Genomic DNA, 72,089 nt, shown 5'->3' with positions numbered 1-72,089 from the left:
CCTGCTTTACAGTGTAACCATGTCCTATCAGATTTACATTTCCATGATCTCAGTGGTGTATATTATTGGTGTGGTTTGTGCATCAGCTCACACAGGTTTCATGATTAGAGTTCAGTTCTGTAACTTAAATGTGATCAACCACTATTTCTGTGATCTTCTTCCCCTCCTGAAGCTTGCTCACTCTAGCACATATGTTAATGAGTTGTTGATTCTATGTTTTGGTACATTTAACATTGTTGTCCCAACGTTGACTATTCTTACTTCTTACATCTTCATCATTACCAGCATCCTGCGCATCCGTTCCACTGAGGGCAGGTCTAAAGCCTTCAGCACCTGCAGCTCCAACATCTCTGCTGTTGCTATCTTCTTTGGTTCTGCTGCATTCATGTACTTACAGCCATCATCAGTAAACTCAATGGAACAAGGGAAAGTGTCATCTGTGTTTTATACCATTGTGGTGCCCATGTTGAACCCATTGATCTATAGCTTAAGGAATAAGGATGTCAGTGTTGCCCTGAAGAAAATACTAGACAGAAAATCATTCATGTAAACTAAACAAATATAAGATTTATTAGTATAGAATCATCAATTGATATATGGTTTGAATCATTAATCCATTTGTCAATATTTTAATCATTAATATAGATATTTTATTATTTCACATTTGTATAACTGTCCATTACTATTTCCTATATAAAAGTGGTTACATATGCATTATAGAGATACTGAGATGGCATTAGCCTATTTACCTTATTATGTCAACCCCTTCAACTTTGTATTTCTTTGATTGTACAGTTGGTTAAGAAGTCTTCCTTTCTTTTTTCTTTTTTTTTTAAATTTTTTTTGAGACAGGGTTTCTCTGCCTAGTTTTGGTGCCTCTCCTGGATCTTGCTCTGTAGACTATGCTGGCCTCAAACTCACAGAGAGCCACCTGGCTCTGCCACCTGAGTGCTGGGATTAAAGGTGTGCATCATGGCCACCCAGCTGAAATTTTTCTTTCTTATATTCAATGAAAGGACAGGATTTTAAACGTTTTGAATCCTCTCCAAATATGTGAAAGAGCATGGTACTTAGAAATATGATGCTTGTAATTTCCAGTTTGGCTTATTCTTCAATGAATCTTATTTACCTTCTTTGGTATATTACTTCAGACACCTGCTTTCCATTTTAAAATCTGTTTATAGACACTCACATGTGTTGAGCTTCTGCTGGATCCAGTAACCTCGTGGTTTATCCATTGATTATTTGAGTTTGTATGTCAATAGCTTAGTCAAACTCACCGTGACTAACACATCCAAGCAGGCATTTCTGTTTATACGGCTTTTTGCTATTCAGGTACTAGAATAATTCTTAAAATTTAATGGGTCCTTAAAATTTTCCTTATTCTCTCATGAAATATTTAAGGGAAGCTTCTGACATTAATATCCATATCCATCAATGGTTTGATATCATTCCAAGGAGCTACAACTATCTTAAAACTAAATTTAATGCATTAGATTCTTGTTAATCAAATTCTTTAAAGTTCATTTGTGTGCATGTTTTATGGGTACATTAAATAAATAGTAATGACATTCTGACCTATTTTACATAAAGATTTAAAATTTTGGTCTTGAGCAGAATTTCTCTGGCAAACCAATCCAAGTAAGATAATGTGTGAATAACTGAGTTCTGAATTTATTAAATCCCATTCATAAAGAAATCCTTAAAATGATGCTTAGCTTCCCTTAATTATTAAGCTTGTAGAAAGTTAAAATTAATAAAGTTTGACATTTCATGTTTCAACAATGGAACACCTTATACTACTGAAAATTATCAATACCCAGAGTGGAACATAATTTCACATATGATGATATCAGGAAAATTTATGGTATGTATTCAGTGATATATGTGTAAAATACACTGCAGTAAATGTGGCTAATGAAAAAACAGAAAAAAACACCATATTGCTAGAAAGTACAATAACCCAGCTAGTTCGAGCAAGGGCAGAATATGTCCTGTATTATTTATTTATTTTATTTTATTTTATTTATTTAGTGGGGCTAGCTAAATTATTCTCCAGTTAGTCTATTATTTTCATCCACAGGATTTTGATCCTCCATATTAAGGTTTGTCCAGGACTTTAGATGAAGGGAAGAGAGATAAGCAAAGTGACCACAGTCCTAGAGATTGTCCTGTGGGGACTCCAAAATTATGCCATATGTCAAATTTAGCACAGAATATAGTTCAACCTTACTGTCTCATCATATTTCTAAGCATTCATGATCTCTGTGGATCTGAGCTTAAGGCAACTACTCTTTCAATCTATTGTGCATGGATGGAAATTTCACACTCACCTGTAATAATAAATACATATGTTTAGATATGTATATAAATTAATGCATTAGTAAAAATAAATAAAAAATAAAATGTAAACCAAAAGCCCAACACTTAACTATAGGACACATAGAATGCTTGAAGATAGCCACCATACATCTAAGAAACCATCACTAACTTTCAATTGTTTCAACTATTATTCATGTAACATTTTGAGAATTTTTGAAATTTACAAAATTTCCAATATCTCACGTGTTACTGATTCTTTCCTGAATGATAACATTATACATGCCTGTTTCCTACAAATCTTTTCTATGCAAATTAGCACCAAAGTTATATTGATTTCTTTAGAACATTAATCTGGTGTGTAGTACTGAATGACATAGAGTTTTAACTATTATTTTATAGGATCTCTGTTAATCTGAGCATTTACTATTTTATTGCTTATAGAAGAATAATAAGGAACAAATTATGAAAACCAAAATATGTCATCATAGAAGATACTTAGGTTATTCTTACAAACCATTTTAATATTTTGAGAATTCGGATTGCTTTGGTTTCTATTTAGTCATGAAATAATCCAATAAATTATCTGCTTCTACCCCAATGGTGCCCCCAATCCCCTTCATTTAGACAATTCTACAATTCTCCTGGGTTTCTTTAAATTAGGAGGAAAGCAAGGTGATTTTTATTGTTGGAGAAACTGTTAATAATATTCATGCAATCTGCCAAGCACTGAATAGATTTATTTTTTTAAAAAAATCTTTAAACTTAAAAAATCTTTAAACTTATACTTAATAAGATATAACTCATCAGGAAAGACATTCTTCCTCTAAAACCTGGTTTACCCAGTGTGGGCTCTGTCTGTTGTGTTAGCTCATAAGAAATATATAAAATCTCACCCATACCCACACCTACTGGGTCAGAGTAAGCATTTTAACACAGTTCTTTAGTGATCCACATACTCAAAATTTTTATTATGATGTGAAAGTATAGAAATGGCAGGAACCAATTTGAAAAATAACTAGGCAGATGGGGAATTAGTGTTGATAATTACTTTTCTCATGAGCATATTTTTAGAATAATGAGAGTCCTTAGAAAACATTTATTTGCTGACATACTGTACCTGAAGAAGTTAAACTCAAGACAGTGCTTCATAGACACTCAGGTGACTGTGAATCTGTAGAGTTACAAAATAAGTGAGTCCTGGAAGATGCTGACAAGACATGTAGACTAGGCTCAAAGGTACTGTTTCTATTGAGGACTAGGCCTGGCCTTCTCAACACTAACTGTAGAACATGAGAAGCATGCTTTTACCAATTTTAGGATTAGTGCCATTTGCAAGTGGCAGATAAAACTTGATATTGAGAATTGCAGTAGAAGTAAGGTGAGCGTGTTTGTCTCATGTGATCACATATGTCATTTAGGACTCTGATGTCTGGGGCAATCACTGTCTTAACTCAGGCAGAATCCAATTATTCACTTATTCTTTTTTTTTTTGTTTGTTTGTTCTTTGAGACAGGGTTTCTCTGTGTAGTTTTGGTGCCTGTCCTAGATCTTGCTTTGTAGACCAGACTGGCCTCAAACTCACAGAGATCCACCTGCCTCCTGTCCTAGATCTTGCTTTGTAGACCAGACTGGCCTCGGACTCACAGAGATCCACCTGCCTCCCGAATGCTGTGATTAAAGGTGTGCACCACTGTCGCCCAGCTTATTCTTAAAAATACCTTTAAAAACCTGCAATGTGGTTGACTTGTATTACTAGAGACATAGGCAACTTGACTTTTGGCTAGTAATGTAACTTATAGTGCAAGAAGCAAGGGTGCCATTCAGAAATTACAATATCCTGAACATGTTATGGGAGGGATGAATCCAATACATGACTATGGAGAATCACCCCACATCAACCATAGTGTTAGAATTGATATAAAAGGAAATGCATATTTACCAGATAACAAAGAAAAAGTGCTTGTTGACACTCTTGCAGGTAGACTGAACAGAAATCTAGAATGTAGACAATGAAATGACTGTCACATTGTCTAGGAACTGTAACTAGCCAACCTTGTCCATCACAGATGGAGCCTTGTATGCATAAAGAATTTAGCAGGATCAATGTGACTGACCATTTGTGGCTTTACAAAAGAAATTAAGGGAATCTTTCTTCTAGATATTTGAAAGTGAATTATCATCAAACTTAAGGCTCAGCATGTCCATGAGCATGTATAAGTAACTTGTTCCCCTTTAAAAATAACTAACTGACATAATTGTCTCTTATGATTATTAAAGGGTGTGTCTTCTTTTGTGCTTTCATACATAATAAAATGTCTTACTATATCACTTTTAAATGTTTTCCAAGCATCCTACAGCTTCTGTGTTTCATCGTGCCAATGACTTTTCCTTAGCAAGAATATCCACAGAAAAAGCCATAGCCTGAACTGTAGCATAATAGCTTTATATCAGTGCTTGCTAACCTCATGGAACACAGAAGAAATGGAAGCATGTGCAAGGCCTTGGAAAGAGGGGTACAGCTACGGTAAATGGTGGCCCCTTAAGACCCATTGGTTCAACCATTACTCATCATTGTGACCTCTTGGTTTTATTCCAGTTCAGAATCACCTGAGCTAAGAAGCCACATTAGAGAAATTTTAGGTGTCATTGTGTAATAAGGTATTAGGGTAACATAAAATAATATGACAACATTTGTTACATTCTAAAATTTGTATTTTCATGAAAAAGTCTGCATTCCTCTTTATTTTCTCTGGGTCTATGAATTTGATTGTTTCATTGAATTGGAGGTATATTTTTAGTTTAGGATATCTTGACTTGTCCTTTCCAGATCTATGAAGAATTCTGTTGAAATTGTAATGTAATTTGTAGATTGCTTTTGGTAGGATGGCCATTTTTACTATGTTAATCCTACCTACCCATGTGCATGGGAGATCTTTCCATTTTCAATTTCTGTCTTCAAATACTTGATGTTTTTAGCATACAAATCTTTCACATGCTTTGTTAGAGTTACCCCAGGATATTTTATATTGTTTGAGACTATCATGAAAGATGTTGTTTCCCTGAGTTATTTCTCAGTCAATTTGTTATTTGTATATAGGAGGGCTACTGATTTATATAAGTGAATTTCATATTCAGCCACTTGACTCAAAGAGTTTATTAGCTGGAGGAGTTTCTTGGAGGAATTTTTTGAGTCACTTATGTATATAGTCATATCATCTGCCAAAAAAGATAATTCAATTCTAATAATTATGAATTTTTACTTTTTGAAATAATTAATATATGTATTCATTATATAACAGAACAAGGAAACAAATCTGTAACTCTTCACTCTACATTTCTGGAGTTCTGCCTTTGACGCCCTCTAATTTATGAAAATAGAAGGGAAAAGAAGAAAACTTGGGACACTAACATTTGCTATTCCTGAAATTTTGTCAGTAATTGTCATTTGCTTAACAATTGGTTGGACGTAGTTTACAAAAAGTTTGATTGATAAGTCTCTTCCACTTATGAGTTAGGTGGAATTGTTCTCTTCAAAATATTTTAAAATAATGACTCAACCCAGCTACTTTATTTATCCAAGTGTGTCTTTCAGTAAATGATGTGGTTTAGAAATAGTATTTATAAACACTAGGTTCAAAGGTTTGACATGTTGAAAATAGAAAATTGACAGCATAAAGTTTTTCAACACTACAAACACAAATAAAATGTTTTCTATAAAATAATATTAATTTTGAAAATCAAGGTTAGTAAATATTAAAACTAGACAACTTCCACCTAATGAAGATGGTACAGAGGGAAGTGATCATATAGAATTTTAGGGGCCACCTGCTTCCAAAAGACGAGCAACCATGTCTCTCAAAACACTCTATTTTTCCCTTTCAGAATCTGAACAGAGGGCATGGAAAAAGGTAATCACTCCACAGTGACCAAATTCTTTCTTGCTGGGTTAACAGACCAACCAGAGCTGCAGCTGCCCCTGTTTCTCCTCTTCCTTGGAATCTACCTGCTCACAGTGCTGGGGAACCTGGGAATGATCATCCTGATCCTGCTCAGCTCCCACTTGCATACCCCCATGTACTTCTTCCTCAGCAGTCTCTCCTTCATTGACCTATGCCAATCTACTGTCATTACCCCCAAAATGCTGGTGAACTTTGTGATGGAGAAGAATGACATCTCCTACCCTGAGTGTATGATTCAACTTTACTTCTTTCTCCTTTTTGCTATTTCCGAATGTTACATGCTGGCTGCAATGGCATATGATCGCTATGTTGCTATCTGTAGCCCCTTGCTTTACAGTATCATCATGTCTCAACAGGCATGCCTTTCTCTTGTATTAGGAGTTTACATTATAGGTATAGTTTGTGCATCAGCTCACGTAGGATGTATGTTTAGGATTCATTTCTGCAGATTTGATTTGATTAACCATTATTTCTGTGACCTTATTTCTATCCTTAAGCTCTCCTGCTCTAGTATTTATGTGAATGAATTGATGATCCTAATTTTTAGTGGAATTAATATCATTGCCCCAACCCTGACCATCCTTAGTTCTTACACTTTCATCATTATCAGCATCCTACACATTAAATCTACTGAGGGCAGGTCCAAAGCCTTCAGCACCTGCAGCTCCCACATCTTAGCTGTTGCTGTCTTTTTTGGTTCTGCTGCATTTATGTATTTGAACCCATCATCTTCCAGCTCAATGGATGAAGGGAAAGTGTCTTCTGTGTTTTACACCATCATTGTGCCCATGCTCAACCCCCTGATCTACAGTCTAAGGAATAAGGATGTCAATATTGCACTGAAGAAAATCATAGAAAGACCATTCTTGTGAAAAACACAATGTGTAAAATATTTCATTAGCTCTTAATCTGTGGCTACTACATGGTATGAATTGAATATGTTTTATTTTAGTCATTCTATGTAATTTTACTTCACCTCATGAAATTCTATGACTTTATTTCTTTTCCATGGTCTTCTTAATACTATTCCCCCTATATCCCACCTCATCTCTTCTTCTTTGGGGTCACTAACATATTCTTAGTATATGGAATGTATTTGCTACTATCAGACCTTGATAATTTTGATATTTATTTCCTCCTAATATACACATATGATAGCCAATATGCAACCAACATAATTTCCTTATTAACCATTCTGTGTTTCATTCAGCATTTTCTGGTTTGATTAAAATACATCATATATATGTTTCACAAATTCCTCAGGAGTGTGTAAGACAACCACTAGCCTTTTTATGTTACTAGAAAAAGTTTTAAATATATTAGCATTGAGGATTTTTTCTGAAATAAATCATTGCACAAGTCTGAGTTTATCAATGTTACTGGACTGGACATTGTTAATATATATATATATATATATATATATATATATATATATATATATATATATATATATATATATATGGAGGTTTTTATCTGAATCTGTCAAATGCTAATGGACTAGATAGATATCATTAATGTAATTTTTGGCTGTATATATTGTATATACTTATTGGATAGTTTTTCTTGTTTTAGTTTTAAGCTTTTTTTAAATTTTAGACAAAAAGAGAGGAAATGTGGTGGTACTGTGTTCCCCAAAATATTGTGTACTTTAATAAACTTATCTGGGGTCAGAGAACAGAAAAGCCACTAGATACTTAAGATAGGCAATGATAGCACACGCCTTTAATCCTAGAATTCCAGAGGCAGATATCCATGTGTTCAAGGATACAGACAAGCATGGTGACTCACGCCTTTAATCTTAGAAAGCGAGCCTTTAATCCCAGGGAGTGGTGTTAGAAAGCAGAATGGTATACAAGGCATAAGGACCAGAAACTAGAAGCATTTGGCTGGTTAAGCATCCAGGCTTTTGAGCAGCAATTCAGCTGAGACCCATTCTGGATGAGGACTCAGAGGCCTCCAGTCTGAGGAAACAAGACCAGCTGAGAAGTTGGCCAGGTGAGGTTAGCTGTGACTTGTTCTGTCTCTTTGACAATCCAGCATTTCACCCCAATAACTGGCCCTGGGTTTGATTTTATTAATAAGAACTTTTAAGATTCCTGCTACAACTCCCCACTGGCCACAGCCTAGAACACATGATATCTAGGCACAGCCTGTTCTTCCCAGTGTCATGGTTCTTACCCTGGTGGTCTGAAGAACAGAGACTTTGTGTATACCCTCACAGACTTCTGAAAATCCACTCTTAGAACCTGCTATCACCACTGGACTCATTATTGTGCTAAGAAGCCGAACCTTGCCCTGACTGAACTAGAAGCACTCCTTTTTTGAACTTTCATTGATTCTTTGTGGATTTTACATCATTCATCATGATCCTTGTTCCCCCCCCGCCCTTGCAACCTCCCCCCATTCCCCAAAAACAAAGGAAAAATTAAAAGAAAAATAAAAAACCAAACCAAACAAAACAAAACAAAACAAAAAGGAGTTCGGAGAATCTTGTCATGAAGCTGTGGTGTGGCCCAGTGATTCAGGTCATAAAATTCATTCTTTATTCCTTTCATGTGGTGTGGCCCAGTGGATCAGGTCATACAGTCCATTCTTTATTCCTTTCATCTGTACTTGCAAATGTTCACTGTCTTGAGTCATTGGTCTGGTTCAAGGCCTCTGGCTCTCTTACATCATCCATAACGGACTCTCACTGGAGGCTCCTATTGGATGACCTGTTGTTCTGTGTCATGCTGACCCTACAGTTTTGGATCTTTAGGTTCTTCCCCTTCACATGCTTCAGTAGTTCATAGATAAGGTGGATGTTGGGGTGGGCTAACACACAGCCCTTGTTCTGGTCCTGGGTGGTCTCTGCACTGGTCAGCCTGCCAGCTTTCCCTCATCTTCACCACCTGGGTGAACTCTCCAGCACTACCTCAGCCACCCTACCAAAAGCAGCCTGCAGCAAGCAGCAAGGCCAGTTCTCTTGCTCTCAGGCCCTCAGGTCAGGTTTACCCCCACTCACACTATCAGAGTTAACTCTACTGCCTTGCCCGGGAGAAGTGCAGAGCCCTCTCTCCTGATTGCTGTAGGGGGATATATGAGGGAGGGCAGGGTCAGTTTGTCTGCACTCACACCCTCAGGGCTGGCTTACCTGTACCCCTGACAACAGGGGCATGTTGCCCTGGCAGGGTGCAGTGTCCGCTCTCCTGTGTGCTGCAGTTGTTGAGCGGGCAGGGCTATTTCTCCCTCTCTTGTGACACTGATGAAGGCTCTTTTGCCTCCTGTGGTATAAAGCGGCTGGGGCTAGAGGGCATCTTTCCCTCATCCATGCCAGCATATGACAGATGATGAGGGTGTGGAGGCTCAGCTCCAGCTTCAAGGTTGGCTCTTCTGTGTCCTGGACAACAGGTTCAGCTCTAGTGTGCTGCCCACATGAGGTACATGCCCATGGTGAGGAGTGGGGCCATCTTTCCCAATTGTGGGGGCAGGGGGGGACAGCTTTCCTGTTGCAGTACCCAGTGAGGGTAGGGCCATCTATCCCAAGGCCAGCTCAGCAAGGCCCTCGGATTTCAACACGCATGGGAGAATCATTTTTGATCTTCCAATTGCACTTCAACACTGAGTGGCCCCAAGTCTGAACGTTAAGGACCATCTGACTGCTCAAAAAACTTCATAACTTTAAGAAATAAGAGAGATCCCACTGGGCTGCCATGGCATATGCCTTTAATCCCAGCACTTGGGAGGCAGAGCCAGGCTCATCTCTCTGAGTTTGAGGCCAGCCTGGTCTACAGAGAGAGAGAGAGAGAGAGAGAGATCCAGGACAGGCACCAAAACTACACAGAGAAACCTTGTCTCGGAGAAAAAAAAGAAAAGAAAGAAAGAAACAAGAGAGATCCCAACAACCATAACAAAAAGCCTGCACAGATGTTCAATCAAAGAGACACTACCAAGGGCCTAACTCCAGATGCCCATGTGTTATGGGATATTCTTACATTCTGTGAAGATGTATTGAAGTGATTGGTGCAATTAAAAGCTGAAGGGCTAATAGCTAGGCAAGAGTGGGACTTCCAGCCAGAGAGAGAGAAACTGGGAGGAGGAATCTAGGCTCTTGATTTCTTCAGCAAACTCAGAGCAAGTTGGATGGGCCATACTAAGAAGAAGTAATGGAGCCATGTGGTAGAATATAAATTAAAAAATAAATGAGATAATTAATTTGTAAGAACTAGTTGGGAGAAAACCTAAGAAAACGCCAAGCTTTCATAATTAATAAGTCTCTGTGTCATTATATGCAACCTGGTGGTCCAATGATAGTCTGACCAAAAGCTTGCTAAACCTATGTCCCATAGCAAAACCACAAACAGCACACACAAAAGAGAAAAACAAGATGCTTTATCTCCATTAAAAATAATGTAGATGAAAACACAGGCAAATAATACAAAGTAGAAATTATAACCAGGGAACGCCTACATGGTTCCATTCCTGAAAAAGGGAGCAGCTAGTCCAGTCTCAGTTCCCTACTTTAGCCCCCAGACCAGCAAAAAACTGCTGTGAGTGAAGCATTCCCCTCCTCCCTGAGTGCTGGCTCCGGCTCCCTGCCATCTCGACTCCTGCCTTCAGCTGTGGCCAGCCAAGGTCGCCAGCAGGCCCTGCTTTGGAGTTGTACCAATGCCTCCTGCTGGCGGAAAAGCGCTACTATACTCCCCAAAACCACAAAAGGTAAGCTAAGCAAACAAGTGTATTATTTCAAGTAAAAGTACTTGATAATTTTACACCTTAAAATTGACTAACAAATTTTGAGTAATTCTTGTAATATGGCTGACAACATTACCTCACAAGAATTTAAAAACCTTTTTGCCTGTATGATGAATGACATTTTCCTGGAAATATATGACCTTCCTAAGGCATATCTGGCCTGTACCATTTTGGCATTCATCCTAATAATTCACACAGTGTTCAAACACTGGTTTCATAACAAGAACAAAGATGAGTCAATATTGGGACTGATTCAGTCTTTAAAAGATAGCAATGGAAGCTTACAGAAAAAGATTCCCTCTCTGGAATCTGCTAACCAGGATTTACAGGCTTTCAAAGATAGCAATGAAGACTTACAGAAAAAGATTCTTTCTCTGGAATCTGCTAATCAGGATTTACAAAACAGGCTTGTAACCAAAATTGATTTTATTGATAATAAATATGAATATTTAATGGATAGAACACTAACTCTCCAGAGTGAAGCTGTGGCTACTCAGACACTATATAAGGAAGAAAGATTATCGCTAATTGATAAGATAAGGTCCATGGAATCATATGTTTCAGAAGAACATGAAAACTTCCATGATTCCACGAGAAATCTGGAATCCCTTGCAAGAGAGGAGGTTTACTCCCTAGAACAGAACCTAGGTGCTCATTTGCAAGCCCTGGAGGAAACGCTCAATAAACATGACAAGGGACCTAATAAGCAGAAGGGCAAGACCATAGAGGTTGTAACATCTCCAAATGGCTCTCATACAATGGCTTATCCTGTTATCACCCATGAGAAGCCAGCAGATGACACACACCCCGAGCCATATATGACATATACATTACAACCAATTTCAACAAGGGACTTTAAAAATATAAAGGAAGCATTAGTTAGGTATGGGATACACTCCACATACATAAAACAGATCTTAAATTTGTGGTCTACCTCACATAGAATCATTCCAGATGACTGGCATCAGTTAATTTCAGCTGTTCTAGAGTATAGCCAGCAGTTACAGTGGAAAAGCTGGTTGAGAGAAGAGGCAAAAAATTTAGAACAACAAGGTAAACTCAGAGGTTTTGTGATCTCCCAAGATCAAATACTTGGTGAGGGATGTTTCACTTACAGGAATGTACAAGCAACTTATGATGAACATACAATATCCCTATGCTGTACACCAGCACTAAATGCTTGGGGAAAAATTCCAGAACCTGGAAAACTAACTGAGGCATACGCAAAGATATTTCAGGGACCGCATAAACACTTCACTGTTTTTTTACAAAGGCTGAACACAGTTATAACAAAAGCTATGTCAGATAAAGAATTAAGAAAAGTATTAACTGAGTCCTTGGCATTCGACAATGCTAATGCAGAATGCCGAAGAATACTTACACCATTAAAGATCAGATCAGCTCCTCTGGAAGAATGGATTCAATATACTAATGGTGCTGAGTCTCTTAACTACAGTAATGAGGCTTGGATAGGAGAGACAAATCCTAGAGGCGAAAGAAGGCCCCCTAGTACCAAATGTTTTAAATGTGGTACACCAGGTCATATAAGTAAAAGCTGTACATGGGGTACTCCTAGAAGTAATACTCCTTCTAGGAATTGCCTAAACAGAAGACCCCAACCACCTCCTGGATTATGTAGAAGATGTGGCAAAGGCCGACATTGGACCAGTGAGTGCAGATCAAAAATAGATATACAAGGCAAACCTTTACTGGTGGGAAACACCTCAGGGGGCCTCTTGAAGGCCCCCAAATCAGGTGTAGTACCAACATTCCCAGCCACTGTGGAAGAAATTCCTCTCCAGGACAACTGAATAAACCAATGCCTAATGTAAAAAGTGATACTGCAATAGATGATAAAACATCTCTGATAGATAGATCACAGTTTAAAAAGAACACAATAAAACAAATATTTTTGTAGACTTCCATAAATGAACAAAGACCAAAGCTTAGAATTCGAATTAATGGCCTGGTTCTGTAGGACCTGGTAGACACAGGTACAGATGTGACTATAATTACACCAAAATCATGGCATCCAAACGGGCCTCTTCAAGAGGTAGATGTCCAACTTTTAGGGATTGGCACCCTATCTCAAATAAAACAGAGTTCGAGATGTGTTGAATGCATAGGGTCAGAAGGACAGAGAGGAAGGCTGAAGCCATATGTAGCAAATGTAACAGTAAATCTTTGAGGCCGAGATCTGTTACAACAGTGCAATACCCAGATTAAATTTCCTATACTCTCAGAAAAGGAATACAGACCAATGCATGTTTCTAGGAGTAGTATTATAACTTGCTATAAAAAACAGTCACCAACCATTCAGGCTGTATACAAACAGAGCACAACTGCTGCTGAACTCTCAGAAGTACTAACTGCCTTACCTTTAAAAATGGCTAACTAATAAACCTGTCTGGGTTAGACAGTGGCCTTTGACAAAAGAGAAGCTACAAGCTTTAGAACACTAGTTCAAGAGCAGTTAAGTACTCAACACATTGAAGAATCTACCAGCCTTGGAATTCTCCTGTATTTGTTATTAAAAAAAGTCTGGTAATTGGAGAATGCTGACAGATCTGAGAGCTATTAATAAAGTAATTCAGCCAATGGGCTCCCTACAGACTGGGATGCCCTTGCCCTCTCTGCTACCCAAAGAATGGCCTATAATAGTTATTGACTTAAAAAACTGTTTCTTTACCATACTCTTACAAGAAAATGATAGAGAAAAATTTGCCTTCACAGTACCTAATTATAACAATACTCAGCCAGTCGAGAGATATCAATGGAAGGTCCTCCCACAGGGAATGTTAAACAGCCCTACCTTGTGACAATACTTTGTGCAAAAACCATTGGAGATAATTCGTGTAAAGTTTCCACAATCCATAATTTATCACTATATGGATGATATCCTATTAGCTGATCCAAAGTTAGACACATTAGAAAGCATGTTTGAAGAAGTAAAAAAAGTTTTGCCTCACTGGGGACTGCAAATTGCTTCTGAAAAATACAAAGAGGAGATTCTATTAATTACTTAGGATATAAGATAGAGCTACAAAAAATTAGACCCCAAAAAGTACAACTAAGGAGAGATCGAATGAAGACTCTTAATGATTTTCAAAAGTTATTAGGAAGCATTTCCAACTTACTGGGTATTATGGGAATACCCAAAGATGAACTACAAAATTTGTCTAATACTCTAGAAGGGGACAAAGAATTAAATAGTCCAAGAGAATTATAAGCCGAAGCTGAGAAGGAATTGGCTCTAGTAGAAAAGACAATTCGAGAAGCACATGTGGATTGTGTGGATCCAGAACTTAAATTCATTCTTGTCATATTCCCCTCCAGACATTCCCCCACAGGTATTTTGATGCAGAGGGAAGATATTATATTGGGATGGATATTCCTACCACGTAAACCAAATAAGAAATTACAGACTTATATAGAAATGATCTCTGATTTGATTCAAAAAGGTAAATTAAGACTTCGCCAGTTGACAGGAATGGACCCAGTGGAAACTGTAGTAACTTTAACTAATGAGAAAACTTCATCACTATGGGCTTCTAAGACATTTCCATTTGGAAGTTTGTCTTCCTGGCACAAAATTGCCTACTGGGCAAAGAACTGTCCTTGCCTTGACTGCTGACAGTACAAATACTGTCCTTTCTGGACAAGTGGGACACAAGGAAAATGACTTCTGAACTCTGCCAAGACAGGGTAAGATGGTCTTTCAGAATTCCTGCTTCTGAAAATGGTTTGTCAGATACTCTAGGCCTGCAGCCAATTTGAATTCACCAACAATGCTGAGAAACATTAGGTGACTGTCCATGCTGCCAGCTGTCTCTGTCTACTCTTGCAAGATTCCTGAAAGTTGCTTGCATCCATCTTCCATTTCTCAGGTACCATTATATTCCTTCTCAGGTCTTTGATGGTTTGATGGGATTGAAGACTAGCAGTTATAGTTACAACTTTATATATATATATATAATATATATAAAATCTTAGATAGAACATATTAAGTACTAGATTCAGGTTCTTTAGGATAGGACACCTTTTAGAATGATCTTTGTAACATACCATTTACTTACGCTCTAGACTTCTCTGGATTTTAGTATGTGTTTCTTGCTTGATATTGTTCGCATTGATTGTAGTTCCATCTTATCTAGGTCATTATCCCTCACAACTCCTGGACAACATTTGATAACCATTCCTTTGTATAGAGTCTTGTATTAAGTTAGAACCTTCTTATTTAGACAAAAGGGGAAGATGTAGTGGGTAGCCATGCCAGCTTTGATCTGGAAGTTCCAACCCCCATTGAGGCTTCGGTAACTGTCACGCCTACAAGGCGGGGCCAAGAGAGGTCCCTGAAGACCCGAGATCCAGATGTGCCACTCTCTCTCCTTTTCTGGACCCTGGATGGTGGAGGTTGACTGAGCAGAGTTCTCCAGAGAACACCGCCAGACTGCCACACACCTTCCCCAGACCCTGCGACCTACCTATTCCCTTCATTTGTAAGCTACACCACTAATAAACCTCCCTTTTAACTATGTGGAGTGGCCTTAATAATTTCACCAATACCATCATTTCACCAATCTTCATGATTTTGTTCACTGGTTTCACTGAGAAAATGACTGGCTTCCACCCATACTCCCTCTGTTGGATAATTTTATGTCAACTTGATGCAAGCTAAAGTCATTTTAAAAGAGGGAACCTCAATTAAGAAAATGCCTCCATAGTATTGGGCTCTAGGCAAGCCTATAGAGCATTTTCTTAATTAGTAATTGATGAGGGAGCACCCTGCCCATTTTAGGTAGTGCCACCCTTGGGCTGGTGGTCCTGGATTCTATAAAATAGCAGGTTGAGAAAGCCACTATGAGTAAACAAGTAAGCAGCATCCTTCCAAGGCTTCTGCATCAGCTTCTGCCTCCAAGTTCTGGCCCTGCTTGAGTTCCTGCCCTCACTTTGATGATGAGGTGTCATATGGAACTGTGAATAAAATAATGTCTTTCCTCCCCAACATATCTTTGATCATGATGTTTCATCACAGAAATAGTAAAAACTGAGACACTCCCCAATGCATACATAATATGTAGTTGTTTTCATATAATTATATTTAATTTACCACAGACTCATGGACTTAAAAGGGAAGAATTACATCCCCTCTTTAAAAAGTGAGACACACATTCTTAGATAAGAACATTACAAATTATTTATAGACTTGGAAAGTTTGAAAGATGGCTGAGTACTGTGACTGATAAGGAGTCAAAGATACATGCCATTATTTCTAGAGAGGCAAACATGGCACACGTATTCTTCATATTATATCTTAATCTGAGATCTGCTATTGGGAATCACTTCCAGAAGACAGGATGTCTCTGCGGCACTAAGACCTTTTGCCTCTGACACAGTATGGTTGAGAGACTTGCACCCATCACCAGTGTTATAGCAGAGTATTACAAAGTGCTGAATAAACAGATGAGGAGATGACTATAAATTTGACTATCATAGAAGACTAATTATTAGTCTATATTTCTTAATTATATATTACAATTTAAATGAGTTGCATAAACATAATACCTTAAAAAGAGAAGAAATATATACACAATATAACAAAATTAACTTTAAATTTGTATCAATAAACCAAAATACATAGTAATGTAAAATATTTCAAACAAGTGGTTGCTCTTTAAAAGTAGATTCTCTAATCTACCCTTTTATCCTATCATATCTGTATCCCTATATCCCCTTTTCTTCTTTAGAAAGAGACTGCATTCATAATCAACCTCCTTTGAACAAAAAGAAACACTTATGAACAATATTTTGGGAATTTGGGCACAGTTTCTCATACTACTTCCTGCTGCTTGGGGTGCTGGCAATGTTATGGCGATCCTGAGAAAGTTTGAGATATTGGTCAAGTCCTGGGAGGACCAGCTATAACCTTTGTTGATAGGTACCACCTGTTAATATCCAGGGGGCCTTGCTTGATCAAACCTGATTCATCTTAACCTGAAACAATTCCATAGCCTCTTGGTTCCTGTGGAAACAAAAGCAGAGCCTCCTTTCCAAAGCAACATAATCTTAGATCCAAGTTTTGAAGTCAAGATACTTTTTAAATATATATTTTGGTTTAACTTAGCAGCCCTTACAATCAAATGTCTTTCTGCAGTTAAAAATCCCAAAGACAATATAATCCAGGTTCTTTGTATAATATCCATCTTTATGTTGCATATATATATATATATATATATATATATATATATATATATAAATACACATATATATACATATGTATATATACATATAATTTTCTTTTTTTAGGACTTTATTTTATTTTTATGGCTATCTATAGCCTATCTCTTCTCTCTCTAAGCCTACATACCTTTTACACACATTGTAAACCATTTAGAGGTTTATTTTATCTGAATCTGTCTTTTGTGTATCTATAATCCTTTTCTGATCATTGCTTTAAACTACAGCTTGGCTAGGACTAAAGCTGTGGCTTTGGCTGTTCACTCTGCCCATATCAGCTTCCCAACATGGCAGAGGTACCTTTATTGCCAGCTGTGGGTGGTGGGTCTATGCCTCCATCAAGCAGCATATAGCCCAGAAACCATTTTTTTATTAGCAAAAGCTAAATCTGCCACCCAGTGTGTTGCTTAGCTTGGAGATGCCTCTGTGTGTGGCAACAGGAATCCACTATGCTGTAGGTCAAGACTGCATGCCATGGCATCTCTGTATCATGGCTTGCCTGAGAGACATAACTAGGAAGCTGCTCTTGGCTTTATTTTAGAATCATTTTTTAAAGCTTTCTCAAGTTTTGGGTGGAAATCCTAGTTCCATGTTGGGTGCCCAAACGTAGCAGTAGTTTCTCCAGTCTTGCCTGGCCCCATGGTCCTGTAGCCATCTATAAAATATTCACTCAGAGGCTTATATTAATTACGAACTGGATGGCTATGGCTCAAGCTTTTTGCTAGCTAGCTCTTATAGCTTAACCCATTTCTATTAATCTATAAGTTGCCATGTGAATGTGGCATTAGCAACCTGCTGGCATCTTGTTGCTCCTTGGGCAGCAGCTAGCATTTCCTCCCATTCTCCTTTATCCTCTCATTATTTCTCTTGGATTTTTCCACCTGGCTCCATCCTTCCCTGCCATAGGTCAATGTAGCTTTGTTTACTAATCAATGCAGCTTTATTTACTAAACAATGCAGCTTTATTTACTAACTAATGGGAACCAAATATATATATATTCACAGCATACAGAAAGACATCCCACAGCAGTTGTGATTGTAGTATCATTTCATTTTGTGAAGAAATCCTCTCATTATGTCTCTAAAAGATGTCTTTTGAAAAATACTTAGAGCATCTCACTCATAGGAAACTCATTCATTAACAGGTGGTTTATTTCACTGAGATTTTTTCTTATTATGCTGAAATGAAATTTAAATCTTAATTGATGCAATATATCTTTACGCTTACTTCATCAAAAAGTCCACAGGCTTTTTGAGATTTCAAGCCAACCCTCACTTTTTTTCTTTTTTAAGAAAAATAGCTCACAGGAGCTACCATGGCAGAAAGATAAGAGGCATCAACTATGGAACCAGGTTTGAGTTTTAACCTTAGATCAGTTATTTCCAGTTGGATGATCAATTCGTTATACCTCTGTGCTTTCAAATATACCTGTTGATCCATAAAAATTATCATAATACCTCACAAATGCTCAAACCATGTATTGTTTTTTATTAAATCAATTCCATATGGAGAGGTTGTTATCCTCATTACTGGTTTATAATATTCCTTATGAAATACAGTATTATTTTTTAAGAAGAAAAATAGGACACAAAATAATTAAGTAATTGACCTATTCATTAAATCCTGTTTTAAGTTGTGATGTGCATGATAAATAACTACAGAATTTCTGAAATGTTTATATGACTGAAATGAAAGTATTATATTACCAAATGCAAATAATTAAACAGATAACACAGACAAAGAGAACAGCTGTCATGATGTCTCAAGGTAGACATTAGAGTCCATTTCCCAGGCTGGCACAGGAGGAGGAATTAGTTATTACCACTGTCAAAGCTTCTTTTATTTTGGATGACATTGTTAACTTTACTCTGATTGGTCCCCCAGGGCTATAAATGAATGAATCAAGAATGTCCAAAGGGATATGAAAGAAGGGATCCAAGGGGAAATGAATGTGTTCAAACCTGGTAGTTTGCACATGGATATCTTATGCAAACATCGAATCACAGCTCCTGAGGCTGAAGCGCTCTGAACTCTTCTAAGAAGCAAAGAATGTAACACAGTCATCTTTAGAACACTGAGGAAAATCCCATGCTATGCAAGTCAGCACACATCTGCAATTCCAGCATCTTCTCAGAAATATTGTGGATAGGACATCCAGGAGAGCTCCACACTGAAGTCAAGACCTGCTGGTGACATCCTGTCCTGAACACTGAGGGTTGAGATGTAGTTAATAGCAGAACACTTGTCTAAGACACTGGGGGTGTCCTCAATTTTTGGAGAAAAAAAACGACCATAGTCCTGATGGAAAAGTAAGCATTTTTATTTTTATTTTTTTCTCTTTTCCCTAAAGCCTTTTGTCCTTTCTTCACTGAAGTGCTGACACCTAAAAGAAGAAAGTTCCTAGATTTTCAGGGCTTTTTGTTGTTGTTGTTGTTGTTTGTTTGTTTGTTTGTTTTTGTTTTTGTTTTTGGTGGATACTTTTTTTGCTGAAGATTTTCAAATGAAGAGAATTGGTGACTAATTTTCTTAGGCATGTGTTTTGAGGTCAAAACAAATGGTCAAAATAAATTCACTCATATATGTGAGGATCAAAATTCAAGGTCGAGTAGTTTCCCCCTATAAACAGAGTAAATTGCTGCTGCTCTCATGTAAACCCATAGAAGTGGCAGTCTACATTTGTTCCTTCACTTTGTAGTTTATCCCTTCATAGCAGGTGCACAGCGGTATCTAACTTTGGTATATTTGCACTTCTTTGGTAACGATAATGGATGCCTTCTACAGTATTTATTTACATCCCTGTGTCTTACTTGATAATGTACATGTTAAAAGTAGTTTCCCAGTTTGCTTGAAGCAGCTGAGGAATTACTTGATTTTTATTGAGTTAAAAATACTATAAATGTTTTTTCTATAAATGTTGGATATGCAAATTATTTTATTCACTATGAACTACTTTTTTTCATTTTCTTGTTGGCAAATATTTTGTTTTAATTTTTAACTTTGAATCAGTTCCAAATATACAGTACCACAAATCCCTTAATGATGTGTGAAATATATCAAACAATTTTAATCCTTTCATTTAAAGCTTAGCAACTATTAGTGCCACATTTTTAATGTTTTTTATTTAAATTTTTTTATTCATTTTAAATACCAACCACATTTATTATTGCCTAATGATCTTATTTTAACTTCATTGATTTGCCAACTACTGTTTTATTTTTGTGCCAGAAGCCTACATCACTATTCTATTATATTTTACTGGTTTCTCTCTTTAGTCTCCTGTGCTTCTTAATAGTTCTGAATTCTTTTGCTATCTTTCATGACTTTGAAAATATACTTTAATTTTAAGTTAATTCTAATAACAATATTAAGAGAAAATCATGGATTACAAGTATGATTGTATGACAAACCAAGTTCACAAAAAGATGATTCTGTTAGAATTCAAATGAATTATATGTTAGAATTTCATGTTCTACACGATACATTATAGATACTTGATCTATGTATACACACACACACACACACACACACACACACACACACACACACATTTATATAAGCTGTTAGTTATGAATCTGTGATGATTGACTTTTTGATTATTTGTTTGTATGGATGTTTAATTATTCCAGAATTGATGTTGAAAAGACAATTCTTCATTTATATTTTTGCTAGTTTGTTAAATGTCAAATAACCATGTATTTGTAAGTATGTTCCTGAACTCTACTCTGTTCTCCCTCTGATTTCACCAATGGCATATGATCCCAATTTATGTGGCACCACAGTAGTATTAAAATCTGGTAATGTGAGCTTTAAAAACCTTTGTTTTGTAAAGTTCTTTTTACTTTATAATATTTTATTTTTAGTACAAATAATAGGATCAGCTTGACTAATTTTATATTAGCTTGAGAAAAACTGATTTCTTTTCAAAATTGAGTTTTTCAAACTTTGAACACAGCCTTTCCTCCATTTACAAATCCATTTGTTTTTTGACCAATATTTTGTTTAAAATATGATGATCCTGCACATATTTTTCTTTTTAACTAACCACAGATTCTTTTCTCTAATAATATAATCTGAATAGTTTCCCCTCCCTCTTCTTCTCCCAGGTCCTCCCTACCTCCTCTCCAATTAGGATCCACTACCTTTCTGTCTCTCATTAGAAAAGAACAGGCTTCTAAAAGATAACAGCAGAACATAACAAAGTAAAATAAAATGAAAAACAGTTTATTGAAGTTGGACAAGCCAAGCCAACAGAAAAATAAAAGATCCCCCAAAACAGGCACAAGAATCAAAGACCCACTCATACATACATTGAGGAGTCCCATAAAATTACTAACTGAAAACTGTAGTATACATTGAAAGGGTATTTAATTATGTTTCACAGAATACATTTTTTTCTGCTCTAATAAGTATCATTGTTTAATTGAATATCTTTCTTATATTTGCTGATCTGAAATGCATGTATGCCTTTTGGTTTTGTATCTACTCATCTAATTGTCTTTATTTTTTTTTCTAAAAATTGTTGAGTCTTTGAGCTGTATTTATCAATATGCAAACTGTTTTATTCCGTTCTACTTAGTCTCTTGCCTTTTTTCCCCTCTTTCTTGCAATGGATAAGGTTCCTTGCATATTATTAAAGTTTTTCTTTGCTAAGTATCGTATTTTAGTACCAAATAATTTTTACACTTATGTTTTAATACTTTATGTGTCTCTGCAGGGAATACCTATCCCTCCAGTCATTTCAAATTTGTATTTTAAACCTCAAGGAACACCAAGGTAGGTGTTTTAATATCTTTAATAATTCTAACATCTAGATAATCTCAAAGTTGATCTATGCTCCTTTTTCCCATAATTGATGGCATTTTCTCATTTATTTGTTTTGTACATTAAAAAGCATCTATATACCAGGCAGTGGTGGCACACATCTTTAATCTCAGTACTTGGGAGGCAGAGCCAGGTAGATCTCTGTGCGTTTGAGGCCAGCCTGGTCTACAGAGCGAGATCCAGGACAGGCTCCAAAACTACACAGAGAAACCCTGTCTCAAAACAAAACAAAAAGCATCTAATATACTCAAGACTATTTATGTTATGTTATAGATTTTGAGGAATACAATAACTTGTATTTGCTTTCCTGTATTAATCAATCCAATTAGAACCAAGCAAACATTCTCTTTCCTGCCTTCTATAGACAACGGTTCTAGATCAGTTCCCAAGTTTTAATGTCTTGCATTGTGTTTTTCCTTCAAATAATCCACTGGGAAATTATCATGAGTTGTTATTGATACTAAAATTCTCCAAAGTTTTGTAATAACACTTTTACACATGTATGTTTCATAAAATGAACCAGCTTTGTTCATTTGCACAACTCCTTTGTCTACATGCATATCCACACATACACACATCCACACACAAAACACACACACACACACACACACACACACACACACACACACACACACACACACACACACCACCAGGGCAGATACATCACTGCAGGGATTGTCTGCAAAAACTCTCTACAAATATATTTTGTTTTTATTTTGCATTCTCATTTTCCCAAACCTTTTTCTGTTTTTGTAGCACAGCTGTGGGAAGCAGGAGGAAGAGAAGGGAAAGAAAAGGAGATAGTTTCCAACAGGAAGGGCATGGGAGAAAAAGAGGAATCCTTTATACTTTAGAAAATAAGACCCATGTTATCAAAAATCACTTAAGTATTAGAGTGTCATTATCCTGAGTAGCCATGACATAATTGATTAGAACGTTCTTCTCAAAACAAACACGAAACCAAAACCAAAACAAAAAACAAGAGTACAGTGGATGGCAAAACAGATATTTTTGTGTGTATGGGGTTTTTACAGATTTTATATTGTCTGCTTACTTCAGAGGCCTTAGCAAAATGATTTTTGTTTTGTATGTAAATCCAGATCTGACCTATTTTTAACTTTCTAAAAGCACTTAATTCTAAATTATAATCTAAAACTTTATTGTCTTTACGTTTCATGTAGATCTGCCCCATTAAAGAAGATCAATTGTGCAAAATCGAAAAACACACTTCCACCAGAGAGCATGTCGGTTTGACTTCAGGGTTCATGTCCTGGGGAGCTTGGTCTGTGTTCTGTTTTGAAATTAGATATTCTCGAAACAATGAGGAATCTCTCAGTGGTGACTCAGTTTATCCTGATGGGCATCCCACACACAGAGGGTCTGGAGACCATGCTCTTTGTTCTGTTTTTGTCTTTCTACATCTTTGCCCTGGTGGGCAACCCACTCATACTCCTCGCAATTGTCTCGTCTACTCAACTTCACACCCCCATGTACTTCTTCCTGTGCCAGCTGTCCGTGTGTGACATATTTTTCCCTTCAGTGACTTCTCCGAAGATGCTGTTCTATCTCTCAGGAAATAGCCGGGCCATCTCCTATGCAGGCTGTGTGTGCCAACTCTTCTTCTACCATTTCCTGGGTTGTACTGAAGGTTTTCTGTACACAGTGATGGCCTATGACCGCTTTGTGGCCATATGCTACCCTCTAAGATACCAAATAATCATGAGCCACAGAGTGTGTGCCATCCTTGCTCTGGGGACATTATTTTCTGCCTGCATTCAGGCTATGTTTTTAACCACTGTCACCTTCCAGTTGCCCTACTGTGGTCCCAATGAGGTGGCCTATTCTTTCTGTGATATGCTTGTGTTGCTGAAGCTGGCTTGTTCAGACACATCAGCCCAGGAAATGGTGGGGTTCATCAGTGTAGGTCTCATGCCTCTCAGCTGCTTCTTCCTCATCCTCACCTCCTACAGCTGTATTGTCTATTCCATCCTGAAGATCCGCTCTGCTGAAGGTCGACACAAAGCCTTCTCTACCTGCAGTGCCCACCTCACTGCCATACTGCTTTACTTTATGCCTGTGGTCCTCATATACCTAAGGCCAACCACGAGTCCTTGTTTAGATGCAGCCATTCAAGTCTTTAACAACTTGGTTATCCCCATGCTGAATCCTTTGATCTATAGCTTGAGGAATAAGGAAGTAAAAGGTTCTCTGAAGAAAATACTACAGAAAGTAGCCTCCTTACTTGAGAAATGCTAGAGAAAGTATCAGAAACTATTACTTTAATATCACATTTCCTACAAAAGGTGTTTTATTTTGTGTGACAAAGAGCATATATATTACCAGTGCCTCATTTCACAAATGGTTAGGACTTGAATACCAAGAGCAAATCACTAAAGGTTAAGTTACTAATAAATTCCTCTACCAGGAAGAATGAATTTTTTTCTGAATGTTCTTTTCCTTTTCTTGCCTTAGGACCATCTTTCTATACGTAGTTTCTCCACTATCACTGACATAATTATTTAATTATCTCTTCAAATGTCTGAATGGAATATATTTTCATTTCACCTTTTAGCAGTTGCTGCAAAAGAAGTAAGAGCAAATCAAACAAATGGCTTTGGGAACTTTCTTGTGATTTGAAACCAAAGCAACTATTTAGTAAAAATGAAAAAAAGCCAAGTGCCTCTGGATAGGACCTAATTCAGGTCTCCTGCAGATGAATTAGGGTTCTAGTGTGGCATAGCATGAACATCTGATGGTCTCAGTCCTGAAGTAATGAATGAAAGCTTGGAGGCTGCGATCAGGAAGTTTCTGTGAATGGAAGGCTGGCTCCATTGGCTTTTTGTCTATTTATTTGGCTGTGGAATCCTCAGCACAAGCAAAAGTCCATGAAAAGTCTAATCAGCAGTTTATTTGTGGCTCTGGATACTCTGTTTACATGCAGGGTGTAGCTTTACTGTTCCTTCTCATAAAACCCTTTCTTCCTTTTTGTTTATTTTTGAGATTATAACTTAATTACAATGTTTCTTTACTCTCTTTCCTCCTCCCTCCGAATATTACCACATGCCCTTACCCACTCTCCTTCAAATTCATGGCCTCTGTTTTCATTGTTATTGCATAATTGTATTTGTTTGTATATACATATATATTCCTAAATATACTCTGTTGAGTTCTTTCTGTGGGGTTGAGGCAGTGTAGGTTTTTCCCATTCAGTTTGCAATGGTAGTCATAATTCTTGCTTATAAAAGAGCTTTTATTAAATAAAATAAAGAAGGTGGTAGTATTATTTTCTACTCATGCAACTAATAAATACTTTGGTGTCCTCAATCCTTTGGACCAAGGATAAGATAGTGAATAGTCAGGAAAGCAGAACATAAGAGAAGTGATGAGTGAGCTAGTACTGACATCAGTGGATGCTAGGGATGTCAAGGCTTTCTATGCCATTCTATCTTTACCTAGTTACTTAATAAGGGCTCCAAAGGAATTACAAATAATGGAAGTTTCAAATTATTGTTCAGAAAAAAAAACAGTATATTTAGAGAGAGTGACTGTTTTTATTTTTCTCATTACAGGTTATATCAACTTTCAACCCTCAGCACCTTGAGAATAGCAATTTTCTATTGTAATTGTTTTATGTTTGATATAAATAAGACAAAAACAAATTCTCAGGCAACTTATTAAAGGTATTCCCAAAGCTGATAACTTTATGTGTGTTGTCTTGCTCAATATTTAAATAATTATTTATGTGTATGTGTCTGTGCTAATGTATGTCATATGTCTGTCAGTAATCAGAAAGGAAAGGCAGGAGAGGGCTCAGAAACGTTGGAACTATAGCTACAGGTGGTTTGTAGTATCCCAATGTGGGTGATTGGAACTAACTTGGGTCACCTGGGGAAGCAGCAAATGCTTTTAGACACTGCATCATCTCCCACTCCTTTAGTCAACACTTTTGTAACTATACCTTCCTATGTCTAAGGCTTTAATACTAAATGTCAGAAGAACACATTTCATAATTATGCTATTAAACACTGTTCATGCACACTCACATCATGCTTTTTCAGCTCATCTTTCTGCCTTTGGATCTCTGACATATGTAACTAATGACAATATTTTGTTTGCTTCACATTGCTATTATTTCTCTCCCCAGTAAAACATAAAGAATGCATTATGAAATTTTTCTGTGCTGCTTATTGTTTTACCTAAAGAACCTCACATTATTGTAAGGAGAAAATAGAATATGGAGTTTTGAAATCATACTTTTGACTTTTCTCTTAAGGCAATGATGATTTCCCGTTTCCATCCATTTTGAAATAGTTGTGTGTTGCATTTCTTTATCTTTTCCCTTTCTGAAAACTTGTATGTTTGCACCAGTTTCTCTGACAGTCTACTTAAACAGGCCATCCTCCTGTGCATGAGAATTTCTGGAAAGAAGCTTTGACTAAAGAGGCTGATTATACCTTCAATATGTAGAGAGATTGGGATAGTTCGTGTCCAGAGCTAAATTATCCTGGGGCATAGTTAGTCTGCTTAGGAACCACTCATCAACTTTCTAACAGCTTTTTTGACCATTAGGTAAATCCTTTTCAATGTCTGAGCAGACCCCAAGTATCTACTAACCAAAAAGCTAAAAATGCTGTCATCTAGCTTCTAAGGTCTATAGTATAGTACTCCCACTTCCACTTTGCTGTGACCCACTTAACTATGTACCCATAAATTCATTTGAAAATCATGTTAATTTATGGCTTTCTTTGTTCTTTTACTCTAAAATTTTTATGAAACTGCTAGCTCTTTGTATTACGAGGTTTGGGAAAGCCTAAATCTGTGTTATTGGGCTATGGTTCTATTATTTTGCTCTAGAATAAACCATCTCTTTTATTTGTTTGAGGTCAGAGCTGTTTTGTTCATTGACCACAGTAAGATTATCTAAAACAACTACTTTAAAACAGAAGACTAATTAGCCATTCAATTTTAGCTTTCACTCTACCTAGAAGACACATGAACTGCTAACAGCAATGTATAACACTGAATAATAGCATGGATATTGGTGTTGGTAACTCTTCTAAGAAAAAGGGACAGAGGAGACATGTTTTTAATCTCTCAACTTTGTGCCCTGTAAACTTTAAGATCATTTGTATATTATATTAAATACTCACATTACTTGATAAAAGCATTCCTTAGAATCCATGTTCTCTTCAAATGTGAGTTCTGACAGGAAAGTAACCTTGGCAAAAATAACATGAAATCAAAGGTATTTTCTTTTTATACTTTATTGATTTTGTCAAAACACCAGCTATTTTCTTTTTATACTTTATCGATTTTGTCAAAACATCAGCTGTTAAATAAAAACAATCTGAATTATTAAGAATTACTTATATTCATCCATGATTTCTTGTGTACATAGTTTCATGAAATCAAGATACATTTTAGTTCACTAGATAAATAGAAAAAAAAGATGTCACAAAAAATTGAGGGATTAAGCTACATGAAGAGCCAGGTGTATCTTAATAGATGCAGATATGCATATCATAAGTTCACAAACTTATTATTCTAACAAGTATCATTTGGTGAATATTTTCTACATAACAGAAAATGAGAGGCTCTAATTATCGTGGGTACCTAAGAAGCAAGAGGTACTACTATCCAAAATTCAGTAAAGTAACCCAGAAATATCTGGGAAATTATATACTTACCAAATGAAATCATAAAAATCACTTGTCATATTATAGGTATTTGTATTATGTTTTCTTTCATTTAATTTTGAATTTTATACTTTAATTATTACATTTCTGCCTTCTATTTCTCACTTCAAGTCCTCCTACATACCCCTTCCTGCTCTTTCAAATTCAGAAAGCAAACTCCAGAGATTTACACAAAGTTCCACTAGTACATAACGTAAAATGCACAAGTCTAGAGAAAAAATGAAAAAACTATGGACATGATTAGATGATTTTGTATACTTTGTTACGATATGTATATATTGATTGACAAATTGGAATCACAAATCACTGATCTCAATTGGTTATTGTATATCTTACATTGTACAAGTTCATGGATTCACTTGTTACTATTTTGTTAAATGCTGGTTGGGATAATGATGAATTAGGTTCTTTCAAAATGACGAAGCCAGATTAGTCTCTACCTTCTTCTTACTACCCAGAAAGCCTTTACAACTACAAGCCCAACAGGAAGTGAAATATAAGTTTAAAACAATCCCCTTAGCCATGCAAGTCATAAATGTTTGAGCATAACTTAGATATCTATACCACCAGCCACATTTCTGGATCAAAGCCTAAACTTCCCTATCTAAGCTTTGCAGGAAAAGTTGCATGGGGATGTCATGTTTTATAAAAAACAAAAACAAACAAACAAAAAACACATCTTTCCCTCTGCCCTTGCATTCAGTTCATCAGTCTTTGTAATAATGGGATTCCCACATGTCGCCTAGTTATGTCAGAAGATCCTCCAAAAACAAAAAAGCAGGGCAGTGGTGGTGCATGCCTTTAATTCCAGCACTCGGGAGGCAGAGGCAGGCGGATCTTTGTGAGTTCGAGGCCAGCCTGGTATACAGAGCGAGATCCAGGAAAGGCACAAAGCTACACAGAGAAACCCTGTCTCGAAAAAAAAAAAAAAAAAAAGAAGATCCACCCATAAATTCTCAGTCCTATAACTTTAATTCACCTTTCACGTGTAATCAGAAGAACAATGAGGAGGGAAAAGCAGAATCTCTCTTTTGAATTGGGTGCTCTTCAGGAGTTTATCTCCTTTTCCATGTCTGCTTCCATTTACTTTGGAAAGTACTTAAGAAAAAATGTTTTCTACCTAACATCTTTTAATTATAATCTTTGGCAAATCAAGTTCTTAGTGACTGTAGTCCAACTCAGCAAAAACTAAAGCCCCCAATTATAGTCTTCATGTAGATCTACTCCTAAAATATAAGTTTGTTTGTTAAAAATGAAACCACCATATGCATGAGAAAACTCATTGGTTTGACTTCAGTGTTTATACCTTCAAGGTCTGTGTTCTGCTTTGAAGTCAGATAATCTCACAACTATGAGGAATCTCTCCATAGTGACTCAGTTCTTTTCAGCATCTGTGCACAGAGGGTCTGGACACCACACTCTCTTTCCTGTTTTTTTTTTTTTTTTTTTTTTTTGGTCTTTCTACACCTTCATCCTGGTGGGAACCTGCTCATACTTCTTGCAATTGTATCTTCTACTAGGCTTCACACACCCATGTACTTCTTCCTGTGCCAGTTGTGTATGTGTGGCACATTTTTCCCTTCAGTGACCTCTACCAAGATGCTCTTCTACCTCTAAGGAAAGAGCTGAGTCTTCTATGCATGCTGTGTGTGCCAACTCTTCTTCTACTATTTCCTGGGTTGAACTGAGGATTTTCTGTACACATCGATGGCCTATGACTACTTTGTGGCCATATGCCATCCTCTAAGGTACTCAACAATCATGAATCACAGAGTGTGTGTCATCCTGGCCACAGGGACATCATTTTTTGGCTGCATCCAGGCTACCTTTCTGACCACTTTCACTTTCCAGCTGCTCTTCTGTGGTCCCAATCAGGTGGACTATTACTTCTGTGATATCTCTGCTATGCTAAAACTGGCTTGCGCAGACACATCAGCCCTGGAGATGGTGGGGCTCATCAGTGTGGGCCTGATGCCCCTCATCTGCTTCCTCCTCATCCTTACCTCCTACAGCTGTATCCTCTTCTCCATTCTGCAAATCTGATTTGCTGAGGTGGGACATAGAGCCTTCTCCACCTGCAATGCCCATCTTACTGCCACCCTCCTCACCTTTATGCCCATGGTCCTCATGTACCACCAGCCTACCCCCAATCCCTGGCTTAATGCAGCTGTGAAGGTCTTGAATAACCTGGTCACACCCATGCTGAATCATTTGATCTATAGCCTGACAAATAAAAATGTAAAATGTTCTCTGAAGAAAGTACTACAACAAGTGCCAATTCTGTCTAAGAAAATGATAGAAAAAGGCTTAGATCCTAATACTTTATCTTTAAAAGTCATTCCTTTTAGTGAAATGGGTAATGTGGATATCACTACTACTTTAAAGACCTGAAGATCAAGGGCAAATTACTCAAGGTGAACTAATAAATTATTTAATCGTCAAAGACAGTCTCTTTCCAGTTAGCAAAATATCTTAATTTTTCCTTTTCTTTGCCTGGTTTATGCTATTATTTATACAATTGCTTTTCTTTTACTATTTCCTTAATATACTGTTTCTTCATGAGCACATGACTTTCTAATATCTCCCTAAATATCTGCAATAAATAAGCTCCCATTTCAAAGTCTTGGGGTTCTTGATAGAAATGGAAACATTTCAGTCACATGGTGTTGCCTTCCGTTTGTGACTTCTGAAACCTAATGTATTTTGATATTTTAATGGCATAGTAAAATGACAATTATAAGTTCTCTTCCAAGATCCATGACTTCTCTATGTCTATGTAATAGCAATTAATGAAAAATAAAGGCCAGAAATTAGAAAGAGATTGAGGAGGAGTACATAGGAGGTTTGGAGGGAGGTCAGGGACATAGGAAAGGATGTAAATAAAATATAATTTCAAGAAAGTAAAATAAATATTTCCCAAAAACCATTTATTTAAAGAAGAAATATGATAGAAACAATATTTTCTATTTTATTGAGCACATAAAATTTATGGAGTGCTTGGTCATTAGATTGTATAGTGAGAGGGAAACAAAGTACTAATTGGTGAAGTGTTGGGGAACCAGTACTGGCACTCTGTGGATCCTAGAGCTATCAAGGCCTGATCTAAGGCCATCATGTCCTAGTTGCTTCATTTAAGCCCCATATGAAATGACTTGATTTTGTACCATGTACAAAGAACACAATGTGTATAGTAGGTAGAAGAAGGGATTCATTTTACTTTTCCTGTCACAATATATGAGCATTATTTATCCCTCAGTAACTTGGATATAACAATAGTTTCCTTTAAATATATTTTTAAAATTTTGTTATATTTTCCTTAAAAATTTAGATGAAGGCTTTGTAATACATCAAGCCTTTAATCTAGATCTCACATTCGCTGCTTTTCTCTAGCACTTAAATTCCCCCCAATTTTTGTATGAATAAGAATTCTTATGAAAAATTTTCTTATATAAATAATAATGTATCTTTTATAACATAACAGAGTCATCATTGTTACTGATAGTATATTTATTCATCATGCAGGAGAATAAATCTCAATTGACATTAATGATAACAAATTATATCCATAGTCATTAGTGCAGCAGAGATGAGTGGAGTCCTGTGAGCGAACCACTGTCTGGTTGTATTTTTAGTCAATATTATCTTTAAGAACAGAGATGATAGAATGAAATTAATGAACAGTAAACACATGAAAACATATTTTGTATTTTTTATCACTGGTAACAGCAAGTTCAAAAGCATAAAATATCCATACATTCAAACTGTTAAAATTAAAATAAAAACATGAAATCAGGTTTTGGCTTTAAAATAGACCAACTGCAGCTCTTATCTATAACCATTAAATGTTTAAGTTTTACCTCATTCAGAAGTAGATGTGCAAGTGTATGAATGGCTAAGAGTTTAACATACTAGACAATTAACATAATTTACAAATATTTCAGTTAGATATTGTTTCCGTTAACATATATGTTCATAACAGCATAGAACTCATAATAATTTTATTTGTAATAGACTAAAAGACCTTGAGTGATCGACAATAACTAAGTGATAGATGGTGATAAATCCATACAGTGGTATTTGAAACAATAAAAATGGGATTGTTGATGAATATTTAAATTAATAATTTGTATAAAGCAAAGCTAAGAATATGTTAATAAAATATCCATTTACATGAAATTATAGGACTGCCAATCCACTGAGACAATGTGAAAATCAGCTTTTGTCTTGGGGCAGCGGTCAAAAGTCATGACTATAATCAACTATTTTTTTTATTTTGACTGCAGCAATAGTTCCAAAATTGATAAATGTGTCAAAGGTAATCTTTGCCCTTCTTACATATGTGCAGTTTCAGGTAATTCAACTTCTTTCAATACATTTTGTATGATGGTATATTTCACGAACATAAAACAATTAATGGCTATATACATAAAATTAATTTGGGGACTTTGTTAGTGTATTGACAAATTTGTAAATTAATTGTAAAAACTAGTATCTTTGTTGATTCATCTATTCAAGAATTAAGGTTTCACTTGTTCAAATCTATTTTTGGACATTTTAGGAGTAATTGAGAGTTTGCCTAGGGAAAGATCTTTACTCATTTTGTTCAATGCATGCACCTATATTCTGTTTCCTCGTTGCTCTACCAGCAGGATTTATGTCTTGTAGCTGGATATATTTCATACTGAATTCTGAGTGTTCATTTATCTCTCAATCACTTACTGATATTTTAGGTTAGTTTTATCACCGATTTCTTAGAGATTTTGGAGTATGACCTTATATTGTCTGCAGTTAAAGATTACTGTTTTCCTCCTTTCCTTATTGTTATACTCCTAGGGTATTTCTTATATCACAGCTAATTGAATTTATATTTAATAATACATAATGATGGTCTAAGGACACACTTCCTTTATATTGACTCATGGTAATCAGGAGACAAATGGAAATCAGGTGATCTCACATACTCTGAATAGAAAAATGTTAAAATATATTGAACATAACTGCAAACTGAATATGCCAATCTTTTCTGCCACTGTTTTTTTTTTTCAGTTTCTCTTGATTATCTTGTACATTTGTCTTGTCCTGTCAAGGATTAATGGATGGACCTGAATCCAACCCATGTTTCTGAATCTTCCATATTAGTGAGCAGTCCAGTACCTCTCACACTGGTTTTCTTTTTCAAAAATAAAATTTATACTTTGACAGTTCTGTACATGTGTACCATGCATTTTACATTTTGATTGTTCTTAACTCTAGCCTCTTTCTTCTCCCTCCTTCTCATGTCTACTCCCTTTCCCATACTAATCCCCCTTTTACATTTGAGTGTATTGATTTCTATCCCTTGTTTATGACCATGAACATCTGTGTCCGTGGAATTAGAACTGTGCTTTGGAGTCTGGTGGGCACAGTGGTGATACAAATGAAGACAGTGATTCCCTAACTCCCAGATCCCATCATGAGTTTTATAAGGAAATTTATGACTAATGATTATCTAAATAGACATAATTCCAAACTGCATTGTAAATATGTTTATACCTTTAGGCAAAAAAAAACCTCCTCTTAACACTAATGAGAGAAGTTTCCATTTACACTGAACAGTGGTTAATAAAGACTCAAAGCTGCCTGGGATGGTGAGAATAAGTGATAGATAAGATATGAAGCCTAAACAAGTCATTTGTACTACTATACCCCCTAAGGCTCAAGAAACATTTCAGATGAGGGACAAAAGGAAATAAGCAGTATAAGATAGGAAGAAAGGCAGTCAAAGTAAATCCTGTATAACACAATCATTGTATTCATGAACTAAAAAATCTATAACTGCTCCTACTGAGCCTAGACAAGAGAGACCCATTCACAGTTATTCATGGATAGTGGAAGGGTTAATGGGTCCACACCCCTGACTGCTGAATTAAGAACAGAAAAAGGTTTCAATAAGCAACTACTGAACATTCAAAGAGGAGACTGATGTTAGAAACAAATAAATTATCATTTCATTTATATGAAAGAAAATGATCAGTTTTCCTGTAAAAGCACTAATACCTACCTTATAAAGTCATCTATTTTATTGAAAAAATTGAAACAATAATATATGGTAAAGCATTTTCAAAACTATATATAGATACTGCATGCAGATCTATGGCATAGAGCTTAACTGGTATACAGGATGCTCTGAGATCAATCCCATAATGACAAACTCAGATACATTATATATTATGAGAGAAATAAAAATGAATAGAAATAACATACTTTCATTAGAACAATTCTCTTCTCCCATCTATCCTTTGCCAAATGTAAGACTTATCTCCTCACCAAGAATCTGCCCAAGGCTTTCTTCACATCTTTGTTCCTCAAACTATATATTAATGGGTTCAGTACAGGGATCACTGTGGTATAAAATACAGAAGAAACCTTCTCTTGCTCTAGAGAGGTACTTGAAGAAGGCTTGAAATACATAAAGGTGATAGACCCAAAGAAGATTCCCACAGCCATGAGGTGAGAGCTGCAGGTCCCAAAGGCTTTGGACCGGCCCTCTGATGACCTGATGCGAAGGATACTCTTAAAGATGAAGACATAGGAGATGGCCACAGCTAGGGTAGGCACCAAGGTGTTGATTCCTCCAATGATAAATAGGAGAAGCTCATTGAGATGTGTGTTAGAGCAGGAGAGGTTGAGGAGGGGGAGAACATCACAGAAGTAATGGCTTATGATGTGGGATTTGCAAAAGCTCAGTTTCATCATAGCACTTGTATGTGCAATGGCGGACAAAAGGCCTAGGATGAAGGCAACCAGAACTAACAGGGAACAGAGTCTTGAGGACATAATCACATTATACAGCAATGGTTTGCAGATGGCCACATAACGATCATATGCCATGGCAGTCAGGAGGTAACCCTCAGCCACCACAAAGATCACAAACAAAAAGAGCTGGGCCATGCATTCAGAGTAAAAGATCAAATTTTTCTTCCCAAGAAAGTTCACCAGCATTTTGGGTGTAATGACAGTGGAATAGCAGAGATCAACGAAGGATAAGCTGCTGAGGAAATAATACATGGGAGTGTGCAGCAGTGGGCTGACTGTGATGAGCAGGATCATGCCCAGGTTCCCCACGACTGTTACCACATAGATTCCCAGGAACAGGAGGAAAAGGGGCAGCAGGAGCTCTGGCTGCTGTGTTAATCCCACCAAGACAAACACCGCTGATGTAGAATGATTTCTATTGCCCATCCTTTGAAGATTTCTGTGGAAGTCCAAAAAAAAAGTTTACTATCATACCAGCATGAACATGCCAAATTTCATATGCAACTAAAAATTACACACAGAAGACTTTACTCCTCTTCCAAATGTAACCAAAACTTCAAAGAGAGATTAGAAAATTGCCAATGCATTCTTTTCATCCATGGACCATGGGCCACTAATTATTTCCTCAAACTTTCACAGGCATATCTGATGGCATCAGCAAAAGTTGTAAAGCCAGCACAGCTGCTTGACAAGGACCCAGTAAGGCTGAGCCCCTAAAGTTACCTCTGCCTTACACAGAGACTTACGTTGATAGGCAAAGAATTACGCTGAAAGGTGATAAAGGAATGAGACGTCAGGACTTACTTCCCTTTCTTAGGAAAGTTAGCTCATTCAGAGGTACTGTGATGTCATATTACCGAAGAACAATAGAATGCCAGGATTAGACATATAAACAAATTATATAAAGATATAAAATATAAACGTTACAGAAATTGAACAGTAACTGAAGCAGCTTTGACCTGATGATTCTTCTTGGGTACTCTGACCATTAAGAGTTAATAATACACTGTTTGGGACATGGTAATAACCCTGAGCTGGCTTGGAGATTTTGTTTTAGTCTAGTGTCCTTGAAGCCACAAAAGCTACTAGCCTGAGCATAGGATGTCATATGCATTTAAATTTTTAAAAATTGGGTTATGGGATTGATTAGTAAAAATGCTTATAAAAGATTACTGCTTATCAATGATGATTAAACTTGAGGTAAAATGGTTGTAAAACCCTGTTCTGCCATGGTTTATCAATGATGACTAAAAGATATGCAAGAGGAAGTAAAACACTATTCCAAAAACAAAAATGATATTGCCTATGTTTTGGAGCAACATTAATCTATCCCTGCTTACTGAATTCTGTATATATAAAGAAACAATCTGGCTGCTAGTCAGTCAGGTTGCAAGAATCTTCCAACCACCATGCCTGACTCACTTCTTCCCTCAATGACATGTTACATCCTCTCAGGACCTTTCAACTGCTGGGGCTGCCACCAAGGAGGTCAGAAAGAAACAAAGAAGGACTATTTGGGGTGGATTGATTAATGATCTCTCTCCTCATTGCCTGAGATGCCTCCTTCAACATAAACAAATAAGCAGCAATTTATGTTTATCAATGGATGGTATATTTAAGGTTGGATTTACTTTTGATTTCTTTCTCTTGCACATATGTACAGGTTAGTGTGCAAGATACAGAGTCAGTAATAAATACATCCTATTGAAGTTCTTTAGGGAATCAAATGATTCAGAGTCATGAAAATTCCTGTGAGGTTCTCTGTACCATGACTGGTTAAATTTGGACTTGAAATCATTTCCTCAGATTGTGTGTCCCAGCCATAAAAAATATCAAGAAAGGATGACAGTAAAAGAGACAGGAAGACATCATCTACTGGAAAGAATATTGAAACAACCACTCTGTGTGAGTGAACATGGTTGTTATGCCAGCTGTTCCTTTCTAAGTTATAAAACTTGTCATAAATAAAACTGGGCACTCACCTAGGTCTTGCAGAGAAAGCAAGGTTCTTAGAAATTACTTGGTTTCTTTTCCACGTAACAGATAAATTTTATGATATTCAAATTAATGCCCCCTGCTTTCTTACATACATTAGTGTCAATGGCTGACAAACTACCAGTGTTCTGAAGCATATCACCTCTATCTTCCCAGGACCAATAATCATGAGCATAGTGTGATATGGAGCTTTTATGTGATGCTCCTGAGACTTTAGATTTATTAGGGATACAAAACACTCATAGGTATACCAATTCCCTAGAGTTCCCAACATTTAAGAACAACCTGCAAGAATGCTTCTTGGCCTCTTGTTACCATTTGTCCCAAGAGTAATAATGACAGTTGGAAAGAAAGTCCTTGTTATGTATTAACAAGTTATCTATAAAATGCAAAATTAAATCAGATATTAATTGCTGGTTGTTGTCTAAGATTTTATTGATTTTTTTATACAGAAAATAATTTCTTTTGTTTAGCTTTGAGTAACTAAAAACAAAAAAGAAAAGTAAACAAACACACAAGAAACTATTTATACTTTATTTGAGCGGTCTTAAGGGAGGCACTACATCTATTAGGAGGAACTAAACAAGTTCTTAGGCAGTTGATGCTGGGTCAGACATATTCATGCTATCCCTCATTCGAAGCCCAAGCCACTGTACTTTTGAAGGTTTTTCTTCAGAAATATATCAGAGATTTGCTACTCCACGATTAAACACAAAATTCCTCTCTCTACCTCCTTAAGTCATAGCTTTTGATGTTGTTGTTTGTTTTGGGGGTAGAATTTTGGGGTAGTCCAAGGACTCAGATATGCAATTCTCATGATTCAGTATCCAGGTGTTTGGGTCACATCAGCCTTAGTGCTTTGATTCATTTTTTTTACAGTTAATGAAAAAATATTTTCCCATCCAATATATCCTGATTAGCGTTTCCCTTTCCTCAACTCCTCACAGTTCTTCCCATCTCCTCTCCAATTTGGACTCTTTCTGTCTCTCATTAGAAAACAAACAGGCTTCAAAGGAATAATAATAAAATAAAATAAGATAGAAAAACATTGGAATAAGACAAAATAAACAAAAAGAAGGAAAAGAGCCCAAAAAAGATGCAAGAAACAGATACAGATGCAGAGACTCACTCATGTGCATGCTCAAGAATCCTATAAAAATACTAAACTGGAAGCCATAATATATCTGCAAATAAACTGTAAGGTAAAAAAAGAAAAATTCTCTCTCTCTCTGTCTCTGTCTCTCTTTCTCTCCCTCTCTCTCCTTATATATGTGTGTGTTTATGTATATATTAAAAATACATATGTACATTTCATAGTATAACATATTATATATGTATGTATAAAAATAAATATTAAAAAAGCCCTAACACTACATTATGAGAAAAGGACCCCCAGAGGTGCCAGTGAGTGCCATTTTTTTTTCTGGTTTTCCACTGCTGGGCAGGGTAGTTTACTTCCCCAGTGAGACTCCCTTGGAGAAAACCAAATTTTCATTAATAAGTGGTTGTCAATTGGAGACAGCTTCTGGGTTAGGGACAGGGCATGTGTACATTTCTCCTTTCAGCTCTAGGATACCATGTGTTACAGACTCCTACAAGCACAGAGCATACTGTCTCTGTCTCTATGAGTTCATATGGGAGCTGATCCTGTTGATACAGAGGGACTCATTTTCCTGGAGTTCTCATCCCCTTTGGCTCTTCTGCTCTTTCTGCCTCCTCTTCCACTTCCAGGATGCTTTCCTAATACAGTGTTCTATTCAGTGTAAAGAAACATTTGCCAGCCGGGCGGTGGTGGCGCACGCCTTTAATCCCAGCACTCGGGAGGCAGAGGCAGGGGGATCTCTGTGAGTTCGAGGCCAGGCTGGTCTACAAAGTGAGTTCCAGGAAAGGCGCAAAACTACAGAGAAACCCTGTCTCGAAAAACCAAAAAAAAAAAAAACAAAAAACAAAAAACAAAAAACATTTGCCAATGTAGCTTTTTCTCACTTAACTTATAGAATTATTCAGTCTTAAATATCTTTTTATTTATAAGAAAACGGATTAAATTTAACCACTCTTTACATCTACTTTTTATCTTAAAAACAATTTGATGAGGTTGACAAACTGCTCCATCCTCAAGTGAAGCATTATAAAGGCTGAAAGACAACAGATGGCAAACAAGCAGCATGCATTATAAGTATTCGTCATTGTAAATGAAGGATGAATTTCAGTGGATAATTTCAGTTTTTCTCAATTTAAAACTTATAGGTATACAGTGAGTTTTCAATTTGAGGACATCATGACGTTTTTTCCAATTTTACGTTTCCATGGCTTTATCTTGTCTATTCAGTGATCTTTCTTCAAACACTTTGGCTCTTTTAGTCCACACACAGCTTACATTAGGATGCTACCTTGAACTCTGATTTTAAAGTTGTTGTAATGATTTCCTTAAATGTAGTGGCTTAAATTTACAGAAACTTGTTAAGCTACAATTCTAGAGACATGTCTAAAATTAGATTTAACCTACTCAAACTGATGCTGAAATTGCAACTCACTCCTCCTAGACATTCCAAAAGAAGAGCTATACAAATAGTTCTGAGGTTCTTGAAGCACCTGGAATGCCTTGGTGTGTATATGTGCATCACTCCAGTCTCTATCTTGTGACCATAAAGGGACAAGTATGTTTATGAATGAGTTCATGTGTCCAATACTCAGGAAGACCTTTCTTCAAACATAGCTATGCTATCTGTACTGTATGGCAAGTGAGAGCAGTATTTGTATTATAATCAAAATATTTCAGTGTGTTTAAACCCTTCCTCTTTCATCTGTTTCTATTCCTTTGCTACATTTACAACGATTACCCTATCCATCAGTAAATTATCTTGTTTGATAATCTACAAAAATATCTCAGACATTGTCAAACATAAAATAACCATTTCTCAAGTAATGAAGACTAATTTTCTCTGGAGGAAAAAAATACAAAGAAACAATGATAACTTCTCAGTTTTCATTTTTTCTCTCAATTTTAGGGTGACTGCCTTACCCCAATTGCCCTTTTTGGTGCATTCTTTACATCCTTGTTCCTCAGGCTGTATATTAAGGGATTCAGCATTGGGATCACTGTGGTATAGAACATAGAGGACACTTTCTCCTCTTCCATATTATTACTGGAAGGTGGTTTGAAATACATGAATGTTATAGACCCAAAGAAAATTCCCACAGCCATAATATGGGATCAACAGGTGCCAAAGGCTCTGGAACATTCTCCACTGGATCTGATGCAATAATACTAGTTAGAATAAATGCATAAGACATGATGATAGCCATTGTTGGCACTAGAGTATTAATTCCACCAATAATAAATAGCAGTATCTCATTGATATGGGGGTTGGAGCAAGACAGAGACAACAAAAACAGAGCATCACAAAAATAATGGCTGACAATATATGACCCACAGAAGGACAACATTGTCATACATGTGGTATGGACAGTATCCCCAAACAAACTCAGTGAGTTTACCAAAACCATCATTATGGAACAGACTCTTTGGGACATGGCAATATTGTAAAGCAGTGGGCTCCAGATGGCAATGTAGACTTCATGGACCATGGCTTTTATTAGGAAGCCTTCTTGCTTGACAAAAGTGAGGAAGATGTAAAGCTGAGTTATGAACTTCAAAATGGAGATATTCTTCACAATATAAAATTGACTAACATCTTAAGAATAATGGCAGAGGTGTAGGAGAGGTCAATGAAGAATAAATGATTGTGAAAAAATACATTGGAGAAAAAAGTTAAGAACTGATGGTGATTAAAAGTATCACGCCCAAGTTTCCCATAACTGTGATCACGTATATTACAAGAAACAAGAGAAACAATAGGAGCTGAAGCTCTGTTCATGTCATTAGCCCTTCAAGGATGAAGTCAGTCACTGAAGAGTGGCTCATAGTAGTCTTTTTTTTTTTATAAAATACCATCTATTAGAAGAAGGAAGAGAAAGTGTTGATAACCACTCTCATTCTCATTTTCCTGATTCTTTTTTGATGGATTCCACCCCTGGTAGGCTCATTTTCTTCATACTTTTGCGCTCCAAAGATCTTTTCTAAATTATTTTATTTTATAAAATTATGAGGATATCATTTCCCTTTCCTCCCTGAAAACACTTCCTTAGTATTCTCCTTACTCTATTTCAAACTTATAACCACCTTGTCATTAATTATTGTCACAGGTGTATATGAATATGTTTATATATGTATAGTCCTTGTTCAGACCTGCTCAGTCTGTATTACGTTGCTCAGATGTATATTTTCAGGGATGGTTTCTGGTATTGGATAGGAGTCTTTGTGCTCTTCCATAGGTAAAACTATTTCTCCTGCTTCCACATGACTTCATTGCCTGTGATTCTTTGTATAGCATAGAGGCCTCACGAGCCTTAAAATTATAGACAAAGACTGAATTTAACATTGCATAGCTTAATTATTCTCCCCGTTATTGACTGTTCTTCAAGTCATTTTGTTCATAGACTTAGTGCTGTAAGTACTTCAAGTTAAGAATAAGCAAAAACTCAGACCTAATTATTGTATTTGTATAATTATCATACGTCATGAAATTATCATATGCCTCTCAGACTTTACTCTAGATTTGTAACCTCAGACCTCAGTATACAGAATTATTGTGAATGTTTTATGTTTTATATATTTGTTATTATTTTATTTATTTTTAGTTTTATGCTTATGGGTGTTTTGCCTGCATGTATGTATGTGTGTTTTGTGCATGCCTGGCCAGAGGCTAAAATGGGGCATCACATGCCGTGCAGCAGGGTAGTTGGAGAATTGGTGATCAAGTTAAGACACTTGTCACTGAAGCTGAGGACTATAGTTCAAGACACAGGATTCATGAGGTAGAAGGAATGAACTGACTCCCTCAAGTTGTCCTCTGACTGCAATAGGGACACTATTATATGAACATAGACACACAGACACAGACACACACAGAAACACATACACACACACACACACACACACACACACACACACACACACACACTAAATCAAAATGCAATAATAAATGTTTGAAAACATGCATGGCAACAGCTTGAGCCTGTTGAACATGTAGATTCAGAGAGACTCAAAATGTTCTAAATAAAGCAACTGTGCACATTTTTGTACACATCTCCCTACAGAAAATTGGTAATATTCCTCTTGGATAATATTTCTGCTACAGACTGTTCAATTACAGTGTGAATATCTCTTTAAATTTAGAGTAAGTCATGAGGTTATTTTCTAAAGCAGGGGAGCAGTTTCCCAATGCACATGAAATATCTCTGATGTCTGGCTACTCCTAGCCCACAATTGGCATTGTCAACACTATTTTAACCCATTGTAATATTTTATTTTTATATTTTCTTAATTTTGTCAAACAGAAGCTAATAAATAAAAATAATCTGAAATTATTAAGAGTTACTTTTATTTCACACATGATTTCTTGTGTACATAGTTTCATGGAATCAAGATAAATTCCAGTTCACAAGATAAATGAGAAAATATTGATATCACACAAAATTGCAGGGTTATGTTATGTGAAAAGCTGGGTCTATCTTAATAGGTACAAATGGGTACATCATTTGCACACAAAATTATACTCTAACAAGTAACATTTGCTGAATATTTTCCACATATCTGACAATAGGATGCTCTAATTATCATAAGTACCTAAAGAGCAAGAAGTATCACTATACAAAATTTAGCAGAGTAAGATCCAAATATGTAGCATGAATCTTAGAAAGTCTTATTAATAAAATAAACCTGGGGCCAGGTATTGGGGTAAATGCTGAAAGATCAGAGAAGCAGAACAAGCCACAGCTACCTCATCTCGCTACTTCCTCAACTGACCCTGTGTCCTCAGACTGGAAATCTCTGAGTCCTCATCCAGAATGAATCTCAGCTGAATTGCTGCTCCAAAGCCTGAAAGCTTAACCAGCTAAAAGCTTGTAGTTTCTGATTTTCACGCCTTATATACCTTTCTGCTTTCTGCCATCACTCCCTAGGATTAAAGGCTCACTTTCTGGGATTAAAGGCGTGTGCCACCATGCCTGGCTGTATCCTTGAACACACAGAGATCCAGGTAGATCTCTGCCTCTGGAATGCTAGGATTAAAGGCATGTGCTACCACTGCCTATCCTCTATGTTTAATATTGTGGCTGTTCTGTTCTCTGACCCCAGATAAATTTATTAGCATGCACAATATTTCGGGGAATACAATACTACCACACAAATATCTAGGGAATTAAAATTTCCCAAATTAAGTTCTGTAAAATAACTTTTTGTATTACAGGTATTTGTATTATTTTTCTTTTATTTAATTATTGTTATATTTTAGTTATTGCATTTCTGCTTTCCCTTTCTCCCTTCAAATCCTTCCTATATTCCCCTTGCTTTTTAAAATTCATAAATTTTCTTTATTAGCTTGTGACTGGGTATGACCCTGATTGGCTACCAGGCTGAATGTACTTCCTGAGGGTCAGATTGAAGCCAGACATGAGTCAACATAGGCTGGTGGAGTAATATGGGACAGAGGTCTTAGCAACCTGGCCTCTGGAAAAACAACAACAATAAAAAACTGTCCCATTTAGGGTCAGTCCTGTTATAAGAGGGGACAACTGCTTCCTATTTCAGGTATCAGACCTCAAGTCAGTCTCATATCAGTCAATAATAACAGGTATCAGGACAGAAGGATGAGAGGCCTTGGTTCTGGAATCAGACCTGGCCTAGATCTGTCACCAACTGTGTGACTGAGTTATTAAGTATCAGTGTTTTATTTTCCTCTCCTACTCAATGAGGTGTTTTTAATTAACTGAGAAAATAATCATTGAATTTAAGAAAATAGTACAGTACCTTACAAATGCTCAATCAATATTGATCTTTACATTAAATCATATCTACATCAAAGAGTTTATATTAACATTACTGATTCATAATTTTCCTTTGAATATATTGTTTTAACATTTTTTAAAGTGTCTTACTGTAAGGACATGTAGGGTGATTGAATACTGCTGTCCTATTCATTAAATTATGTTTTAAATTGCAATGTGCCTTTTAGATAGTTACAGAATCCTGAGAGATGTTTATAGAATTGAAGTGAGAGTGTTGGAGTGTTGCCCAAGGCAAGACTTTAACATGTGAGACAGTCAATAGATGTTGTCAAGTACCTTCCAGTCTTAGATTAGTCTATCTGGCAGGCTGGCACACTGGAAATTTTTTTATTTCTATTTCCAAACCTCTATTGTTTAAATTTAATGAAGAATGTAGCAAACTTACATCTAATTGGTCCCTCAGGGATACCAATGACTAAATCATGAAAAATCCTCAAGGGCATCTAAAAACATTGATCTAGGTAGCAGTGAAGGTGTTCAAGACTTGATAACATGCCCGTGCCATGAACATTGCTCTATAAACACCAAAGTTCAATTCCGAGGCTGAAAGACCCTGAATTTTCTAAGTACCAAAGAATATGACTTGGGTAACATTTGTAACATTGCAGAGAGTCTCCAGCAGTATAAAGTGACAAGTATCTCCAGTTTCAGTGTCTTTTCAGGAACTGGGTTGGACGTCATTAGCGAGAGCATCATAGTAAGTTCAGGGTGAGCCTGAGCTGGTAAGACATTATCTCAGAAAAACCAGGGCCTGGGATACAGTTCAGTGATAGGGCACTGACCTTTGCTAGCTTACATACTGGGTCAAATCCTCAGCACTTCAAGAAATCCAACTTGATTCTGCAGAAAAATTGTTTCTATTTTTTTTCTTTTCTCTAACAGTAAGAATCTTCCAATTACTTAGTTGTTTGAAAATGTTTTATTTTTCTGAAAAATGGTTTTAATTAAGAATCTCACAGAAGCACTTTCTTCAAAACATGTTTTTACATAAGAATAAGACATCCTTTCTCATAAGCTGGTAAAAGTGGTAATCTATATTCTGTGGCATTTGGTTTTCTCATTTTGTATTTAACCTTAAAATTACAAGTGCACAATAGCATCCCATTGTGATTTAACTTGCATTTCTTTGACTGATGATGTTCAATATATTCTTTTAACTTATTTGTATTTATTTAACAGTTTTGATTAAAACTGTCTTCAAATAAGTTCCTTGTTTTTCTTGAGCTAGAGGAATCTCCTGGCTTTTTATATTTGCATTTAAAGAACTTGTATGTATACTAATTCTCATTGGACATACAATTTGTAAATATTTTCTGTGTGTGAACTAACATTTTCTTCTTTGTAAGGAAGTATACAAGATTTTTAATATTTTAACTTTTAGTTATAATCAATTATAGAATTAAATTTCCAAAATTAATATAATTTACAAATATTCAGTACCTAGAATATCTTGATGGCAACATGTATCGTATTATTAATTTATTCCCTTTATTTATTATCAGTACATTAACACTGTTACAATTATTACTGCCTAGTGACTTAATTTTAATTTTACTCATTTGTCATCTATTGAGTTACTATGGTGTCAGTAAACTACCAGGAATCTCCCATTGCATTTTTTTTGTTTGATTTCTCTCTTCAGTCCCCTACTGATCTTTGTTGATCTGTATTCTTTTGTCCTCTTTCATGATCTCAATATAAGAAATTTTTAATTTTTAGGTGGTTTAGCTTGTTTTATTTGAAAGAAAATCATGGATTGCAATTGTGAATTGTCTGAAACTAAGATTATAATAAAATGCTTCTGTTATTTTCTAGAGGAATTGTATATTTTTAAATGCATTTAAACCATGATGTATTTAAATATATTTTGTATAAGTTGTTAGAGATGATCGAGGAAAACTGAGTTTTCATTTTTATTTTCTGTATAATTGCTCAATGATTCCTGAATTAATATTGCAAAGATTATTTTTGGGCTACTTTTTTTTTTTACAGTTTGTCAAAAATAAATTAACCATGCATATGAGAGTTATCTGAATTCTCTATTTGGTTCTGCTGAGATATGACCCTACTGTCTTCGGTGCACATGAACTCAATAATACAATGCTAAAGTAAGTACTTAAATCTGTTAATTATGATTGTGTAGTGTGTTGTTCTTGTGGAATTCCTAACAGTGGGAATGGGGATGTCTCTGACTCTTTTTCTTGTTCTTGGAACCCTTTTCCTCCTTACCTTTCGCTTCTTGCAGCCTCTATATGAGTTTACACTAGGGTTTATGCCTAGTCTTTTTGTAACTTGTTATGTTGTGTTTGATTGTTGTTCCTCAAAGGCCTAATATTTCCTGAAATGAAATGGAGGAGGAGTGGATCTAGTGATAGAGGAGGTAGTCGGGGAGAGAACGGGGAGGAACAAAGGGAGGGGAAACTGCAGTCAGGATGTAATGTATGAGAGAAGACTAAATAAATAAGTAGTAAATACGTGAAATCTGGTAGTTTGAGCTTTACAAATTTGTTTTGTATATGAAAAGGGGAAATAATTTATTGTATTTTAATTAGAATAAAAATTTTTCTCTCTATTATGATCATTCTGTTTTTGTGTAGGGTAGGGAATTAATTTGTTATTACCATTAAAAATTCTAATATGGTTAAAGTTAAGATTGTATTGATTGTAGTTTGAATAGAGTAATTCCATGAAAATACAATTTTCCTCCAAGTATAGGTGTCTTTTCTGACTGTTGTGTGCAAAGTTTTGTTTAAAATGTACTTGAGAATGTATACATTTGTTAGCCTTTTTTATTCAAAAGAAGTTGAATGAAGGGTTTATGTAAATTCTTATTTATTTTGTCTCTGCATCTGTGTGAGCCTGTGTATGTGTATATATGTCTATGTATGTAGTAGCATACATGCTGTATGCATGTGGACATTAGAAGACAACAAGAGGAGCAGATTTTCTCCATCTGGTATTTGGGTCCTGTGGATTGAATCCATGTCCTCAGTCTAGGGAGAAAGTGCCTTTATCACATGAACCATCTGGCTGGCCAATCTATATATCTTAAAGAAGTGGTACTCAAACTTTCTAACACTTCAACCTTTTAATATAGTTCCTGAGGTTGTGATGACCCCTAACTATAAAATTATTTTATTTCAGAACTGTAATTTTTATGTTATGAATCATAGTGTATCTCAGATATAGGATATCTGATATACAAGTCCCAAAAGGGTTGTGATCACAGATTGAGCACCACTGTCTTAAGGTATGTATGTTGCTTCTATTATAACTGGATATCTTTCTTTGTTTGTATATATGCAGCAGTACAGGGTTTTGGGGGTATTATTTTGATATATTCTGATCTTATTATTCTAATTGTATGATTTAGTTCTAGAGGCTTTTCTTTTTCTGGAATCGTTGAGACATATATAAATATGGAAATTGTTTAGTTCTGAAGCATATCCTCTTGTCTCTTTTTTATCCTTTGCTGCAATAGCTAAGACTACCATATATATATATATATATATATATATATATATATATATATAGATAGATAGATAGATAGATAGATAGATAGATAGATAGATATAGATATACATATATAGATATAGATACAGATGTGTGTGTGTGCATGTGTATAATCTGTTTGCTAAGCATTTGTTAATTTTCAATGCCAAATTTTTGTCTACTTGATTTTTATACTTTGGATATCTCTATTGAGTTAGGTAGGCTATAGACTTCAAATCTACCTATCCATACCTTATGAAATGTTATAGTAGATGTTTTATTATCAAAATAATAATTTAATATCAAATGTTTTATTATCAAAGATAATATCTGTATAATCTCAGAACTTATATCTCCTGATTATATTTTCTTGAAAAGTGATTGCATATTCTTACTTGTTTTCTAGGTTGCATTCAATATATTTCCTATGTTATTTAGATCTTAGATTGTATTGAAATTTTCTAGACAGTACTGACTTGTGTTAGCTTTCTTGTGTCAACCTAAACAGCATCGACAAGTGGTTCCTCCTATTTCTCTTTATAGGCAATGCATCTAGAACTAGCTCTAAAACTTTTACAGTGATATATTCTTTATCTCCAAGAGTCTCACTGAAGGTTGAACAAGTGGTTTGAGTTCTCCACATCTCTGTGATAATCTTTACTTTTGTTCTGCACATATAATACCCAGGAACAAGTCCTGATTTTGTTACACACACACACACACACACACACACACACACACACACACACACACACGCACACACACACACACACAGAGAGAGAGAGAGAGAGAGAGAGAGAGAGAGAGAGAGAGAGAAAGACAGAGACAGAGACAGAAACAGAGAGACAGAGAGAGATAGAGACAGAGACAGACAGAGAGACTGAGACAGAAACAGGCACAGAGAGGCACAGAGAGAGACACAGAGACACAGAGAGAGATGCAGAGAGAGACACAAAGAGACACAGAGAGATTTGAGAAAGTAGACAAGTCAATGTAAGATTCCTCTGTCCAAAAAGTTTTTCTGAAAGTTTTGTTCCTCATGTTGTTCATACATCTTTCCAAATCTCCTAAGAGTTGTTGGGGGCACAACTGGAAAGAAGTAGGAAGAGATAGGAAGGCAGGAGAGAACAGAAAGGAATTACTGGGAGGAAGACCAAGGAAAAACCCTAATTATCCAACATTTTCTATAGACAAAGATACATTGCAACAGGTTCCACAGTGAAAATGTGGCTAACATGATATATTTCAGTTTGATTATCATTAATAGTCATGCCATAATCCTATAATTTATTTTTCTTTATTTATTTTTGAGATTATAATATTTATATCATCCCCTCTCTTTATTTTCCTCCCCCAATTCCTCTCATATACCTTTCCTTGTTGTCTTTCAAACTAATAACCTCTTTTTTCATTATTTGTTGTCATAGGTAAGCCTCCTTAGTCTGTATAGTATTGGTTGCAAGTTTGTTTTCAAGGCTGATCATTTAGTATTCGATAACCAGTCGGTGTGCTCTGCCCATGAGAAAACTGTTTTTCCTACTTGTCTTCTAGTTTTGTAAGAAGCTCCTCCCATGAAGTCTCAGCCCAGTAACTTTAACTCACTAAGCACTCTAGATCAGAAGACCAAAGAGGAAGGAAAATGTTGAATCTCTCTTATAAATGGGGTGTTCTTCAGGAGTGTATCTCCTTTTCCATAGCTGCTTCCTGTTACTTAGCAAAGTACCTAGGAAAATGAATTATGTTCTACCTAACATCTTAATTGTAATCTTTGGCAAAGCAAGTTTGTAGTGACTATTGTCCAACTCAACAAAAACTTATAGTCCCCAATTACACTCTTCATGGATTTTTTTCTCCATGTAGTTCTGCTCCATAATATAAGGGTTTTTGTTAAAAATGAAACCAATATATGTATGATAAAACTCTGTGGTCTGATTTCAATATTTGTGTCTTGGAGATCTGTGTTTTGCTTTGAAGTCATGCATTTTTGAAACCATGATGAATCTCTCTATAGTGACTCACTTTGTCCTGCTTGGCATCCCGCACACAGAGGGTCTGGAGACCACACTCTTTGTCCTGTTTTTATCTTTCTACATCTTTACTCTGGTGGGGAACCTGCTCATACTCCTTGCAATTGTATCTTCTACTAGGCTTCACACCCCCATGTACTTTTTCCTGTGCCAGCTGTCCATGTGTGACATATTCTTCCCTTCAGTTAGCTCTCCCAAGATGCTGTTCTACCTCTCAGGAAACACCCAAGTAATCTCCTATGCAGGCTGTGTGTGCCAACTCTTCTTCTACCATTTCCTGGGTTGTACTGAATGTTTTCTGTACACAGTGATGGCCTATGACCGCTTTGTGGCCATATGCCATCCTCTAAGGTACTCAACAATCATGAATCACAGAGTGTGTGTCATCCTGGCCACAGGGACATCATTTTTTGGCTGCATTCAGGCTACCTTTCTGACCACTCTCACTTTCCAGTTGCCCTACTGTGGTCCCAATGAGGTGGACTATTACTTCTGTGACATCCCTGCTATGGTAAAACTGGCTTGTGCAGATACATCAGCCCTGGAGATGGTGGGGCTCATCAGTGTGGGCCTGATGCCCCTCAGCTGCTTCTTCCTCATCCTCACCTCCTACAGCTGTATCCTCTTCTCAATTCTGCAAATCCAATCTGCTGAGGGGAGGCATAGAGCTTTCTCCACCTGCAGTGCCCATCTTACTGCCATCCTCCTCGCCTTTATGCCCGTGGTCCTCATATACCTCCAGCCTACCCCCAATCCCTGGCTTAATGCAGCTGTGCAGGTCTTGAATAACCTGGTCACACCCATGCTGAATCCTTTGATCTATAGCCTGAGAAATAAAGAAGTAAAATGCTCTCTGAAGAAAGTACTACAGCAAGTGCCAATTCTGTCTAAGAAATGATAGAGAAATGCTTAGATCTTTAATAGTACTCTAATGATATTATATCTTCTTCAAAAGCTTGTCCTTTCTGTTCAAGGGTAACATAGACATCACCACTGCCTTGAAGACTTGGGGATTGGGGGCAAATTACTCAAGGTGAACTAATAAATTATTTCATCGTCAAGGACCATCTCTTTTCAGTTGTCAAAATGTCTTAATTTTTTTCCTTTGCTTGATTTATGCTCTTATCGACACGATTTGTTTTTGTTTTACTTCTTCCTTATTTTATTGCTTCCTCATTAACACATAATTTTCTATCTCCCTAATTATCTTCAATAAATGAGCCCTCATTACAATGTTTTACTTGCTTGCCATAAATGAGAAAATTTTAATCACATGGCTTTGCCATGCATTTGTGATTTCTGACACATAACTAAGTCATGTATCCAAAACCTATTCCTGGATGGTACCTAGTCATGTTTATGGATGAAACAGAGTACTGATATGCTCAGCCACCTATAAAGCATTTGTATTTGTTTTACACCAGGAGTGGTGAAAGAGAACATAGGCAGAGTAGACAGGGAGACTATGTAAGGACAGGACAGAATTTTTGTTTTCCATTTCTAGAAAATTTGAATTTTGGTTTGGAATCCTCAGCACACCTAAAGGCCCATACAAAGTCCAAGCTGCAGCTCATTTGTCATTCATATGCTTCCTTAGAAATGAGTGATCTTTGTGTCTTCCTGCAACTTTCCTTTCTTCCTGTTGCCATCAATGATGGACATGTAGAATCCTTGTATTCATTCATTCATTCATTCATTTTATCTATCATCTATCTCTCTATCTGTCATCTGTCTATCTGTCTATCTATCTATCTATCTATCTATCTATCTATCTATCTATCATCTATTTACTTTGTGTGTGTGTGTGTGTGTGTGTGTGTGTGTGTGTGTGTGTGTGTGAATGTCTGTAACCATGTGAGAGTATATGTGTATTTGTAGTTGCTTTTGTAGTACAGAAGACAACTTTTGGTGCCAGAGTTACAAGAATTTGAGAGATGCCAGAAGCAGATTCTGGGTTCTGAGCCATCTCTCTAGTTCATTATTTTTAAAATCATACTGATAGCTTTCATCTTTAAAAAACATTATTAAGTGTGTATATAAGAAAAACTATAATGTAGTTAAATATTTTGTTGGTGTAGTAAAGTGGAAATTGTAAGTTATTCTCCAGGATTCATGTCTTACTAGCTCTATATAAGAACAATTAATGAAAAGTAGATGGTATGATTTGGAAAGAGAGCAAGAAAGGGTACTTAGGAGGGTTTGGAGAGAGGGAAGAGATGGGGGGAGTGATGTAAGTATAATATATTATCAAAAAATTAAAATAGTATTTCCAAAAAGCATTTATAAAAAGAAAGAATATGATAGAAACAATGTTTTCTGTTTATTGAACACATAAACATCTATGGAGTGCTTGGCCATTGGATACGATAGTGACTGAGGGAAACAAAACACTAATTAGCAAATTGTTAGGGAACCAGTACTGGCACTCTGTGGATCCTAGAGATAGCAAGGCCTGGTATAAGGCCATCTTGTCCTAGATGCTTCATGTAAGTGCTAAATAAAATGGCTTGATTTTGTACCATGTACAAAGAACATAATGTATATAGTAAGTAGAAGAAGGCATTCATTTTACTTTTCCTGTCACAGTTTTTGAGCATTATATTTCCCTCAGTGACTTGGGTATAATAATAATTTCCTTAAAATATTCATTTTAATGTTTCTTATATTTTTTCTTAAAAATTTATATGAAGGCTTTGTAATATATCAGTCTCTAACCTAGATCCCTCATTTGCTGATTTCTGCAGCTCCTATATTCTTCAAAACTTTTGTAAAAACAAGAATTACTGAAAATTTTCTTATCTAAATGATATGTATTTTTTAACATAGCAGAGTCATCATTGATATTGATAGTATATTTATTCATAATGAAGGAGAATAAATCTTGATTGACCTTATTAATAACAAATCATATCAATATTGAATATTTCAGCAGAGACGTGTGGGGTCCTGTGAGAGAACCTCTTTATGTTGTAGCATTAATCATTCTTATCTATAGCAACAGAACTGATAGAATAAAATAAATAAACATGACAATTAGGGTGTTTGGCCTTCCCATCACCAGAGTAGGTCAGTTCGGGCTGTATCTCGACCATTGCCAGCAGTCTGTTGTGGGGGTATCTTTGTGGATTTCTGTGGGCCTCTCTAGCACTTTGCTTCTTCCTATTCTCATGTGGTCTTCATTTACCATGGTCTCCTATTCCTTGTTCTCCCTCTCTGTTGTTGATCCAGCTGGGATCTCCCGCTCCCCCAAGCTCTCTTTCCCTCAACACTCGCCCTTCACTACCCCCACTCATGTCCAGGCTGTTCATGTAGATCTTATTCCATTTCTCTGTCATTGGGCGATCCCCGTGTCTTTCTTGGGGTCCTGTTTTCCAGGTAGCCTCCCTGGTGATGTGAGTAGCACCCTAATTGTCGTGCTAGAAACCCCTCAACTACTGAGGGATATGGATGCAGAGATCCATGGCTAGGCCCCGGGTGGATCTCTGGGAGTCCAATTAGCGAGAATGAGGAGGGTTTATATGAGCGAGAATTGTTGAGACCAAGGTTGGATAAAGCACAGGGACAAATAGCCAAACGAATGGAAACACATGAACTATGAACCAATGGCTGAGGGGTCACCAACTGGATCAGGCCCTCTGAATGGGTGAGACAGTTGATTGGCTTGATCTGTCTGGGAGGCATCCAGGCAGTGGGACCAGGTCCTGTGCTCAGTGCATGAGTTGACTGTTTGAAACCTGGGGCCTATGCAGGATCGCTTGGCTCGGCCTGGGAGGAGGGGACTGGACCTACCTGGACTGAGTCTACCAGGTTGATCTCAATCCACGGGGAAGGCTTTGCCCTGGAGGAGGTGGGAATGGAGAGTGGGCTGGAAGGAAGGTGAGGGGGGTGGGAGGGGGGGAGAACAAGGGAATCCGTGGCTGATATGTAGAACTGAATTGTATTGCAAAATAAAAATAAAAATAAATAAATAAATAAATAAATGAACAATAAGCACATAAAAACACATTTTGTATCTTTAACACAAAGTAAAGCAAATTTAAAAACACAAAACATGACTACATTAGAACTAAAAAAATTTAAATAAAAATGTTATCAAGTTTGGGCTTTAAAATGGATCAACTGTAAATTTTATCCATAACTGTTCAAAGTTTAAAATTTACCTCATTCAGAAGCAGAGTTGCACTTTGAGGGATGGTTAAGAGCTCCCTTAACATAATATACAAATATTTCAACTAGGTATCTGTTCTAATTAAATAATATGTATGATCATAATAGTATGGAACTGATTACAACTTTATTTATAATATACTAAAAGACCCTGAGTGATCACCAATAAATAAGTGAATAGATTTTGTTAAATCCATACAATAGTATTCTAAACAATAAAAATGGATTTGTAGATAAATATTTAAATGATTATTTTGAATAAACTAAAGCTAAGAACATATAAATAAAGTTTCTATTTACATTAAATTATAGAAATGCAAATCACCAGTCCATTGTGACAATATGAAAATCAGTTGTTGTCTACGGGCATAGGTCAAAAGAAGAGTCATGAAACATAATCAACTATTTATTATTTTGACTGTAGTAATAGTTCTTAATTTACAACTGTGTCAAAAGTAATCTTTGTCCTTCATACATGTGTTCAGTTTCACATACTTCACCCTCCCCTGGATGAGTTTGAGTATGATGAGGTTTCACTAAGTAAAAAAGAATCAGCTAGAACCATAAAAAATTATGGGAATTTTGTTAGTGTTTTGTCAAATTTGTAAATTTAGTGTGAAAACAGTATCTTTATGGGTTGACTCTTCAATTTCAAGTGTTAAGTTTTCACTTGCTCAAGTCTACTTCTTGAACTTTGGGAGCATTTGACAGTCTCAGATGAGATCTTCACTCCTTTTGCTCAGTGCACACACATATGTTCTATCACCTCATTACCTTACGGCGGGGTTTATGTCCTGTAGCTAGATCTATTTTTCACTGAATTCTGAGTGTTATTTTTATTCTCAATACTTTACTGAAGTCTTTACTTAGTTTGATCACTGACTCCTTAGAGATTTTCTTGTAAGCTATTACATTCTCTGGTATTAAAGGTAACTATTTTCCTTCTTTTCTAATTGTTATACTCCCAAGGGATTTCTTATATCACAGCTAATTGAACAATTTATATTTAATAATAAATCATGATGGGGTAAGGATACAGTTCCTTTATTTTGGTTTGGTATAAGGAGATATTGACTCATGACAGTCAGGAGGCAAGTGAAAATCAAGTGATATTGCATACTCCCAATAGAAAGGAAGTGTTAAAACACATTGAGTAGAACTTGAAGACTGAAACTGACAATCTCTTCAGCTACTGTTTTTTCCCTATGTTTCTCTTGATTTTCTTCTGCCTATTTGTCTTCTCCTCTCAAAGGAATAATGGATGGACCTAGGATCCAGTTCCATGTTTCTGAAACTTCCATATTAGTGAGCAGTCCAGTACATCTCATGCTGCACGTTTTCTTTTTGAAAAATCAAATTTGTATTTTGACAGTTCCATACATGTGTATCATGCATTTTGATTGTTTTTAACTCTAGCCTCTCTCATCTCCCTGTTTCTCATGTCTACTCTCCTTTCCCCTACTGATCTCCTTTTCACATTTGTGTCTACTGATTTCTATCTTCTACTTACTTTCAGAAATATCTGTGTCCTTGTTATTGGAACTATGTGTTGGTTTCTGATTGGCACAGTGCTTGCAAAAATTGAAGATAGTGACTCTCCAACTCTCAGATTCCATTGATGGTCTATAGATCATTTCTGTGAGACGAAATTACTAATAATGATTATCTAAAGAGAGATAATAACAAATTTCTTTCTAAGTACTTATGTTTATACCCTTAAGCAAAAACTATTCTCAACACCAATGATAGATGCTTCTATTTACATTGATCAGTAAATAGAGATTCATGGCTGCCTGGGATGCTGAGAATAAGTGTTAGATAAGGTCTGAGGCCTAAACAAGGCTTTGTACTATACCTTCTAAGGCTCAAGAAACATTCCAGATGAGGGACAGAAGGAATGTAAGAGGTGGAGGATAGGGAGAAAGCAGTGAATGTATAACACAGTCATTGTACTCATGAACTAAAAGAAGCTGTGACTGCAACTGAGCCATTTCAAAAGGCCCACGCACAGTTAGTTAATCAAGGATAGTGGAACAGTTCACAGGACAAACACCTCTTACTGCTGACCTACAGACAAAGAAGCTTTAAATAAGCTTCAACAACTCTTGAACATGAGGACAAGAAGACTGGTGTTAGACGAATTATTATCTCATTTATATGAAAAACAGGTAAGTTTTCCCACCAAAGCACTAAAATACGTGCTTTACAAAATAATTTTCCAATTTTTGGAAAAATTGAAAAAACAATACAGAGTAAAGCATAAACATAAATATATACTGTGTGTATAGCTCTGTGTTGCATTGCTTGTCTATATACAAGTTGCTCTGAGATGAATCTCAGACCAGCAAACTTATATATGGAGTACATTATAAGGGACAAGTAAAAATGAAAGGAAAGAACATATTTTCAGTAGAACAGTTCTCTTCTCCAGTCCACCGTTTGCCAAAAGTAAGACTTACCTCCCCACCAAGAATCTGCCCAAGGCTTTCTTCACATCTTTGTTCCTCAAACTGTATATTAATGGGTTCAGCATGGGGATCACTGTGGTATAGAACACAGAAGACACCTTCTCTTGCTCTAGAGAGGTACTTGAAGAAGGCTTAAGATACATAAAGGTGATTGACCCAAAGAAGATTCCCACAGCCATGAGGTGAGAGCTGCAGGTTCCAAAGGCTTTGGACCGGCCCTCTGATGACCTGATGCGAAGTATGCTACAGAAGATGAAGACATAGGAGACAGCAACAGCTATGGTGGGCACCAAAGTGTTGATTCCTCCAATGACAAATACGAGAAGCTCATTGAGATGTGTGTTAGAGCAGGAGAGGTTGAGGAGGGGGAGAGCATCACAGAAGTAATGACTTACGATGTGGGATTTGCAGAAGCTCAGCTTCATCAGAGCACTTGTGTGTGCAATAGCACACAAAAGGCCTAGGATGAAGGCAACCAGAACTAATAGTGAACAGAGTCTTGAGGACATGATCACGTTGTACAGCAGTGGTCTGCAGATGGCCACATAACGATCATATGCCATAGCAGTCAGGAGGTAACCCTCAGCCACCACAAAGATCACAAACAAAAAGAACTGAGCCATGCACTCAGAATAGAGGATCAAATTTTTCTTCCCAAGAAAGTTCACCAGCATTTTGGGTGTAATGACAGTGGAATAGCAGAGATCAACGAAGGATAAGCTGCAGAGGAAATAATACATGGGAGTGTGCAGCAGTGGGCTGACAGTGATGAGCAGGATCATGCCCAGGTTCCCCACAACTGTTACCACATAGATTCCCAGAAAGAGGAGGAAAAGAGGCAGCAGGAGCTCTGGTTGCTGTGTTAATCCCACCAACACAAACACAGCTGCAGTAGAGTGATTCCCCATGGCCATTCTTTGAAGATTTCTGTGGAAGCAGAAAATAAGACTTTAGTATACTATGATACCACCACGAACATGCCTGATCTCAAATGCAACCAAAAATTACATTATGAAAGGCCTTATTCCTCTTCCAAATGAAACCGAAGCTTCAAAGAGAGTTTAGAGATAACCAAGGTATTGTTTTCATCTATATTTCATGGACTACTAATATATCTCCTTTAATGTTGTAAGTCAATTGTGAGTTTAGATCACAAAATGAACCTCTTCCTCATTGACATAGAAACATTTGCCTTTTGGAATTAGCATCAGAATAAAAATTTTGTTCTATGGAGAGAAGGAAGTGTTTGCTGACAGGTGAAGAGTAGAAATACTGTGTGTGTTTGCTCATGCATTTAACCACAACTCAAGGAGCTGAGACAGAGGATTGCTATTACTTTAGGAACAGTTTGGCTGCATAGGGTATAGCATTAACTTGGGTCATATTGTTAAAATCTTTCTGGAAAAAAAAGCTAAGTGATCCAACCAAACAAAAGTTCAATATATAAATCAAGCAAGAATAAAAAGTAGACACAGTTGTGGATGATTTTAAAACTGGTTCTCTGGTTGGTTTCTTTATACATAGATACCTTCAAAATACCCACAAACAAGGAACAGATGATTCCTCAGCACCACTGCATTGAAAATAGATTTTATACCCAGCTGTACAAAAGGTAGATATGTTCATGTACAAAAATAATTGAGTCACTCCAAAAAGGAAAATGACTCTAAACTGGAGTATCCAAGTAAGACCTCCTGGATCCCTATGATGCTGGTGGAGGCTAAAAAGACAGCTGTTTCCTCATTTCCCTCTGGTGAAACACAGCCTCCTGTGATATAGTTGCTTACCCCAAGTTTATTAAGGAGAGTTTCCTCCCACTCAAGTATTCTTAAAAGTGTCAGCTGCTTAGTACCCTAGTCACAAGCAAAGGAGCATTTGCTGTTGAGCATGCTAGGAAGAAATCTATTACTATAAACTGGTACTTTCTAGTAATTGATTCCCACAGAGCTCTTGATCTTGGATCTGAACATATAATATCATGTGCTACATTTCTTCCCTCAAGAAACATCAAAATATAGTGTTACCACAGTTTTTCAGCACAAAATGTTTTTGGATTGAGCCGTATTGGATGACAGTGTGTGTTGTTGGAGTACAGTTAGAAAAATGCACCTAGAGATAACGATGAACTCTTACATCCCCTCTTCTATGCCTCCCTCTTTCCTCCTTCTTTCTTCCTCATGCATTCCAGGTTGTTCCCATGCACTTTACCTACTTTATGACCTTGAATTCTTTAAAACTCTTGAAGGTTTATGTATTTCTCATGTAGAAATCAAGGTTTGGATAATTTAAGAGTAGATTCAGAATTTGAACTCAGTGTATATGGTTCTAGAACAACCCTTTCACCAGTTTATATTAGAAATGATTGATACTTCCTGAAATTAGTCATCTAAATTATTACAAAACTGAAATGTGAGCGATTGCCAATGTGAATCATTTCAGACATCAAAAGATGGTTCAGACTTCTAAAGCTTCTTATAAAGGGGAATTCTAGATGATGTGTGAGAGAGGTATGAGGTCCCCTTGCAGTGAACGACCTGAGAATGGAGCTCATCCTAGACAGTTTAACACAGCAAGAGAGCTATTGCAATAAAGAATACTTTGTCCCAGAATTTTATCTAATTTGGAAAAAAATAGGATTGTGGAAAATAGATGTTTCTTACACAGAGGTGCTTAAGGAAATCAAAAGCTTCAGAGTCATGGAAACTGCAATGAAGTTTTCAGTACCACAGCTGGTTAAATTTGGACTCAGAATCATTCCTTCAGATTGAGTGACATAGTCATAATAATGTATAATAAATTAACAAAATGATGACAGGAAAACAGACAGAAGACTTTATCTACTGGAGAGAACCCTGAAATAAATACTTCCAGGTAAAGCTGAGGTATTGCATGTGAGTGAATATGGTTCGTATGCCAACTGTTCCTCTAACAGACTGTTGCCATAAATGAAACTGGGCACTTACCTAGGTCCTGCACAGAAATTGAAGATTTTAGAAGTTGCTTGGTTTCTTTTTCATGTAACAAATGATTATTCATCTAATAGAATAGACTCTCAGTGTCCTGAAGGAGATCACCTCTAGTTTGCCAGGACCCTTTAGCATGAATGTCCTGTGATGTGGAGCTTTTATGTGATGCTTCTGGGACTTTGTACTTATTAGGAATAGAAAACATTCACATGTACAAAAATCCCCTAAAGTCCCTAGCATTTAAGAACAGCTTGTAAGAATGACTTATGGGGTTTGTGTTAACATCTGTCCCAAGAGTAATGGCTGGAAATAAAGTCCTTATTATGTATTCACAAGTTTCCTATGATTATGCAAAATTAAGACAGATGTCAGTTGCTGTTTTCTGACTCAGATATTATTGATTTTTTAATAATTAAAGGAATTTCTTTTATTTGTCTTTGAGTAACTAAAAATAAAACAATCAACAAAAATACAGTTTACATTTTGAGAGGCCTTGAGAGACAGCACCCTAGGAATCATTCCCACATGGCTGGGCTGGACACACCCAAGCTCTTGTCCAGGGTCAAGTCCAGACACTCTGTGCTTTTGAGGATTCTCCTTCAACATCATCTTTAGAGAATTGTCACTCCACCATTAGACACAGATACCTACACTTTCCCACTTTCCTCCTCTCTTACATTTTTTAATAGTTTTGTTGTTGTTGTTTTTGAGGTAGAATCTTGCTGTGTCTCCCAAGGACTCAAATTTAAAATTCTATGCCTCAGTATCCAAGTGCTTGAATCACACAAGCTCTCAACTTCTTTGTTTTCTTTTTTAATTTCATTTGCTGAAAATAAATTTTTCTCGTATAATATATCCTGATTATGATTTCATTTTCCCCTACTCCTCACAGCTTCTCCCCATTTTCCCATGATGGGACACACATAACAAATATTGAAATCAAACAATGGAGTTTCCTCATCGATATGTTGGTTTCATTTTAAACAAAACCCCTTTATACTGTAGGAGCAGATCTATATGGAGAATTGGATGTCCTTCAGGAGTTTACTTCCTTTTGCATGTCTTCTTCCTTTTAACTTAGCAAAGTATGTAAGAAAATGAAGTGTTTTCTGAGTAACAACTTAATTATAATCTTTGGTAAATCAAGTTCATAGGGACCACAGTCCAACCAAGTAAAACTAATGTCTCCAATTATACAATTCAAATTTTTTTCTCTCCTTGCACATTACAAGCATTTCTATGTGCTTCACTTACATTATGACATTGAATTCTGTAAACAAACAAACAAACAAACAAACCCGAAGAGCTATGCATTTGTGATGTAAAAATCCAGAATCGAATAATTTGAGTGTATTTGAGATTTGAGTCCTGGGTATATGTATCCAGAACAATCATTTCACCAAATTATATAAGTAATGGTTGATATTTCACTGGCATTTGTCATCTAAATCATGACAAACCTGAGAGGATGAGTGACTGCCAATGTGAGTCATTTCAGATGTCAAAGGATGCTCCGGATTTCTAAAGCTTCCCATAATGGGAAATTCTAGAGGATGGGCAAGGAGTCCCTTGTAGCGAACTACCTGAGGATGGAGCTCATCCTAGACAACTTAACACATCTAGAGAATAATTGCAGCAATGAACACTCTGTCTAAGAATTTTATCTAATTTGGAGAAAATTTGTTTTGGGGAAAACAGAAAAGGGAAAATAGATGTTTCTGGCTTTAAAGGAGCTTATAAAAAGGGATATTAAATATTTTAGGAAAACGTTAAAGATTATTCCAAAGTGTCTCCCAAAGGAAAGAATGCCTTTTGTGAACAACTTTGAGGTACGTGTTCTACACTATAGTCTTAAGAGGATCTGTGAAGACAAAGAGCAAAAGAAACAAACAGATACTCAGGATTTCCAATGAGCCTTTCCATGTTATTTGACAGTCAGAGTGAACATGTATATATTGAAATCACCGAATAATCCAGCTGGAAATAAAGCTGTCCAATTTCATAACCCATATCTTAGGAAAACAAAATGGCAAATTAGATTAAAAAGCTAAAATTGTGGAGAGATTCAGATTCAGCTGAGGCTTTACTTTAAAGGGTGACTTCATGACTGATCAGTTTGAGTCTTCGGAAAAGCCTTTGAATAAGTTTTAAAGTGAAATAAGAATGACAGTACAGCTTTGTAAGAACCCCTAAGAACGATCAATGCCAGCAATGTAAATATTCAACATATAAAACAGGAATCAATATTTCTAATGCATTAAAAACTTGAACACGGTCATACAATGGGGAGAGGTGAAAATACACCAGCTTGAAATGAAGACTACAGATTTGTATATTTCTTCTTCATCCTAAACTCTTATCTAAATGAGAATGATGACAATATATTAACTTTTTAGACTATTTGGATTTTAAACATTTCCTAATTTTGGAAGTTCAGAGTAAGATCAGAAGTACCAAGTAGTATTCTGGAGGTCTGAGGGAAATTGTCACATTGAACAATCTTTAGTTTACAGGGTATACTCTGACTAGAGCTTCTGAAACCAGGAGGAAACAAAAAAGGACTGTTTGGGGTGGATGGATCAATGGTCTCTCTCTTCATGGTCTGAGATGATTGCTTCACCATTAAGGAGGCAGGAATTTAAGTTTTCCAAGGGATGATTTATTTAAGGTTGACTTTACCCTTGCTTGTTTATTCTGAGAGATATGTGTAGGTTAATGAGCAAGATACAGAGGCACTGGTAAACACATTCTACAGAGGTGCTTAAGGAAATCAAAAGCTTCAGAGTCATGGAAACTCCAGTGAGGTTCTCTGTACCACAGCTGGTTAAATTTGGACTCAGAATCATTCTTTCAGATTGTGTGACATAGTCATAAAATAGTAACAAGAGTTGATGGTAGGAAAAGAGACGGGAAGACATTATCTACTGGACAGAATACTGAAACAAATATTTCTAGGTAAAGCTGAGGTATTGCATATGAGTGAACATGGTCCTTATGCCAACTGTTCCTCTAACAGACTGTTGCCATAAACTGGGAACTTACCTAGGAACCTCACAGAAAGAAAATTTATTAGAATTTGCTTGTTTTCTTTTTCATGTAACAGATAATTATTATGACATTCAAACAAATGCCTCCTGTTTTCATACACACATTAGTGTCAAGGGCTAAAATTATATTTTTTGGTTCAAGTGAATTATTGATATTCATCTAATAAAACAAACTATCTGTGTCCTGATGCAGATACCCTTGAGCTTCCCAGAACCCATTAGCATGAGTGTGGTGTAATGTGGAGCTTTTATATGATGCTTCTGAGACTTTGTACTTATTTGAAGTAGAAAATATTTACATGTACAAAAATCCCCTAAAGTCTCCAACATTCAAAAACAAGAATGACTTCTGTGACTCAAGTTGACAACTGCCCCAAGAGTAGTGATGGTTGAAAAGAAGGTCATATTATGTATTAACAAGTTATCTAGGAAGATGCAAAATTAAGTCAGAATTTAATTGCTGGTTCTTGACTAAGATTTTATTTTTCATACATAAAAGAATTTCTTTTGGTTGGCTTTGAGTAATATAAGCAAAACAAAACAAAACTGTTGACAGTTAATTTGATCAGCCTTGAGAGAGGAGCTTTGTTCATGAGGAGGAAGTAAACAAGGTCTTAGGCACTCAAGGAATCATTACCATGTGGCCAAGGCAGAAACACTCGGGCTCTCCCATTGTCTCAAGAGCAGATACCCTGAGATTTTGAAGATTTTCCTTCAACAATATGTTTAAAGATTTGTCATCCCACTATTAAACAGAAAATTCTTCTTGTTACCTCATTCTCTCATTATTTGTAGCTTGTTGTGGTTGTTGTTGAGGAAGAATCTTGCTGTGTAGCCCAAGGACTCAGCTTTAAAATAATCTTTCCTCAGCATCCAAGCACTTGGATCAAACATGGGCCTGATTGCTTTTGGTCTTTTTGTTAATTTCACTTACTGAAAATATAATTTTCCATGTAATAGATCCTGTAGGGTTTCCCTTCCCTCTACTCCTAACAATTCCTCCCCATCTCCCCTCCGATCTGAATTCACCCCCTTGCTGTCTCACATTAGAAAACAAACAGACTTCTCAGGGATAACAATAACAGGAGATAAGATTTAAAAAAAATCAAATGAGACAAATTAAAGAAACAGAAGGAAAAGAGCCCAAGAAAGGGAACAAGAAACAGATAAGAGATGCAGTGACCCACTCATTTGCATACTCAGGAATCCCAGAAAAACACTAAGCTGGAAGCCATAATGTATACGCCAAGGACCTGTATATCTGCATGATATAAATTAAAAACTAAGTTCTAAAAAGCCCTGGCAGAGCATTATGAGACATGAATGACCAAAAATACAACTGAGTTCATTTTCTGATGGCATCTACTGCTGGGAAAGGGGCCTATCTTTAAGAAACAGGACCCCAAGAAAGACACAGGGATCGCCCAATGACAGAGAAATGGAATGAGATCTACATGAACAGCCTGGACATGAGTGGGGGTAATGAAAGGCGAGGGTCGAGGGAAAGAGAGCTTGGGGGAGCGGGAGATCCCAGCTGGATCAACAACAGAGAGGGAGAACAAGGAATAGGAGACCATGGTAAATGAAGACCACATGAGAACAGGAAGAAGCAAAGTGCTAGAGAGGCCCACAGAAATCCACAAAGATACCCACACAACAGACTGCCGGCAATGGTCGAGAGACAGCCCGAACTGACCTACTCTGGTGATGGGATGGCCAAACACCCTAATTGTTGTGCTAGAAACCTCATCCAACTACTGAGGGATCTGGATGCAGAGATCCACGGCTAGGCCCTGGGTGGATCTCTGGGAGTCCAATCAACGAGAATGAGGAGGGTTTATATGAGCGAGAATTGTTGAGACCAAGGTTGGATAAAGCACAGGGACAAATAGCCAAATGAATGGAAACACATGAACTTTGAACCAATGGCTGAGGGGTCCACACTGGATCAGGCCCTCCGAATGGGTGAGACAGTTGATTGGCTTGATCTGTTTGGGAGGCATCCAGGCAGTGGGACCAGATCTTGTGCTCATTGCATGAGTTGGCTGTTTGAAACCTGGGGCCTATGCAGGATTGTTTGGCTTGGCCTGGGAGGAGGGGACTGGACCTACCTGGACTGAGTCTACCAGGTTGACCTCAGTCTGTGGGGAAGGCTTTGCCCTGGAGGAGATGGGAATGGGGGGGGGGCGTTGGGGGGAAGGTGAGGGGGACGGGAGGGGGGAGAACAAGGGAATCCGTGACCGATATGTAGAACTGAATTGTATTGCAAAATAAATTAAAATAAATTAAAAAAAAAAAAAGAGTAGTTTGTTTCCCAGTGAGACTCCCTTACCAAAACCAAACTTTCATTTGTAAATGGTTATCAATTGGAGACAGCTTCTAGGCTAGAGTGAGGCATGTGTCAACTTCTCCTTTCAGCTCCAGGATACAATCTGTTGCAGACTCCTACAGGCCCTGAGCATGCAGCCTCTGTCTCTATGAATTCATTTAGAAGGCCTCTTTAACTAAGAGTTCTCCATCCTCTCTGGCTCTTCTACTCTTCCTGCCTCCTCTTCCACTTCCAGGATGCTTTCCTAATATGGTGTTTTATTTGGTGTAAAGAGACATTTTACAGATATAGTTTTTTCTTGGGTACTTTGGAGAAATCTTCAGTCTTAAGTATCTTTTTATTTGTAAGAAGCCTGGTTAAATTTAACCACACTAAACATGTACTTTTTCATTTGAAACACAATTTGATGAGGGCGGAAAACTGCAGCAAAAGGACTCAAGGAACACATGAAGGATGAAAAACAACAACAGATACAGATAATCTGCAGAAAACACTTTCAGTTTCTCTCAATGCAAGAGGTGTAGGTGTAGAATATGCTTTCATTTCTAGGACACCTAAGGAAATCCTCCTGTGTACCTGCCCCATGGAGATTCATCCCAGAATCCAAAAGGGATGCTACAAATGGCTGGGATTCTAATCCGAGGGATATAATTGAATCTATATATGCGGAGCTCTTTCAGTCCGTTCACTTTATTGTTCTATGCAAGCTAATTCTCTGCCTCACATCTTGCCTGACTTCTCACTTTTCTAACCAGAGACTCCTTGCAATGCTGAGAAAAGTTAGAAAACCCTCAAGGCCATAGCACATTCCTAGAATAGACAGTAAGGAGCAGAGCCATTACCATGGTAATACAAGGTTCCAAGGTCTCAGGACCAGAGGGAGGGGGCTCAGTGCCCAGTTCCACAAACTCTGAGACATAGCTTTTTGTCAGCAGACATGGTAAGTGAATAATTGGCAGGCTTTTCTTAGGGTGTTTTGTGTTATTAGCCTTGGTAGACACCTGCAACTCTGACCTTGTGCATAACTGAAGTTTTAAACTTATGATCAATATACACAGGCCTTTAATCTGGTTTGAACCTGCTCTGAGGTATAATTGAACTAAATGCACTGCAGTTTGTGTTAGACTGAGGAGAGATTATTATTTTCTGTGTTAGTCTAAGGAAAAGGAACAGAGCAGGCTTTAAGTGTCTACAGTCTCATGGGACAATGGATCTGGCAATGAAGCATATCCTAGTATATTCTCTATATATCAAAATTATACAGCTAAATGAAAAGCCATCTTCCTGACCACTCACAGATACATGTGCCCGTAAGATTGAGAAAGATTGAGATGTAATCATGAGATTACATATATATTTTATGAAAATGCATGGTAATGGGAAGATACCATAGCTGCTATTGTATAAGAAGTTTACAAGAAACAGCCAATTCATTCAAAAGGCAGTTGTAGCATGAACCTTAAAAGTTCTTATTAATAAAATCAAACCCGAGGCCAGTTATTGGGGTAAATGCTGGAAGGTCAGAGTACCAGAACAAGCCACAGCTAACCTCACCTTGCCAATTCCTCAGCTGGTCCTGTTTCCTCAGACTGGAAGCTTCTGTGTCCTCATATCTGAATGGCTCTCAGCTGAACTGCTGCTAGAAGCCTGAAAGCTTAACCAGCCAAATGCTTAACAAGCCAAATGCTTCTAGTTTCTGGTCCTCACGCCTTATAAACCTTTCTGCTTTCTTCCACCACTCCCTGGAATTAAAGGCTGCTTTCTGGGATTAAAGGCGTGAGTCACCATGCTTGGTTGTTTCCAATGCAGCCTTGAATTCAGAGATATCCAGAGGGATTTCTGTCTCTGGAATGCTAGGATTAAAGGCGTGTGCTAACATTTTCTAGCCTAAGTATCTTGTGGCTTTTCTGTTCCCTGACCCCAGATAAGTTTATTAAGGTACACAATATTTTGGAGAACACAATACCACCACAGGCAGTAATTCCAAAACACCTTATGTGTCAGTTTCCTCCACCAGAACCCTTGGTTCTGATAGGCTGACCTTCTGAACACTAGTTGTCACCTGCTATATACTCCCGTGGCCTTTTGCCCCAGCAGCTCTCATGAGACACCAAGGCTTTTTTTTTTTTTTTTTTTTTTTTCTACACATTTCCCATTTCTATGCAATCATCTAGTACATTCAGTGATATTTCTTCCATCACAGCAACTCTTTTTATTTACACACACTTTATATTATGATATGCAATGTGATGGAAATCACTCTTCATAAGGAAGTATTGACAAAACGACAAAGCATTGCCCTAAACTCTGTAATGACATTTTACAGTTGTTGCAATGATTTCCTTATATGTGGTGGATTATATTTACAGGAACTTCTTAAGCTACAGTTCTAGAGACATGTTTAAAATTTAAATTAACTGACCTAAACTGGTGCTTAGACTGCACTTCACTCTTCAAACAGGTAACAAGAGAATACATATACAAATAGCCCTGGGCTTCTAGCAGGTGCTGGGATGCCTTGCTGTGAGTTTGCATCACTCTAGCCTCTATCTTGTGGCAATAAAGGGACAAGTATGTATATGAATGAGTTCATGTGCCCAACACTCAGGAAGACATTTCTTCAAATGTAGCAATGATATCTTTACTTTCCAGCCAGTGAAAGCACTATTTTTATTATAATAAAAATATTACAATGTTCCAAACCTTCCTCTTACATCAATTTCTATTCCATTTCAACATTTATAAGGATTCATTATCAATCAGTAAATTATATTACTTGATAATGCACAAACATGCCTCAGATATTCTCAAATATAAAATAATCATTTCTCAAACAATGATGACTGTTTTCTCTGGAGGAAAGAAAAATATGCAAAGAAATGATGAGAACTTCTCATCTTTCATTATTTTTCATCTCCCAATTTTAGGATGACTGCCTTCCCCCAAACACCTTTTTCAATGCATTCTTTACATCCTTGTTCCTCAGGCTGTATATTAGGGGATTCAGCATTGGGATCACTGTGGTATAGAACACAGAAGACACTTTTTCCTCTTCCATATTATTACTGGAAGGTGGCTTGAAATACATGAATGTTATAGAGCCAAAGAAGATTCCCACAGCCATAATATGGGAGCTACAGGTACCAAAGGCTTTGGAACGTCCTTCAGTGGAGCGGATGCGAAGAATGCTATTTAGGATGAAAGCATAAGAGATGATAACAGCCAGTGTAGGAGCTAGGGTATTAATTCCACCAATAATAAATAGCAGTATCTCATTGATATGGGTACTGGAACAAGACAGAGACAACAAGGGCAGAATGTCACAAAAATAATGGCTGACAAGATGAGACCCACAAAAGGACAACATTGTCATGCGTGTGGTATGGACAGTAGCCCCAAAGAAACCCAGTGAGTACACCACAGCCATCATTATGGAACAAACCCTTTGGGACATGACAATGTTGTAAAGCAGTGGGCTACAGATGGCAACATAGCGGTCATAGGCCATGGCTGTCAGGAGGTAGCCTTCTGCAATGACAAAAATGAGGAAGAAGTAAAGTTGTGTCATGCACTCCAAAAAGGATATGATGTTCTTCTCAGACACAAAGTTCACCAACATCTTAGGTGTAATGACAGAGGAGTAGCAGAGGTCAATGAAGGATAAATGACTAAGAAAATAATACATTGGAGAGTGAAGTTGAGAACTGATGGTGATTAGAATGATCATGCCCAAGTTTCCCACCACTGTGACCACATATATTACAAGAAACAGGAGGAACAGTGGGACCTGAAGCTCTGGGCGTTTTGTTAGCCCTTCAAGGATGAAATCAGTCACTGAAGAGTCATTCATTGTAGCCAGTACTTATAAAATATTATCTATAAGGAGAAGGGAGAGAAAAGGTTGACGGTCACTATTAGTTTCTGATTCTTACTGATGGATTGCATCTCTGATAACCCGGTTCCCCCTTACCTTTGTGTACTTCATAAACAGTTTTTAGAATTACTTGTTTTATTTTGTGAAATTAAAATATAATGACAGCATTTCCCTTTCTTTAACGATGTAAGTACTTCAGATAACAATAAGCACAAAGTCAGACCAATTATTGTATTTATATAATTAAAATACGACTACCTATCCTTTTCATCTGAGTACATGCCAAGGGAACCATCAAATTTGTGAAAATTTAGTTTCAATTATAGCTTAGAAAATCTAAAAACAATCTCAGTTTCTCAATGCTTTATACGAGTCAAAATCACAATCACTAAACCTGAGAGCACCCACACAATAAAGTGAATCTCCAAAGCTGGGAGCACAGACACAATTAAAGAGAGTCTGGGTTTAAAATAAAAGATTATAGAAATTTGTCTATTTACCCTAGACTTGCAATCTTTCACATCTCTTCTCAAAAGAGAAAGCTAGATTAGATTAAGGCATTCTCCTTGGTATGGATGTAAGAAAGAGAAACATGTTAATATTGTTGAACCATAAAGTATAGCTGAGCCCAGAACTGTCCTTGAAAGATCAAAGTAGAGATGACTTCCAGGTGTAATATCTAAAACACCAATAAATCAATGTTTCCTTCATGTACTTCTTTTTTCCTTGCAACATTTGAAGCCAACTTTTCACTGACCTTTCTTTCTAATCTATTAGATCAGAATGGCATGCTTTCTTGATTTTTGTTTAGTATCTCCTAAAGTTCAAATATAGTTGAACTATGTGCTTTTAAAAAGTTCATGTTGATAATTTTTATTGAGTAATTTTGTATTGAAACAGTCCCTTCAGGCAGTAGAGATGGCACAACAGTTAAGTGCAGACTACTCTTCCAGAGGACCTGGGTTCATTTCCTCATACCCATCTGCATGCTTGCACCCATTTACAACTCCAGTCCCAGAGTTTCATCTTCTGGTTTCTGCAGGCACCAGGCATGCAAAAGATGCATTAACATACACACAGACAAAACATCCATGCATATCAAATTACTATAGTAAGATAAAATGTTTCTAAATTTATGAAAGGAGAAAATACATCAGGAAATTGATATGGCTTTAAATTACATATCTTTTTTAAAAAGAGACAAATAAATTGAGAAAACATTCATGTTTACAATAGATATCCTACCTTTATTTTGTATGAAAAGCATTCTTAAAGTTAAAAAAGAGTGGAGAAATTTGTTTCAATATGTTTTTGCAATCCTTCCACAACTTATTAAAAGTATTCAGTGTATCTGTATATTTTAGAGCAAGATTTGATGAGATATTATTGCACTTGATACAATAGGATATTATCTTCAAGAATAGTGTAATGAATCTGAATCATGAAAAAAAAGTGATTCTCTAGCCTGGGCTGCATAGCAAAGTCCTGTCCCAGAAAACAAAACAAAAAGTACCACACTTTGAGGATAATTTCAGAGTTACTAAGGTCTTCAGTCCTATTTAGAGTGGAGTATCTTCAGATGGATGCTCTGAACTTGATCACTTAACCATATGAATCAGACTGAGAGATTTTTAATTTATACCGATAGAAAGGTCATTATACCATGCAGCACGGCAGAAAGAGGCATACAACAGTTTTTGGCACTTAATAGATACCACAGTTTTGGTTAGGTGCAAACATTACTGGCTGGATTTCCTTTTGTAAGGAAGAGTCATCCAGATAAACCACAGATGATTTTGAGGTTTCAATTGCTCATCTGGTGGAGCAAACACACCCCATCACTGTATGTTTTGGCAGAGCCCAATAGAAGATGAGCAGGAACATCCCCCTTATCTGGAGATGCTTATTTAGTGAGTTAGAAACCTCAGGGTTACAAAACAATATCAGAAAATATCTATACAAAACCAATATAGAGATCATAACATCCATGTACTAAGATTCATTCTCCTATCCACTCATGCTTATTCACTCTTAACATCCTACTTTCTTAGGAAATACTTTTGTTGCAAATACAAGAGATCAAAATAAAAGAGCAAACTTAGAAAGATTTAGGGAGACATGTGAAAGCCCTTAAGCCCAGTTGAGTATTGTAAGAAGAGCAGTTTAACAGCAATGAAAGGGGGCTACCAAATCAATTGAAAAATCAGTAAAATCGTAAGTCCTCAAACTGAAAATTTATCTAGATCTCAGAAATTTTGGTCCTGTTAGAGTACACAGAGGTAGTTCCAAATTGTTCATGTAAATATAATTTATATGAATGTGTTTTGACATTGTCATCTCAAAGAGGTAGGAGAGCCTGACATGATATTTAAACTTCCTACATAAGTAAACCATAGTGGAAGTCACAGATGAGAAAGAAAAGATATTATATATGCAATCTTTGACTGGAAATAAAATATTATATACAATTGAAGTAAAAATGAGCAACCTTCAATTGCATAGGACACGTGCTCTCTGTAGGCAGAAAATGAGATATTTATTTTTGGCTCTTATTTTTTCCTCCCCTGTTTTGGCACCCACAATTCTACTGTCTTTGTAGTTCAATAATATGCAATAGTATTAGATAGAACACTTGTCTGCTGCAATTCTTGATATACATGATGACTATTCAAGAAAAATAATGCTCAATATGTAAGAATACAGATGCTCACAAGGTCTATTAAGTTTTCCATGAAATAAACAGCATATAAAAACTTGTATATATGTATGGAGAGAGAGAGACAGAGAGACATGCATTGATAGATAGATCGATCGATAGATAGATAGAGATAGATAGATAGATAGATAGATAGATAGATAGATAGATAGATACATGGATGGATGGATGGATGGATGGATGGATGGATGGATGGATGGATAGACAGATGGACAGACAGACAGGCAGACAGACAGACAAAGATACAGATAAAGACAGAAAGTGAGAGAAATGAAATATGTGTCTAAAATGAAAATAAAAGTTGCAGTGTTGCTCCTCTGTTTAACATAAAATAGGGAAATAATTTCTATAAAGCCCTCACTTTTAAACATATGACTAGAACAGTGTATAATTAGGCAGGCAATGAGCAAATGACAATATGTTAAATCCATGATTTCAGTTTTCTATGCTATGATTTTAGAGCTGTTGGTTTTTTATGCGATGGTTGTGTTTGTAGTCACATAAACAGTAAGTGAATATAATCTAAAAAACAAATGCTATATCACAAATGATATAGCATAGTGTTAAGAATTTTAACATCACTGTGGAAATATCCTACATGGTTTCAAATTTTGGATTACTTTATTTTAGTCATTAACTACATATTAATTACCTCGGTAGTAAACATATTGTGTGGAATTCCTTTTAGAGAATTAAATGAGACATTGTAGGTTTTAATTTAATTTTCAAAGTATGATGTGGAAAGTGTTATGGTTAGTAAGGTGAAACTACAGTATGGATGAACAAATTATTGTTAAGACAATTTGAACAGTACCACTCAGATGTAATTAAAAATTTATTCACCCTTCTGAGAAATTTGAATCTACTTACCTTAAGATGTTTGCTTCAAACACAGAGAACTTACATTGTTTGGAAATGTTGATCTTGGATTTAGAAATACACCAGTAATCCATTCCCAGGGGTGCACAGACTCTCTGAAGATTTGGCCCCTGTGTAATCTACAATTAATAAAGAAAACAAACAAGGGTTTTAATGATCTCAGTAACATTTCACTACCTCAGGGATTGAACACTATTAACACAACTCAGTAATATATCCCATGCTGTCTTCCTATAGTACTCTAGAATTTACCATTATTTATTTATCTATTTATCTATTTATGTATGTATTTATTTATTTATTTTTGTTTTTATCTTGTTTCTACTCTAGTAGATGTCAGTCAGTCTTAAAGGGTTTTACTCTCTCGGGAATAATAGATTTTCCTATTCACTGGTATATATGTTTCTATCACAGCATCTGTGAAGATGCACAGTGCCTCAACTATTGCTAAAAGACTAAGTGTAATTAGATCATCCTTTCCTGTGAGATAAGACTTGCCTCAGGAATTTAATTAGTTTAAACTACTTGTTCAAATCCCAACTTTCTGCTTTATGGCCGAGATTCACATAATCCTTAACATTCTATGAAACCATTGGCCACTCAAAATATGTGAGATCTTGCTCCTAGTATCTCTTTCTCATATTTTCTTACTTGG

At 36.6% G+C, this 72,089-nt stretch overlaps 7 protein-coding genes and 2 pseudogenes across 7 annotated transcripts in view; 5 read left to right on the top strand and 4 right to left on the bottom strand.

The window, feature by feature from the left end:
• Window positions 1-550, top strand: part of LOC128103731 (olfactory receptor 8G1-like) — a 962-nt gene extending 412 nt beyond the window's left edge. Inside the window, exon 1 of the mRNA XM_052728343.1 lies at window positions 1-550. This exon is cut by the window's left edge and continues 412 nt beyond it. Coding sequence (XP_052584303.1) covers window positions 1-550 — 550 coding nt within the window.
• A 5,670-nt stretch (window positions 551-6,220) lies between these two features.
• Window positions 6,221-7,153, top strand: LOC128103726 (olfactory receptor 146). Its single transcript, XM_052728331.1, has one exon. It carries the CDS (start codon window positions 6,221-6,223, stop codon window positions 7,151-7,153), a length of 933 nt encoding a protein of 310 aa, XP_052584291.1.
• Window positions 7,154-23,391: 16,238 nt separating this feature from the next.
• On the top strand, window positions 23,392-26,221 carry LOC128102612 (olfactory receptor 149-like). The gene is made up of 2 exons (XM_052726536.1): window positions 23,392-24,303; window positions 26,048-26,221. The coding sequence occupies exons 1-2, from the start codon at window positions 23,395-23,397 to the stop codon at window positions 26,219-26,221; spliced, it is 1,083 nt and encodes a 360-aa protein (XP_052582496.1). The 5' UTR covers window positions 23,392-23,394.
• Window positions 26,222-29,121: 2,900 nt separating this feature from the next.
• Window positions 29,122-30,161, top strand: LOC128102604 (olfactory receptor 149-like; annotated as a pseudogene).
• Window positions 30,162-34,064: 3,903 nt separating this feature from the next.
• LOC128103717 (olfactory receptor 8D1-like) lies at window positions 34,065-34,991 on the bottom strand. Its single transcript, XM_052728317.1, has one exon. It carries the CDS (start codon window positions 34,989-34,991, stop codon window positions 34,065-34,067), a length of 927 nt encoding a protein of 308 aa, XP_052584277.1.
• Window positions 34,992-39,564: 4,573 nt separating this feature from the next.
• On the bottom strand, window positions 39,565-41,002 carry LOC128102599 (olfactory receptor 8D2-like; annotated as a pseudogene).
• Window positions 41,003-41,154: 152 nt separating this feature from the next.
• On the top strand, window positions 41,155-49,886 carry LOC128103708 (olfactory receptor 149-like). Its single transcript, XM_052728308.1, has 2 exons — window positions 41,155-41,181; window positions 48,936-49,886. The coding sequence occupies exons 1-2, from the start codon at window positions 41,155-41,157 to the stop codon at window positions 49,884-49,886; spliced, it is 978 nt and encodes a 325-aa protein (XP_052584268.1).
• Window positions 49,887-55,610: 5,724 nt separating this feature from the next.
• Window positions 55,611-56,537, bottom strand: LOC128103704 (olfactory receptor 8D1-like). Its single transcript, XM_052728297.1, has one exon. It carries the CDS (start codon window positions 56,535-56,537, stop codon window positions 55,611-55,613), a length of 927 nt encoding a protein of 308 aa, XP_052584257.1.
• A 10,351-nt stretch (window positions 56,538-66,888) lies between these two features.
• Window positions 66,889-67,827, bottom strand: LOC128103699 (olfactory receptor 8D2). The gene has a single exon (XM_052728281.1). The coding sequence runs from the start codon at window positions 67,813-67,815 to the stop codon at window positions 66,889-66,891; it is 927 nt and encodes a 308-aa protein (XP_052584241.1). The 5' UTR covers window positions 67,816-67,827.
• Between the last annotated feature and the right edge of the window lie 4,262 nt (window positions 67,828-72,089).

This window comes from Peromyscus californicus, unplaced genomic scaffold, assembly GCF_007827085.1.
Source record: "Peromyscus californicus insignis strain IS unplaced genomic scaffold, ASM782708v3 Scaffold_11__1_contigs__length_118956290, whole genome shotgun sequence".
In the NCBI taxonomy this organism is placed as follows: Eukaryota; Metazoa; Chordata; class Mammalia; order Rodentia; family Cricetidae; genus Peromyscus; species Peromyscus californicus.
This window is presented reverse-complemented; position numbering and strand designations above follow the sequence as displayed.

Excerpts from the sequence above, each read along its gene's own strand:
- LOC128103717 (XM_052728317.1), bottom strand. The coding sequence starts at position 34,991 with ATGGGCAATAGAAATCATTCTACATCAGCGGTGTTTGTCTTGGTGGGA.
- LOC128103704 (XM_052728297.1), bottom strand. The coding sequence starts at position 56,537 with ATGGCCATGGGGAATCACTCTACTGCAGCTGTGTTTGTGTTGGTGGGA.
- LOC128102612 (XM_052726536.1), top strand. The coding sequence starts at position 23,395 with ATGAGGAATCTCTCAGTGGTGACTCAGTTTATCCTGATGGGCATCCCA. Across the intron at positions 24,304-26,047 it reads TGAAGAAAATACTACAGAAA|GCTTTAATACTAAATGTCAG; the intron begins GTAGCCTCCTTA and ends CCTATGTCTAAG.
- LOC128103708 (XM_052728308.1), top strand. The coding sequence starts at position 41,155 with ATGCCTCTCAGACTTTACTCTAGATTT. Across the intron at positions 41,182-48,935 it reads TCAGACTTTACTCTAGATTT|TCATGCATTTTTGAAACCAT; the intron begins GTAACCTCAGAC and ends TTTGCTTTGAAG.
- LOC128103699 (XM_052728281.1), bottom strand. The coding sequence starts at position 67,815 with ATGAATGACTCTTCAGTGACTGATTTCATCCTTGAAGGGCTAACAAAA.
- LOC128103726 (XM_052728331.1), top strand. The coding sequence starts at position 6,221 with ATGGAAAAAGGTAATCACTCCACAGTGACCAAATTCTTTCTTGCTGGG.